Source organism: Littorina saxatilis, linkage group LG13 (genome assembly GCF_037325665.1).
Source record: "Littorina saxatilis isolate snail1 linkage group LG13, US_GU_Lsax_2.0, whole genome shotgun sequence".
NCBI lineage: Eukaryota > Metazoa > Mollusca > Gastropoda > Littorinimorpha > Littorinidae > Littorina > Littorina saxatilis.
The window spans coordinates 2,254,694-2,326,782 of NC_090257.1; the positions used below are offsets into that span (position 1 = coordinate 2,254,694).

At 42.0% G+C, this 72,089-nt stretch overlaps 3 protein-coding genes and 2 long non-coding RNA genes across 8 annotated transcripts in view; 3 read left to right on the forward strand and 2 right to left on the reverse strand.

Annotated features, from left to right (window-relative positions):
* The window catches only part of LOC138946250 (phospholipase A and acyltransferase 3-like), a 5,762-nt gene extending 4,110 nt beyond the window's left edge, over positions 1-1,652 (forward strand). Inside the window, exon 5 of the mRNA XM_070317790.1 lies at positions 747-1,652. Within this exon, the coding sequence (XP_070173891.1) occupies positions 747-1,005 (259 nt within the window). The 3' untranslated portion in view covers positions 1,006-1,652. The remainder of the gene's footprint in view (positions 1-746) is intronic.
* Positions 1,653-13,233: 11,581 nt separating this feature from the next.
* On the forward strand, positions 13,234-20,484 carry LOC138946254 (uncharacterized). Its single transcript, XM_070317793.1, has 4 exons — positions 13,234-14,088; positions 15,196-17,681; positions 18,046-18,329; positions 18,951-20,484. The coding sequence occupies exons 2-4, from the start codon at positions 16,286-16,288 to the stop codon at positions 19,122-19,124; spliced, it is 1,854 nt and encodes a 617-aa protein (XP_070173894.1). The 5' UTR covers positions 13,234-14,088; positions 15,196-16,285; the 3' UTR covers positions 19,125-20,484.
* Positions 20,482-28,599, reverse strand: LOC138946255 (uncharacterized). The gene is made up of 7 exons (XR_011449221.1): positions 27,893-28,599; positions 27,266-27,445; positions 26,746-26,919; positions 25,912-26,026; positions 24,504-24,612; positions 23,334-23,445; positions 20,482-21,532 (listed from the first exon to the last, which is right to left on the reverse strand). It is a non-coding gene; the product is annotated as an uncharacterized lncRNA (long non-coding RNA).
* A 4,064-nt stretch (positions 28,600-32,663) lies between these two features.
* On the forward strand, positions 32,664-58,053 carry LOC138946265 (uncharacterized). Of its 4 annotated transcripts, none has more exons than XM_070317800.1 (12): positions 32,664-33,146; positions 43,172-43,200; positions 45,809-45,878; positions 46,664-46,850; positions 47,686-47,873; positions 48,373-48,537; positions 49,208-49,282; positions 50,894-51,025; positions 52,080-52,154; positions 53,361-53,432; positions 56,642-56,706; positions 57,179-58,053. In XM_070317800.1, the coding sequence occupies exons 2-12, from the start codon at positions 43,192-43,194 to the stop codon at positions 57,206-57,208; spliced, it is 1,068 nt and encodes a 355-aa protein (XP_070173901.1). In that variant the 5' UTR covers positions 32,664-33,146; positions 43,172-43,191; the 3' UTR covers positions 57,209-58,053. The 4 variants fall into 4 exon arrangements, with proteins under 4 accessions (XP_070173901.1, XP_070173904.1, XP_070173902.1 ...); XM_070317803.1 differs by having other exon boundaries at positions 32,664-33,140; XM_070317801.1 differs by lacking the exon at positions 32,664-33,146 and adding an exon at positions 33,160-33,408.
* LOC138946023 (uncharacterized) lies at positions 44,161-45,144 on the reverse strand. The gene is made up of 2 exons (XR_011449172.1): positions 44,896-45,144; positions 44,161-44,771 (listed from the first exon to the last, which is right to left on the reverse strand). It is a non-coding gene; the product is annotated as an uncharacterized lncRNA (long non-coding RNA).
* Positions 58,054-72,089: the final 14,036 nt, after the last annotated feature.

Here is a 72,089-nt window from a genome sequence, read left to right on the forward strand (position 1 = left end):
CTCTATGCCGCAGTGTGAGGGGATCCACTGAAGCACTGTCCGTAGGCTCTTGATGTTGTTGAGGGCCTTCTTCAATGAGGGTTGACTGTCACTGTTATAGGCTTGCAGCACAGAGAGGGCGTCTGTTAGGAAGACGACATTTGTGTTGTGGTCTGCTCTTGTTGCAATGGTGTGTGCTGCCTGAATGAGAGCGTATACCTCTGCCTTGTAGTTGGTGCAGTAAAGCCCGGGGTCAGGCTATCTCCAATTAGGTGGCGGGGCGACCATCCCCAACCCGGCGGGTCCCCAGGTGGCGGATAGGGGGTGTCCCTTAGATATAAGGGATTGCAGCGATATAAGTCGGGCTTGCCCGGACGAATAAGCTGTCCTGGACCAACTGGCGGTGTTCCTATCAGAGCGGGGTGGTTAACAGGTGGCACTGTTGACTAGTAAATACCCTATGTGCTCATACAGGTTCATCACGCGGATAAGAGGCGCGTTAAAACCCCTGCTACCTGTGCTCCCAGGTAAGGTCCCTGACCAGGAGCTAAGGGTGGGGTAACCCCGACAGAAACCTCTAGTGCTGAAGTCGGCGGTACTGAGCGAGACAGCGCACTTTAACGGATCACAGTACCACGCACACCATCGCCATGAATACACGCAGAAGGATGATGATGATGAGGATGATGATGAGGATGATAAGTGCAGTCATCTTCAGCTTCGGAGAAACTCGATTGTTTTCATTTTGATTGTTGTTTTGTTTCAAGGCCTCTGCCACCGGACGAGATCGTAGAACGAGCACGGAAAAGGCTCGGACAGAAAGGCTACAACCTTCTCTCCAAGAACTGCGAGCATTTCGCCACCTGGTGTCGCTACGGGGATGGCATTGGCGTGACACAAGGGGAGGGCATCAGCGAGCAGGTCACCCACTACACCAACAATTTTGGCATGGGTATAGTCGACGACTGCCCCGAGTTCGTCATGGATCAGATGCCAGAGCGTGGGGCTGAAATCGCCATTCCTTAAAGGCCAACATCGGCTGGTATGCGGGCGCGACAGATGTAGCTCTGGTTTTTGTGCGTGTTTGTCTGGACTACATCCAAAGTCGCTGGCACCGCAAAAGTTAGCGCTGTGGCCTCCTACTATATCAAGGCTGTGTGCCTTGGAGACGGCTTTAAACTAGTATGACACCAACACAAATATAGCCTACCGGCGATCTTATAACTTATCATTCTTAACACGTGTTATATACTAATACGTGGTGTCCCGACACTTGATTTCTTACATTTCATTTTGGATGTTGATGTGACCCGATAAGCAGAAACCATCCTGATTGAGAGAGAACCCCGTAAACTTATTGTTACTTCTTCAGAATACACACCTAGAACAATAACTGTTTATACATCCAAAACAGATAGACTGCTAACGTTCCAACATTTTGTAATTAAGGCCAAAAAAATAAAAAGGTGTGGTTAAGGTAACATAGCCACAAAAAATAGGGTAGGAAGGTAGGCAATCACTTTTTTTTTTTAACTTTTTTTTCTAATGTGTACAAATTAAACCTACTTGACAGGGAAATAAGTGTGCGACTCGGGCGCTTTCGCTTTCATTGCGTTTTCTGCACTCGTTTTCTTGGTTTTTTTTTTGTTTTTTTTTGACAAATGTAATAAAAAGTTATAGGGTCGGCCCCTAAAAATAGGGTAGGTCAGGTTACCGTAACCACACCTATTTTTTTTTTTAGGCCTAACAAGTGTTCGTCTTTCTCTCTACTTAAAAGACCACTGGGTCGACGTACTGTAAATCTAACGTTTTATTTTGCCATTAATTAAACGTTCCAACTGCCTACCATTCTTGTTTGTTGAAGACACGAGTCATCACATAAGAATTCAAGTTATGATGAACCCATTGTCGATACGTTTAACTGCAAAAGCTGAACTTGTTTTGTATTAGTCGCTGCAACAGTTCTGACTCAGTCAATATATGTGACCCTCCACCACGGAATGAGTCACATGTCACCTTTGCATGATTTTCATATTTTTACATTTTCCTAAAGAGTTTTGTATGCTCTATCCAGTGGTGAAAACCGTTTCAGAAAAGAGCGGTTATAAGCCTGTGACTAAGGTGACCCTCACACTGCTACCAGACACTCCCCGGACTTATATTAAGCCTAGCGCAGAACCGCGCGAGGCGACATACGACTCATTTCGACTCATATTTCCTTCTTGTTAGGCTGATACCCTTCTAATTGTTCGCATACCAAAATCAACAATGTGCACCACCAGATCTGTCCAGGCTTTAACACGTAAAATTGGCAACCTCCCACTTGGAAACATACTAAACTTAACAGCCTGGCCAGTTCGTGTGTGTAGAGTAGTAGAGTGGGATATTTTTGTTGTATCAATGTTGTAGATTGACACATGACTGTGTCACTTTCGAAATTGATTGATCAAAGGATTCCAACTGTGCAGAAAGAGCAAACAGACTGTTTATTTTTTATTTTTTAATATACGCTCGAGAGGAAGGATTTTGTTATTCAATGCAAAAACCTGGAAACATAAAATTAAAAATTAAAAAAAAACACTTGGTAAACTGGTTTCGCTTCGGGTTGAGCAATAAGCAAACAAGTCATGGACAAATATTTGTCGTTTGCACGTTCCACGTTCTTCAGCTACGTTGATGATCTTGGACATGATGCAGATGGTGCACAATGTGTACGTTTGTGTGCCTGTGCCTGTATGTATCATATCAGTAAGTTTGCCATCGCCAAACTAGTTTTCCAAGTAGGCCATGGTAATTTTGGAAGGACGGATGGGAGACTGGAATAACAACTGGTATTGGAAATAAAACTGCATAGAATTGCTTTGAATTAAAGCGCTTGAAAGATTTCGTTAGAGTTGCTTTTTTAATGAACAATTTCATTTATGTGTACTTCAATGTACAAATAGCTTTGTATCTCAAACGAAGTATTCAAATTAAATTTGTAGTTTTGACCCTAAAGAGAGCACATTCTACACGAGAGCGTTTGTCAAAGGAAAGAATCTTGATCTATTTTAAAACATTTTGTGCCTTGAATATTTGCAATCTGTTTAATAATTATCAGCATTTTCAATCTCCGGCTTCTTCCGATATCATTTCCATAATATTTGTGTTTACTCTTTGAAAATGACCATCTGAGAATTGGTAACAGAATAAAGATTAATAAAATGTCTTGAAATAAACAGCATAAACAAACACTATTCTTCAGTGTTTTGGTACGGTCTCTGTTTGCAGGTGCACATGCGTGTGTGTGTGTGTGTGTGTGTGTGTGTGTGTGTGTGTGTGTGTGTGTGTGTGTGTGTGTGTGTGTGTCTGTGTCTGTGTGTGTGTTCCTGTCTCCAATTAAGTTTTTTTTAGTCTGCTTGGATGTCGGTATGCGTGCATTAAAATTCTACAAAGGCGTGATACATAATTACTAACCCCTCACCATCCTTCCCTGCACTCCTTTACCCCTCTTTCCTATGTGTAATCCTATATGCGAAAGCATAACAAATTCTGCAGCATGCGCCTGCCTCTGTTTGTACGCCGTGCATGTTCTCGTCAATCGGGATTACCCGATTTGTCGACCAAAATGGTTGCTCTGTTTTTTTCAAGGGGAATGCTGCCAAACACGCCAAGGTCTATTTTTACAGACAGCTAATTTGATTATAGATATTAGTCATGGTTATATAGATAGGTTGTTTACTATCCTCCACCTGAAACCAACCCGACTCCCTCCCTCACCACCTCCACCCCCACCCCAAAACCCCTTCAGCACCGTCCGTCTGACCGCAATAAGATGTTGTGTCACTCGTTCAGCTGCATTCTAATACCTGCGTTGAAACATACATCTGAAATACGATCGGCTCAATGTGACTACAATTAGTGTGTGTATATGTGTGTGTGTGTGTCAGTGTGTGTGTGTGGTGTGTGTGTGTGTGTGTGTGTTTGTGTGTATGTGTGTGGTTTTATGTGTGTGCTTGCGTGCGTGTCTTTCTGTCTTTCTGTTTGTTGTTGCTTTTGGGGTCCAGCGGACCATATAGGCCAAATCAGGACCCCTCTGTCTGTCTGTGTACGTACGTGTGTGTGCCTGTGCGTGTATGTTTGTACACGCTACGAGGTCCAATTGAGAAGTAGTGGGCCCGACAAGGAAGGAATTGACTTCGACATTCAAAACTTGGCATGAATGAAGGAAGGTTCTTATCAGAACTTCATGCAATATCATACTTATTTTCACCGGATAGTTTGTGTGCCTTGCTTTCTTAAAGTGATCTACCCCACCGTTTACCCACCACTGGAAAAAAAAACGTATGAAGAGCAGTGTTTTAATATTTGCAAATTATGACTAGACAGAAACGTTTGGCACGGATCCACCTTCATAGACCACAGCTAGTGGTCTGAATTCAGGCTTGGAAGGAAAACTGTCCAAGATGACAAACGGTATTGAAAGCCACTGATCGTCACAACTAAAGAAACCATTGAGGCTGTCTGCGCACTGGTGATGCAGAATTAATCAGCTTTTTTTTTGTTTCTAATATGTTGTTCTTGTTTGTTTGAATGAAGTGAATCAGTCAAGCGTTCCGAGACTTTTGCTCTCATTCTATGTGTATGTGTGTGTGTTTATATGTGTGTGTGTGTGTGACGTGTGTGTGTGTGTGTGTGTGTGTGTGTGTGTGTGTGTGTGTGTGTGTGTGTGTGTGTGTGGAGCGATTCCGAGGAAACTACTGGACCGATCTTCATAAAACTTTACAAACTGATCCCAAAACTAATGATAACCTCGAAATTTAATCTCCGGTTTTTGGATAAATACCTTTTATGACGTCATATCCGAGTTTTAGTGAATGTTGAGGCGGCACCGCATTTTTCAATCACATTTATTGAAATTTTGTTAAAGCAATCTTTGACTCCCGTCATTACAATGAGACTGAGTTTCAGCTCGAAAGCTTACACATTGTTTAATTTGTTGCTCATTTAAATTGTCATAAAATCCTATTTTCACAAACAGATTAAAAACATTGCATTGTATTCTTCATCTTCTGAGAAAACAAATAGAGAAAGAGAGAATACTACATGGCTTGTTGTGTCGTACCAGATTTACACTCGTTGGTTTTTGGCTCACGTAAGTGTAGCCTATGCGATGATAAACTTTGTCTGTCTGTGCGTGCGTGCGTGCGTGCGTGCGTGCGTATGTATGTATGTGTGTATGTCTGTGGTAGAAACTTTAACATTTCCGAGTCTATGGATTACGTCAGTCTCGGTCAAAAGTGTTCGACGTGTGTGATAGAAACTATTTGAAGACGTCACATTATGACGTAAGAGGGTTAGACGTCACGCAAAGGAATTACTGAAAGTCTCGGTCATTGTTATTGTGAGCGGGCCGAGACTTCTTGGCAGATCCAGGGTCTCGCTTTCTTGCATAGTTTCACCTATGCTTACTGTGTGTGTGTGTGTGTGTGTGTGTGTGTGTGTGTGTGTGTGTGTGTGTGTGTGTGTGTGTGTGTGTGTGTGTGTGTGTGTGTGTGTGTGTGTGTGTGTGTGTGTGTGTGTGTGTGTGTGTGTGTGTGTGTGTGTGTGTGTGTGTGTATGTGTGACGGAGTGATTGAGTTTGTGTTACTGTTTGTCGATTTCTTACGTGAGCCTTGAAGGCTTCGCCTCTTGTTTTAAATGTGAACTGCGACCGAAAGCGAGCTTTTCAATATTTGAAAAAGCAACGAGTGTAGATCTGGTACGACACAGCAAGCCATGTAGTATTCTGTTTATCCCCGAGTACGCTAGTACTTGGGCTCAACAGACTTTAATTGTGTGTCTGTGTGTCTGTCTCGACTTAACAGCTTATTGCTGGGAAACTACTGGGCGCAGTTCGTTCAAAAGTTGATACACTAACTTGATAATAGGTCCGATTGATCGTATTAAAACTTCATGTTACCTGGGACCTAAATGCGAAATAAACCACAAAAACGACTTGGCGGTGGGAGGAATTCACACGGAGCAACAGCCAGCCAGGCAGCCTGATAGAACAGCCAGCCAGCCAGCGGGTGGGGATTTGGTCTATTATTACACTACACAGCTAACCCCGAGAGTCACACTGGGCCGGCCTGAGCACACATACGCTGCGTGTGCCAGTTCGCGTGCTGCGCGACCTAATTTTATGAACGAGCGAAGTTAGCACTGTAGGCATTTGAGTTTAGATCAAAAGGGCTCGATGTTTCAAGCCATTACGATCTAAAGTCAAACGCCTGTGGCGCACAGGGGTGAAAGGGAAGCCAGCCGGCTTCTTACCTCTTGGAACGTAAAGAGAGGCTGTGACCTTGACATGCACGAGCACTTTGGAATCAAGCGCTTTGCATTCAATCTGTGTTAGTGCGCGTGTGTGTTTGTGTGTTTAGCTTTCGGCGTTGATATTTGCTGTTTGGTTCAAAATAAGTTTTTCTTTTTTCATTGAAAGATTCAGAAACGTCGGTTGATACTTTGTTGAATGCATTCAACCAGAAAAGACACGAAACGCATTGAATCTATTTTCTGCGCGCATGCGTGAGTAGGGTATGTGTAAAAGGGCAATTGTGTTTTTCAGTCCTGTTTTGTGCCTGTTATTTCGTCCCCAAAAACTCAATTCTGTCTTTCTCAAGTTTAATTTCAGAAACCAACATTCACACCACAGGCATTCCAAACATTTATATTGTTAAGTTATGAAGAGGGTCGGCAGTATATTTTTCACTGTGATCAAATAAAAGAGAAAGGCCAGTCACCACGCACATCCTCGGCTCGCATGCAATGTATTTATATAGCAAAGGGAATGCCTGTAATTCACACAGAGCAATCACTTGGTCTTAAACGTGCACAAGACAAAAACTTTCATACTGGGGGAGCGAGCCAGTCTGAAGAGTACTCGGGTCCAGCGCCAGCGTTTTTTATCCCACATTACCAGCTATTGTGTTTTCAGCGTAGCAATAGGGCCCGATATTTAGACGAGACAAGTATAATGCCGACGAGTCGAAGACGAGTCGCATTATACTTGGTCGAGTCTAAATATCGGACCCTATTGCTACGATGAAAACACAATAGCGTTTATATAGCTATTCTGACATTAAATTCTGTGTTAAAATCATGTTTTTGTCAGCAACAAGTACCAGAATGGTCCATGTCGCTAATTGCAGACGACGGTTCCCTTTCCGCATGAAGCCACGGAAATAACCGAACATTGAAAAACCCACGGACATGTATTACGGAGAAAACTCAAGATAACCGGATGTTTAGCATTACGTCAATATGCTAGGAATCATATGACGTCATGACGTATCATGCTTGCCTACGTATATTGTATGTTCGAAAGTCTGACTTCTGTTGGGAATTCGCGTGGTGAAGACTGCGGTAAATCTGTAGATGATAAGAGAACAAGGATTGTCTCAGAAAAAACGACTAAATGTTTCAGACCGGTAACTTCATTTCAACATTGCACTATACAATGGACGTTCTATGTGACAGGAGAGTTTGCTGATTTTGTGTTAAACATTGGAGAGATCGTCTGCTAGAATCAGAGATAGGTCGCTTCAGATTGCAGCTTCTGGAAATTTGCAAGGTTTGTTGCCTGTTAAAGAACTGGATTTTACACGTAATGTATGTCATGTACAGTAAGCAACAACAAAAACACACACAAAGCAAATGGCATCGTCTGTCGACTAGTCACAGAAACAAACTTGGCGAGGTATGCGTGTACTTTATACACGTGGAAGAAACCGGAACCATGCGTCTTTGTTATCGACAATATGCTTTTGGATATTGAGTAAAATGGCCGACTTCCGCCGCATTATGCTTTGATGATCGGAAGAGACCATCCAATCACAGCCCCCGAATTCCCCCACGTGTTCATCAGAATAGCTATAAATATACTGTACTTACATGCCTTTAGCTCCAAACATCCCTGAGTCGACGCCTACAAATTGAAGACGCTTCCAATGGAACCTCGATCTCTTGGAATGCCTCGTGCAATCTTTGACGTCAAAGCAAAGTAACGTCACTCTGGAAAGTATTGCCTGACGTGTTTGTTCTAAATATTATTTTTAGGGAAACATCAAAAGCAACAGTGTTTCCATAATGACGTTTGTCTTGGTGACTCGGGCATCATTTGCAGTGGGAAAAAACAGGTCCCTGGCAGACTAGTTTTATACATGAACTGTGGTGAACGATATTGTTATGTCATGAGTGGTATCTCACACGTATGTAGAATAAATATAAATAAAGTAGATGTGTACTGCCGGGCAGTACATACCCCAAGCGAAGTCGTCCATCTGTGTGTACATGATTCTCTCTCTCTCTCTCTCTCTCTCTCTCTCTCTCTCTCTCTCTCTCTCTCTCTCTCTCTCTCTCTCTTAAAATGTGTCATCGATGACGTGTTTTTATACTTGCTAATGCGGCAGGCTAATCATGACGTCAAATTGAAACTTCTTGAAGTCTCTCAGAAAGGGACATGAAAACCATGTGGGGGTTACTGGTTTGGGCTGAAAAAAACCCAACTCCACCTAAAATTCAAGCGCCTATGGGGCTGAATTATGCAGCATAAATTGTGAAACATCAGGATATCTCACACTTTCAATTCTGCCATCATGTCAAATCTGACAACAAACCTACCCACAAAATGTCATAAATATCGGTGTAGAATTGAGATTTAACGGTTTTTAACTGCCAAAAATAAGGTTTTTTGTCTGGAAAAGTATGTCTTAAAATTCAGTTTGGGACAACGGACCCACCCACTAAATTTCATAAAGATAGGTGAAGAATTGAAATTTAACGTTTTTTAACTGCCAAAATTATGTCTTTCTTCTGGAAAAGTATAGAGTGAAAATCAGTTGGGGACAACGAACCTACCCACAAAATTTCATAAATATCGGTGAAGAATTGAAATTTAACGGTTTTTAACTGCCAAAATTATGTTTTTCTTCTGGAAAAGTATGGAGTGAAAATAAGTTGGGGACAACAAACCTACCTTTAAAATTTCATAAGAATCAGTGAAGAAATAGGATTTAACGATTTTTTAACGGCCTTTAAATCATTGGTGATGTCATCATAACCCAGTCGTTGTAGTTGTCGTCGTAGTTGTTGGTGTTGTTGTTGTCATGTTCGTTGTCGTGATTGTTGTTGTTCTCGTGTTGTTGTTTTTGTTGTTGTTGTTGTCGTCGTCGATGTCATTTGTTGTTGTTGTTGTTATCGTCGTCGTCGTCGTCATCGTCGTCGTTGTCAGAGGTTATTTCTAAAGATTTCATTGATAGTCTTTGTTCTCGTCACCAAGACTTGCTAAGAACAAGCTTGGAACAGCAAGAGTTCCAAGAACAAGATTAGAACAACTCATTACATCATTACCAGTACGTCATTTGTATTTAGAACACACTTTAGAAAAAAACTCTTCAGCTACAAACCAGTCACCCTCACATGTCCGAGGTGTTTGTCTAAACCACTTACTGAAATGTTTTGAGGTTTAATGACCATACACATGTTGAACCGGTGAGTGTCTTCCGCTGCTTAATTCGCAAATAACTATTTTATTAAAGTCCGCTTGAAACGCTCAAAGATGAAATTCCATGTTAAAAAGTGACAAAAGTTTCACATTTTCCCGTTGTAACAGCTTCCGATGATATTATATGAAAATTCTGATCCTCTGAGAGGATTCCCCGAAACAAAATCAGTTTGTACGCCTAATTTTAATAGAATTGTCCAAACAGTGTCGCTAATATTGTGCTAAAAGATGAATTCTAGAACAATGTCCAGACAGACACCACTTGGCAAAAAAAATTTCAGTGCTGGGAGATGAAAAAAAAAACTACCTCGCTACGCGCGGGCTCCGCCCGCGCTCCGCTTGGATAATTATGTCATGTTTACCCAGCAAAGGTGCTCAGAATTAACCGAATATCGGTGAATGCATATTAGGTATACTGTACGTTCGCGTGCCACGCCGAGACTAGCGCAATCCATCTAGGCAAGTCGTACTTCATGTAGTCTCGGTCGTGACTGGTTTTGACTGTTGTTTTGGTTTCAGGCCGAATGAAAAATAAAAAAATCAGACGCACTACATTTTCCAGGAAGGTTTTCAAAGCAGAAAAGATGATATTCGCTTCTTCTTTTTTTTTTTGCAGCTGTCGATATTCTGCCGGCTAACAGCAATGTCACTGTCACATACTATACAGAAACCTATCTAATTACTTAAACACCCTCACGAGATTAGCACTCGCCCAAACACCGGAACCCAGGTTGTCCTTCTGCTCCAGAACTTAACAATCCACGTTTCACTTGAAGCTCAAACCAACTGACCACTTGATGATTTGTCACATATGAACATCTTTTGTGTTACCCAGCTTGTTGTATATGAAAAAACGTGAAAATTATGACATATAGTGATATACGTTTTTCTATTGTTGACCAACATATGACATTTTACACAGATCGAGTCAGCCTGTCAATGTATATCAATGACTGTCGAGATCTGTGTAAAATGTCGTATTCTTAGTCAAAAATACAAATAATGTTTATATACTGAATAGTAACTTTAAAACCACCCTCCGCCCTCCAGTAAACCATATGGGTTTTTTTATCACAGAGTTTCCCGAGCTTTTACATACAGTGAAAAGATCAATTTGAACGCTTGCCGCTTGGGATCATCCTTGCTGCTTTCTGTTGAGAGGGAGACATTTTTCAAAGAATTTATTTTGTGCCGATAGTACCATGTGAATCGGACGCCTCGTTATGGTGCTGGACCTAACTTTTAAAATCTAAATAATAAATTGACAGTTTGTGAGACAAACTTTGTTAAAACACAAAATCATTCTTTTATCATTAAGACAAAAGCAGTTCAGTTGGAAGTTTTAAAAGTTTGAAAGTAGGTAGCTCTGATGTATGTCAAGTGAGGTAAATGAGTGAATGGACTGGTGCGAGTAAATTGCAGCTCTTTTCAGTTGATGACGGGGAAGTAGGGTACTGAAAACGATACAACCTTCTCCTTTTAAGATGCTGGTCGACTGAGATTTCAAACATTTTATACTGTTTGTTGCTGTGCCTGTGTGGATTGAGTATTGCTCACAAACACATATACTTTCGCAACAGAGGGACTATCACATAAAAGTAACTGCATCTTACCTTTGCCTAAACAGACGAATTTTCCGCAAACCGCTAGTTTCTTTCAAGACGCCGCCTTTCTGTTTTTATCAATATCAGGCATATGTTGTATTTTAGATTCAGATGTGCACAAGTATATGCTTTTGCAGACATTGAATAGGATTGAAAACGCAAACCACTCAATTGATTATGCATGAAAAACTGGGACACACGGGCCCCGATTGCTCGGGGGTTAAATAAACCACGAGAACGGGTGTGTGGTTTACGCTCGCTAAATAGCAATTCAAGGGATCTGTAAGTGTCATTTAATGTTGTTGAATGCTATTGTGAGTGTGTCCCATACAGTTACTGAGTTAGTATTGCTGTTTTAGTGAAAGATGTCAAGCGACTCATCACCAAGACGGCCATCAAGACCTGCGAGCTAGACCCCCTGCCAGGCTTCCTCTTCACCAAGTGTCGGGACAAGTTCCTGCTGTCTATCACAGATATCATCAATATCTCCCTGGCCACAGGCGTCGTTCCCGACTGCTTCAAGTCTGCCGTTGTCCGCCCACTCATCAAGAAGCCCGGCCTTGACGTCAACGAGTTGAAGAACTACCGTCCTGTGTCCAACCTGCCCTTCCTCTCCAAGCTTCTGGAGCGTATCATCCTGGAGCAGTTGAGCGCCCACCTGTCTCGGAACTCGCTGATGCCAGTGTACCAGTCAGCGTACCGCCCTCCCCAAGTAAAAAAGTACTACACTATGTACTATAGTATACCATAGTACTTGTACTATAGTTTACTATAGTAAAAGTACTATGGTACATTGAATTGTACTATGGTATACTATAGTTTACTATAGTACAAGTACTATAGTACATTGAATTGTACTATGGTGTACCATAGTTTACTATAGTACTAGTACTATAGTAAACTATAGTACAAAAAGTACTATAGTATAATACATTAGTGTGTACTATAGTACATTGTGGTACATGTACTATAGTATACTATAGTAAACTATAGTACAGTTTAAATGTACTATAGTATTTTGGTCACTTTTTTGCAAAAATGTACTATAGTATACTATAGTATACTATAGTAAACTATAGTTTACTAGAGTACATGTACTATAGTTTACTAGAGTAAAGTGTAGTACAGCGTAGTACATTGGCCGCGGTACATTTGTACTATAGTACTTTTACTATAGTTTACTATAGTACAGTGTGGTACTTTTGTTGCTGTAGATTTTGTACTATAGTACTTTTACTGTAGTTTACTATAGTATACTGCAGTACTTTCTTAAAAAAAGTACCATAGCCTTAAAAATTACACTGGATGTAAATGTGGCCCCAATTTTTGCTGAATCAATTGTGTTGTGTGAATTGAATGTGTGTGTGCACGATCAGGCCACTCGCTGCAGTCAATCTGTCACATTTGGTAGGAAAGTAAAGGTTCATCATATGTTTTAAATTTTATTTTCATTTTTCGGCAGAGCATTAATAGTCAAACTTATGTAAGAACATTTTAAAATATCCACTAACATGTAAAAGACCCAATTAAATAATAATTTTAAATAAGGTGTCCATCTTGCACAGTGAGTAACCAAGCAGTTGATTTTTGGTAAATGTCCCAATGCAGAAACAGTTTTAATGCAATTTTTTATAACCCTGTTAACCAGAACAACTAACAATAAAATGCACAAAACAGATTTATTATAGCACTCTTCTTTGTGGGAATTAATCTTTAGCACAACACATATTTTCTCAAAATTATCTCCCCTACAACCAAGTTAAATTTCTATGATTAGCTTTGAAAGTGACCATGCCTACATCAGTACATGAAAACTCTGAACAATCAAAGGAGACAATGATTGTCCCTATTATTGACCGGAACTCTACCCCAATCTGAACTTGAATAATGCAAACTATCAAGCTGACTTGATGTCATCTAACCCTGTATGTGTGTGACCTTACAGATAAAGTTATTGAGTTACTTTCTTTCTTTATTTGTTGTTTAACGTCGTTTTCAACCATTCAAGGTTATATCGCGATGGGGAAAGGGGGGAGATGGGATAGAGCCACTTGTCAATTGTTCCTTGTTCACAAAAGCACTAATCAAAAATTTGCTTCAGGGGCTTGCAACGTAGTACAATATAATTGAGTTCTTCTCCAATACTGAGCTCACTTAGGGGTGATGAAACAAAAACGAAAATTATGAATAAACAAATTAACTGAATGCTGTTTTTATTGTTCAAAGAAACAGTGAAATAATAAAACTATAAACTGTTGTAGTTTGAGTTAAGTGATTTGTGAGGTTGTGTGATAAAATTGTGAAAAAGTTGTGATTTTGCTCCAAAATGGCGCCCAAAAAAGTGGAATTTGAGAGTGATGAAAATGTTGTACCATATTTGTCCCTTTTTTCGTCCTTGTGTTGTACAATTTATGTTGTAATCCATTCATAAGTGATTGATGAAATAATACAAACATATACTCATGCAATTGTAAAACGGAGCTCACAAAAAATAATCCTTCACAAACGTGTTTCGGCCGAAACAAGTAGCGTCCCGTTGGTTGCTACCCAAATAATGGTCTCGCAACTGCCTGCAAGATAAATAAATATCCCAATCAAATCATAAGTGAACGATATTTCATTCACTGGGTTGCTTTCAAACCTTTTACGATGGAAGAAGTAAAAGATTTTTTTTCTTTTAATTTTTGAAATCGTTGTGTCCCTGATGATACGGCCGAAGCGTGAAATCTGTTTTCGATTGTGCCGAACCACACGAGAGGCTCAACACACTGCCAAAAATCCTGCAAAATTCTCGAACAGTTTTGCACAGAAACTGATGACGTTTTCAGTAGAAATGTTAATTTCTTCGAAGAAAAGCACAGAAATGCGTGACGTGTCCGGACTTTGTGTTCCGGTTTCGGCCATAACGCACGTTGCGACAGTATCTGTCGAACTCGAATCCTGAGTAATCTCCACGACGTACAGGCATCATCTTGCTTCCAGGTACGTGAATTTAACTTTATTATACTTTTCTTGATATATTGTCATCGTAGTAGATGTATTTATTGCATGATCTCTCACGACTGAAGCGATTAATCGACGATGTCGGGTTTCGGACGATTCACTGGACAACGAGAAGCAGCCATTTTTGAGTGTCTTATGATTCGTACGAGGGAAAAATCTTGCATTTCTTTCATATACCTTGAAACTACATACAAAAGCTTGGAAAGGAGTAAGGATGATCAATCTCTGGTAAAGATAACATGTTGTCATCGTAGTGAATGAATGTATTGCATAATCTCTCACGACTGAAGCGATTAATCAGCGCTGTCGAGTTTCGGCCGATTCACTGGACAACGAGAAGCAGCCATTTTTGAGTGTCTCATGATTCGTACGAGGGAAAAATCTTGCATTTCTTTCATATACCTTGAAACTGCATACAAAAGCTTGGAAATGAGTAAGGGTTATGAATCTCTGGTAAAGATAATATGCTATCGTCGTAGTGAATGAATGTATTGCATAATCTCTCACGACTGAGACGATTAATCAGTGATGTCGAGTTTCGGCCGATTCACTGGACAACAAGAAGCAGCCATTTATGAGTGTCTCATGATGCGTACGAGGGAAGAGTTTGCCATTTCTTTCATATCCCTTAAAACAACACACAAAAACTTGGAAATGAGTAAGGATTATCAATCTCTGATAAAGATAACATTTTATGCAAAATCCATTGATGTTGTATTTACGTAAAATGTGACAGGGCACAGATCAAAATAATGTTTTGGCCGTTTCATGACACTCAAGAAGTTGTGCTTCTGAGAAGCTGATTATTGAAAAAATATTACAGTGTGTTGGTCAGTGTAGTAATTAAGAAAAAATACCTGCCAAACGATTTTAAAAGGGTGGGGGAGGGAGTGGCGAAGTGGTCTGAAAAAAAATTAGCACACTACTGGCTTACAACCATTTGTTTGCGATCATCAGTGGGAAAACAGTTAAGCTTCGATTAAAAAAAAGTGGGAAAACAGTTAAGCTTCGATTAAAAAAAATGCAATGTCATGCATTTATATATATATATATATATATATATATATATTTTTTTTTTTTTTGCAGGCAGTTATGGAATCTACAGCTGCCAGACGCTCTTCGCGTAGACAGAGCAACGCAACTAAGATCAACAACAGTAATGATGTAACAACTCCGCCACCACTTCCACCACCTCCTCAAAAGTCCACTCCTGAGGGAATATCAGCTGCAGGACAAAGGTCTAGAAATTTCCGTGCCAAGGTAAAGGCTGACCCTGAGCGATTCGAGGCTTATAAAAAGTCTGAGCGGCTAAGGTCCAAGCTAAGAAGACTTTCCATGACACCAGAAGAAAAGGAGGCCTACATCAAAGCAGGAGCTGAACGCACAAAGAAATGCAGAGCAAAGAAAAAAGACGCTGGTCTGCCACTGAATAAAAAACGTCCAGAACCAACAACAAGAGCTGCTGTGTTGAAGAAAAGAGAAGTTGAACGTGTGCGCAAAGCTAACTACAGAGCAAGGGTGGCAGAAAACCCTTACAAAAAAATCATGGGTAGACAGAAAAAGAAGAGAAAGCTATAGAAAGAAAAAAGCAGCTTTAAAGGAAAAAGAATCCAGTCAACAAAGTGAAGCAGCGGTCACCCAAGAAGTTACGTCTGGTGGATATAAAAATAAGTCATCAAAATTGAAAGCTTTAAAAAAAGTAAAGAATGTCATTTCACCTTCACCGGGAAAATATGCAGATGTAGTTGCCGCTTTGGCACAGACAAAATCCCCGAGAAAAAGAAAGATTCTGGACGAAAAAGGAGTGAAAGCTCCATCGCCAAGGAAAAAGTTGTTTTCTGATGATGTCCTGCACAGTGTAAAAGAAGACTTACAACGAACTTCTAAAAAGCGCACCAAAGTAGAAAATGCCAGACGACGAGTTCTCTGTGGTGTCTTCAACAGATACAGTAAACACCGTGGCTGTGCTTCTACTCTAAAGGCTTTTGGCACCACCAAGAAGTTTGTAAACCAGTGTGCAGAGAAAAATGGAGAGTGGACAAGAAAAAAGCGCAAGGATGCAGTACCAGCTCATGTAGTGGAAAAAATACAAACGATATATGAACGCGAAGACATTTCCAGAGATGACCCATGCCAAAAGTCGGTCAGTGCTCGAACAGGCAATTCAACACGTTATATGGAAAAAACTCTGCAAGAATCCTATGATCAGTATATCACCGAGTGTAATCCTGACACAGAAAAACAAGTGTCTTTTTCGAAGTTTGCTAAATTGAAACCAAAAGATGTCAAAACCACTCAGCACAACAAGCTTAAAACTTGCAAGTGTGAGCACTGTGAAAAAGTGCGACTGCTACTCATGGGTATAAACAATTTCCTCATAAAGAAGAACCAAAGGGGTCTGACACTTGCAAACAAACGAGCCGCACTTGACTTGACACTGTGCCCCAAACAAGGCGAGTTCCACAACATTGCATGTGTGGAGAGGACCTGTGAACACTGTGGTGTTCGGAAGCTGCGGGATCACCTCAGTACAACTTTGGAAGCTCATGCAGACGAACTGACGACTTGGGATGCCTGGACTCTGACGAAGGAGCAGTACAGGAAGAATGATGGCACGGTAAAGGACACCACGAAGTGGAAGCCCATTCCAAAATCCGGACCCTTCGACGAATTGGTGACTGAGATGGAGGAGCAGATGACAAAGTACAGTCTTCATTTGTTCAATGCTGATTGGCAGTACAAGCAGTTTTGTCATTTGAGAGACAATTTGCCTCAAAGGTGGTTGCTGACGGTTTCAGATTTTGGTCAGAATTTCACTTGCCATCATCAAGATGAAATTCAGGGTGCTCACTGGGCGAGATCAGAGTGCACCATTCATCCTGTGGTGACCTACTTTCACACAGACGAGGGCATCAGAAAAGAAAGCTTTGTCTTTTTGTCCACAGACCTGAGACATGATGCGCATGCGAGTCATCACTACCAGATCGACGCAGTCAAGCAACTCCTCGGACGAAATCTGGAGTTTGAAAGGATAGTTCATTTTAGCGATGGCTGCGCCAGTCAATATAAAGGGAAGACGAGTTTTGTTGACCTGTCGTTTTCAAAAGAAGACACAGGCATACTGACCGAGAGACACTACTTCGGCAGCAGACATGGCAAAGGGCCGTGTGATGCAGAAATTGGCACAGTGAAGAAAAATGCCAGCTTGGCTGTTAAAAGAAGAACGGCTGTCATTTCAGATCCCTCTCAACTGTATCAGTGGGGAAAGCAGAAACTTTCTGGAAAGTTGAAAACACGACCGGGACAACAAATTCCAGGTTACAGGACGTTTGTCTTCGTTGGTGCAACAACCATCAACAGGAACCGACCAGAGAGGTCGGGGGACAACATCAAGACACTCACCGGAACACAGTCACTTCACTCTATCCGAAGTGTTGAAGAACCATACATTGTGACGTGGAGAAAGAGAACCTGCTTCTGTGGAGCATGCAGAAACATCAATTCTGCTGACCAGTGCATCAATGAAGCTACATGCGGACCTTGGACAGTGTTCAACATGAAAAAAAGGACTCGTGAGTATTTTCTTTTTTCTTAATTTATTTTTATTTCCAAGTGATTTGTTGTGTCGCGTTCAACATGGAAAATAGCGCACGTGAGTTTTTTTTGTTGGTTTTTTTTAAAGTTCCTTGGATTCTGCAATTGAGACTAAGAATGTTTAAGTAACATGACATCATTTCAACTTCAAACTTTTCGCTTTCTTTAAAGACTTGAAGTGCCTTTTAAGTTATCAATACATGTACATGTATTAAAGTACCATGTCAAAGGATGAAGTTTTGTAAGCAGGTTTGATTTACAATTTAATTATTTGCCAAATCATCATAAGTATGTTGACATGAACAGTAAGTCACTTAAGATCTTTATAATGGACTTTTTCAGGCAGAACTGTCAACCGAGACCGTGGAGCTCCTGTCACCCCCCCTGAAGCTGAGCCTGTTATCCCCCCTGATGCCCAGCCGGTCGCCCTCCCTGATGCTGAACTTGAGGGTCCCCCTGACGCTGAGCCCGCTGTCGCCCCTGTTGCCGAGCCAGTTACCACCCATGAAGCCGAGCAGGTCACCCTCCCTGACGCTGAGCCCATTGCCGCCCCTGTTGTTAAAGGAGACTGGGTTCGAGTCGCATTCCCCTTACGCAACCAGCGCAAAGCGGAATACATTGGCAAGGTATTTTGTCAAGTTTCCATTTCAAAACATTAGATTACCTTTTTTCAGTGGTCCGGTGGCAAAGTGTCCGCCTCAAGTGTGGGAGGTATGGGGTTCGAATCCTGGCCGGATCATACCAATGACTTTAAAAAGTGTTAACGTAGCAGTTCTCTGTCAGACGCCTCACATTATGGGTATATAGAGTGCTAGGACTGAGTTGGCTAGTGTAAGTATGCTGCGACAGAGTGAGATGTAACCTGTGTTGTGACTCTTATCCTATTGTGGCAGCACATTAACTTGTCTAACTTGTGCTGTCTTGAGATGATCCTACGTGATTTGCTCGGCGTACAGCACCATAAAACCAAGATGACTTTTCACTGATGTGTACAGCAATCCTTATATTTTCCGGTCGCTTTTATTTCTTTCTTTCTTTATTTATTAAATTTCTTTCTTTTTGTTTTGTTGGTTTAATTATCGAAAGTGCATTTCTACAGTTAATCTGCAATTAACCAGTTCATCCAAAATTGAAAGAACAGTGGCAAATGATATCAATAACGGTTATATCAACTGAAGAAAAAGTATTATAACAGAAAGACATTTATTTCTAAAAGTCACATTTTTAATTCTTATGCGCTGTTGCAGGTGTTGGATACTGACGGTGCGGAGCTGGAGATTACTTTCACCAGGAGGAAGGGCCGCCACTGGGTTTTTCCGGCAAAAGAAGACAGAAGCTGGGTGGACAGTGGACAGATCATCGCGAAACTGGACCACCCCAGCATAACCGGCCGAGACCAATACATTTTTGAGACACAGTAGATCTACAAACTGAAAAATGTTGTTGCATGTTGCTTTTTTAAAGTTGCCAGCAAGCAGATTGGCTGACCTTCTCATATCAAAATTTGACATTGCCTGTCCGATTCCTTACACCTTAAATTATCTTCCACTTAATTTTCAGCCTTGTAGAGCAAGCGGTTCGGCTGTAATCAAAGAAAACATAATACAACACGTCGGCGTAGTACTAACGTCGTAACCGGTAGTTTTGACGCATTTTTGCCAAATATGCAACGACCAAACAAAAATATACTTGCGAAAAATACGCAACAAATTGGTTCAACACCTGTTTGTCACATTGTATTAAGAAAGACTGATCTACCACACTTCACTTCACTTAAAAGATAAAACAGCATTTTTAGAATTCAACTCCACACCTGCATTTTTTTAGAAACGTGAAATGAGTTAAATTCTACCATCCCTCATACGTCACTTCCGCCGCAGCCGAAAGTCTACGCTGGTCTGTCCCTTTAAATTTGGTAAGCTCTCACTGTGTAATTCAAAAAGAATCAAGAGCATCACTGTACACATAAGAAACTGACCTACAGTCATGCCAGTTTTCACAAACATGGTATCCCATGTAACACCAAAACTACCACATGGACTTCTCATTACTTCAGACTACCAATTAAAAGCTTCATTGCCTTAATTTTGGGGCAGCTGTCAGGTCAGATAATAAGACATTACCCAAATGAAAAGAACAGTTGGTTTGTTTGCTATTTCTCTGAGTGTGTGACAATGTATGTATTAGATTGTGGTGGTCTGAGTGTCCCATATCAAATGTGATGTCCCGTGTAACACCGAAATGCTAAATGAAAATTTTATCACTTCAAGACATTAGGTAAAGCTTGAATGAAGAACTTTTTGGACAATTATTAGACCAGACAATGAGAAATCTACCTCACAGGAAAAAGTTGGTTTGTTTGCTTTTTATTACAAGTGTGGCAAAATGTTGACATCTGATTTCGGTTGTCGCGGTGTCCCATTATCAGTTTTGTCGTCAAGTTCCTTTTTGAAAATAAAAATCTTGAAAAACTTTTTCACTTGCATTGTTTTATTGATATGATGATGTGTGAATGAGAAAGTGAATCATATTATCATTTGTGATCTTTTTATGATTTATTTGTGTCCCGCTGTATCACCCGAAACGCCATTGTTTACACCTGAACACTTTTCATTATTGTGCGTAAACCGTTTGTGTTATTTATTTTTTAGTTATATATTCTGAAAGTATGTATTATGAAGTACAAAAACTAATTAAAGATAATCAGTCAGGTTTGATTTTAGTTTTTGGGTAGTTTTCCACTATTTTGAGCTCAGTATTGGAGAAGAACTCATATATATGACCTTACTGGGAGAATGCAAGTTTCCAGTACAAAGGACTTAACATTTCTTACATACTGCTTGACTAAAATCTTTACAAAAATTGATTATATTCTATACAAGAAACACTTAACAAGGGTAAAAGGAGAAACAGAATCCGTTAGTCGCCTCTTACGACATGCTGGGGAGCATCGGGTAGATTCTTCCCCCTAACCCGCGGGGGGTTATTGAGTTACAACGATCTTGCTTCAAACACATTCAAAATAATACCATTTCTCTGTTATTATTATTATTTTCTGTGAACTTAAAAGTTTATGAGGGTCAATTTTACATGGGTCACATCTACAGGTCATCCAACTTCAATAGCCTGTAAAGTATCAAAAATCTAGCTTTCAAAACATTTCAGAAAAATAAAAACACATGCTTTCGCAACACATCCTTGATATTTGTCAAAAATGTGGTTTTGAAAAAATGCCAAATATGGTCATGTTTGAAATTGATTAAACCATAGCAGTATGTTAACTTTGTAAAGTCTATCCCGAAAACCATCCAAGAAAACAACAATGTTCAATTCTGTCTACCCATTGTAAGTCAGCCTAATTATGCTCCACATCAGTGACATTCTCCTGACCTGGTGAGTCAAAACTCACTGAATGTCCAATGGAGAGTTTTCAGCATGCAACCAGAAAGTATATAGTGTGGCGTTATGTCCCTTTTTTTAAAAACAGGGTTAATATATGTGGCAATAATCACATGAAATGTTCTCTGTCCTCCACATCTGTTTGATTTGTGATTGGTGTCCAGATTATTTGCTACAGGCATCTGATTAAGTTTATTGTAGCTGCTGTCCGGTTCCCTTTGCCAGTGATATCTGCTTTCCTGTTCTGTAACTTGTATTTATGTTCGCCGATGGCACCCGCTGAATAGTTTTGGTTGTTCTCCAATGGCATCTAGCTAGCTGCTTTGACGTCTGTAAGTGGCATCAAGGTCCTTCACCATGCAGTCATCTGCTGGAAGTGAACAGGAGGCTCTCTTGCTTATGACACCCACACCAGAGCATGGAATGAAACCTGCAATGACACAGCAGTATGACTATGAGAAAGCATGCAGACTGAAGCAAAGAGGGCCAAACTTTAAGAGAATGATAATGAAACCTACCTTAAAGTGCCGTGGCTTTTAGTGCATATATATCTAACTTTTAAAAGTTGTGTCCGTCTGTGTGTGTATTATGATGACTAAAGGCTCCGACTGAGACGGTGGTGGTGGTGGGGGTTTGAAACGTGCTGGTGCGTGTATGTTTGTGCAGGCATGAATGTCTTTGTCAGTATGTGTGTGTGTGTGTGTGTGTGTGTGTGTGTGTGTGTGTGTGTGTGTGTGTGTGTGTGTGTGTGTGTGTGTGTGTGTGTGTGTGTGTGTGTGAATTTATGAATACAATTGAAGGCACAGTAAGCCTCCCGTAAACCATCACAGATACGGTCAGGCTTTTACAGTACAAACACCCTTTCATTTAAACACTCACCGATTGAGAACATCCTAGGTGCCCTCCATAAAGAGCGAACAATTTTCAAATAATTTATTTGTGCGTGGTTTATCTTACCCCTGAGCAATCGTGAACCCGTGTGATCAAGTTTCCCTTTTTGGCTCACGAAGTGTAGCCTATGCGATCGTAACTTTGTGCGTGCGTGCGTGCGTATGTGCATGCGTGCGTGTGTATGTCTGTGGTAGAAACTTTAACATTTCGTCATTTGAAGACGTCACATTATGGCGTAAGAGGGTTAGACGTCACGCGAAGGAATGTCTCGGTCATTGTTATTTTGAGCGGGCCGAGACTAGTTGGCAGTCGTGTCTGTAAGTAGGCTACATGCAGACAGACAGATCTAGATCTAGTGTCTCGCTTTCTTGCACAGTGTTTGCACCTATGCTTACTGTGTGTGTGTGTGTGTGTGTGTGACGGAGTGATTGAGTTTGTGTTACTGTTTGTCGATTTCTTACGTGAGCCTTGAAGGCTTCGCCTCTTGTTTCACAATGTAGTCGTCAGTTAGTCATTTGAATGCGACTCCATGTGAGCTTATCTACAATAGCACGTTTTTATGCACGAAACAAACGGCTGTGGTTCACAAAAACTCTAGCGATGGTTTTTGACTGTTGAGAGGAACGGTGATATATGCATAAACCGCCGTCTGCTACGACCCTTGCGTGGCCCTGCTTCCGGGCTTTTCTTTTTTCAAACTTTCACAACTTCGAATTGTACTGATCTTGTCTTGATGAAAAAAGAATTCTTTTATGATTAAAGAATGTTTGTGTGACAAGCTGTCAATTTATTATTTAGATTTTAAAAGTTAGGTCTAGCGCAAAAACGCACCACGGTCCAAAAACATTCTGATAATCATCCATCCACGGCTATGGCAAGTTTACATCGATAGAATGAGACCCGAAGGGAAGTAACTCATTTTTGACCTGAGTTCAATCGGCAAAATTAATTCTTTAAAAATTGCTCGCTCTTTACGTAGGGCACCTAGGATATTCCCGTTTGGTGAGCGTTCAAATGGAAGGGTGTTTGTACTGTGTGTAAAAGCCTGACAGTATCTGTGATGGTTTACGGGAGGCTTACTGTCCGGGCGTGATTTCCGGTATTGAATATTCATAACAGCCGTCCAGCACCAAAACGAGGCGCCATTGTTGTAGAGGACCAAGTCCACGAAAATAAATTCTTTGAAAATTTTTCACGCTCGACAGAAAGCAGCCAGGATGTTCCCGTTCGGTGAGCGTTTAAATGGAAGTATGCTTGTACTGTATGTAGACGCTCGGGGAGCTCTGTGATGGTTTACGGGAGGCTTACTGTGCCTTTAATGTATATACATCTATACACACCCAAGAAGATAAGGCGCTCAGCAGGTCTGCACTCATGTTGATCCATTATGTTGGAAACAGGCAGAATTGGATCCTCCACCCGACAGTCACTGAGCTACAGTGCTGCTCTCAGCTATAAGCAAGAGAAAGCAGCTTGAGTGTTTCATCGCATATAATTCCAGTGTTTGCATACTCCATAGCGATTAGCTGAAACTATTTAGCTAAAACATTAAACTATTATCAGTGGAATACCAAAGGGGTGGCATATGTCATCCAAAATATACGGCAATTTAAAGTGTGATTGACGGGACAGAAGCGTTTCAATGATACAAATAGAGAACACTACATAGCCTACTGTGTGTTACTGGGTTTACACAAGTAAAAGTGAATATTTTTTCTTCTTCTGTTTCTTCGTTCATGGGTGGATTTTTACGTGTATGGCCGCCATTCAGGCAGCATACGCCAATTTCGGGGGAGGCATGCTGGGTATTTTTGTGTTTCTATAACCCACCGAACTCCCACATGGTTTACAGGATCTTTTCCGTGCGCACTTGGTCTTGTGCTTGCGTGTACACATGAAGGGGGTTAAGTCACTAGCAGGCCTGCACATAAGTTGACCTGGGAGATCGGAAAAATCTCCACTCTTAACCCACCAGGCGGCAGCGACCGGGATTCGAACTCACGACCTCCCGATTATGAGGCCCACGTCTTACCACCACGCCACTGCGCCCGTCGTGAATATTTCAATATTTGAAAAGCAATAAGTGTAAATCTGGTGCCACACAGCAAGCCATGAAGTATTCTGTTTTCAATTCCTACGTACCGGAGAGATAACCCATGTGGTAACTAAACCATACACCCACATGTGGGAATATCATTGAGGTCATGGCAAGCTAGTCTGGCAGGGACCTTATATATTCCACTGCTCATGATTACAAAGTCACAGATGCAAAGTCATTCTCGGAACACTTTTGGGCTTGCCATTTTCCCGCGAATGTTTTGAGAATGAAGTTTGTCTCGGAGATTTTGCATAAGCAGTGGAAAATGAAATCCCTGTCAGACATGTTGTTTGAACCAACCTCATTTACATGATAGACACGCCTGTGAAGAGATGGTTCATTTATCACATCATGACACATGGGTGGTATCTCTCAGGTAGGCAAAACAATATATCTAAATGCACCAATTTACCTCAAGCACTCAGCAGGTCTGCACATATGTTGATCCATTAGGTCAAAAAACCACCAGAACGTGATATGTTGTCCAAAAGTCACAGATACAGTGGAACCCCCCAAGGATCCTGAAAAAATAATTAAAAATGAAGAGCCAACACTTGTACAAATTATCTGTCTTTATACATACAAGCACATACACAAATAAATCTGCTTGCACTATGCTGGCTTTAGGCATGTGTAATAAAATGATTTTGGGGGAGCTTCTCTATTTAACCGGGAACTTTTGTTGTTGTCAAAAGCAATTTATGCCTCAAACATTCTCCCACTCAAGACTGAACTATGCATTCAGAATGTGTTGATATCTGACTTAAACTCATAAAAATAACAAAGGCTAGTTTGTAAAAAGACACTGATTTGAAAAGAAAATTTAAATTCAATTACATATTATCATGTATTATATAATCTGTTCTGGGGCTTTTTTCCAGGTCTTTTAAAAAAAGATGTTCACAAACAATAACGAACACATTTTTCAATTCAATGAATGTTTGCAGCACTGTCAGCCGGACAGAAATGACAGTATGTTGACAAAGCCGTAATAAAAACATAACCTGCAGTCCTACCTTAGCGCAAAGAAGTATGAATGGTCTGTGTGTACTCTACAATCTCTGACTGTGGCCCTATGTAAAGGTCGAAAAGAGCTGGCTGTGCTTGGCCATTAAGAAAAATTTCAGTTAATTCAGATTTGTACTCCCGCAGTGGGGCACTGCGGTTATGAAATTAAAAGCCCCTCCTGTTTTTGGAACCGCAGGAGCTTTCTAGTTTGCTGTTAGGTAGATTTTTGGTTCCTCTTTCCTGTCATGCTCTCTTTTTCTTCATGAATTCTTTTCTTTTTTCTGCCTTCTTGCTCATTCACCTGTATTTTTTCCAAAAATCTCTTCTCTTGCCGCTTGTCTCGCGATTCATGTATAGTTTAATCTGTTAGTGTTCTGATGTAAGTCCAGCAGTAGATAGGTTAAGCCTATTTTAACATACTGGAAACTGGTAATCTTCCAGTAGGTATTAATTTAGTTTTACTAAAGCCTGCTGGGACACAAGTAATGGGTTAGTGCATTTGTAAACAGGAATCGCTTGACAAGTGGCCCCCTTCATCCCCCCCTTCCTCGTCCTGATATGGCTCTGCGTAGTCGGCTGGACGTTAAGCAACAAATAAACAAACAAATCAGATTTGTACAAGAAGAGCATAAAAGCATATATTCACAGCATGTATGTCTTGTTATTGCTATAGGTCTATATATCTATGCCACAATAACACAGCAAATACGTACATTCATACAGACATATTCATTTACTCATATAATTTAAATTATATAGCACCACAGGAATATGTTAATATCAAAATCTAATATGAAATTTCCTACACACACCCATGAAGTTCAAGCCCTCAGCAGTTCTGCACACATGTTGATCCAGGAGGTCCAAACACACCCTGCACTTGTTGTCCAACAGTCACTGCTCCAGTGAAACCCTCCATTTAGGACCCTGAAAGATATATAACAAGTTCCATAAAGTGATACAAAACTCTTTGTTGTTGTCCTTATCTGCCGAAGGAGCACCTCCTGTCGCTTCATAGCATCTGTAACACAAGAGAGGACTGAGTATCCAGCCAGAAATGTCATGACTGTATTTTTATAATGATGATCAACAAAACTTGTTAGGGGCTTTTAAAATGATATGACAAATATAAAGTCAGATGCACTTCACCCATTGTTATACTTAAACATAGAACTAAGGCTTGCTCATACAGTGGAACTCCCCTTGTTAGACCTCAAAATATCTGAGAAAAATAGGCCCTGGGTGTCTTAAAAAGGCCGTTGATTGATGATTCACAAAGGTTATTCACAGAAAATATGAAAAAAGCAAGGTCCTAAAAGGGAGTGTGTCTTTAAGTGTGTGTGTGTGTGTGTGTGTGTGTGTGTCTGTGCATCACAATTAAGGGCTAAACAAAAACAAACACACACCCAAGAAAAGCAAAATTTGTTTGAAAATTTGATCCAAGACAGTGAATCAAACAAGAAATGTCCATCACTGATTCAGACATATTTGAATGTATGTGTGTGTGTTGCAAACATTACACAACAGTGGATCATAAATACCAAATTCAGCTATGCTAGTACCGTATTGCAAATTACATTAAATTTGAAATGTCAGAAAAAACAGGGTTTTTAAATTTTATAATTTGTTGTTAATAATTAACTTACTGGTTAAAGAGTACAACTTTTCACAATTTCAGCACAGAGAATGGAATCCTTGGTGTCTGCTTCCTTTTCTATCTGAATGACTCATTGGTACAGCCATCTGTCATCACCCTGCCGACTGTTTTTTGACATGGAGTCCAGAAGCTCCCCCACCAACTCAGGCAGTTTTGTTTTTCACTAAAAGTAAAAGAATACAGGTCAAATAGATTTGCACAAAGGAATAAAAAGAGGTTTTCTAGTAATCCAAATAAAGCATGCAGAAATAAAAACACAAAAAGTAACATCAAACAGTTTTGCCTCTTGTGCCCCCAAGACACTGGAATAATGACAGGCCACCAGATAGGCCGTCCATCACTGAAAGTGAACAGAAAAACTTGATGTTTGAATATGTGTGTGTGTCAGTGTGTGTGTGTGTGTGTGTGTGTGTGTGTGTGTGTGTGTGCGTGCGTGTGTGTGTGTGTGTGTGTGAGTGTTATACAAGTGGTACAGGTAATTTAAGACAAGAGTTTAAAATGTCACTTACTTGTTGTCCCTGTCAGTGTAAACTTTCAGCACAAAGAAGAATGGAAACATTGGTGTTTTTGTCGGTTCCGTTCCAATTGAATGACTTGGTACAGCCATGCCATCAAGTTGATCAACCAGCTCACTGTTCCTGTTACCAGTTCAACCTCTTTTCCACATTGCCGACACTGAGATTTTTAATCTGAAAAAGTCATGTAGGCAGGCCTAGATACATGTTTTCAAAATGGGAATTTATAAGTTGTAAACAGTTAACGAAATAGTCCGCTTCTGTCACGTACTCCCCACGAACACCACCATGTGGGGCAGCCAGATCCAGATAGAATCAACAAACAAGTAGATCTAAAACTCAAAGTAAAAACATCAAACTCAAACTCAAACTCAAAGAGAAAAACAACAACCAGACGGCCCAATGGTCACTGTAATTGTATCAGATTCAGATTCTCACAATGGTATAAACTTTGCAAATCTCAAAAATAGTCGGATACTAGTGACAGTGATAGTGAAAAAGAGTTGTGGCAGCTGTACTCCTCACTCGATAGTCGATGACTTGGCAGTCACAGTTGCAAATCACTCGATAACTCCTGAGCGAATCTGGATACGATAACATGGAAAACTCTTGAAGGCTTACTTCTCAGTCCAGATCCGTCTTCTGCTCTCTGAATTATGGTTAAACTCTCTTGGTGGGTTCCTTTCGTGATGTTGTAGACCGCTTTTGGCAATCTCCCGTGCTCTTTCTTGTGAGTTCGCTCGTTGAAAATCAGTTACTAGTGCTCTCCCTTGATTTACTTCGGAGTGGTCTCCTCTTCGATTTTTAAGGGACATAACTCTCGTGCGAACCCTTTATTCGTATCGAAAGTAGCCGGCTCAGTTTGTTTTTGTTTTTGTTTGGTCTTGTGTTTGATGACTTTGCTAGTCCAATATTTTATGTATATATACTCAACCTTCGTTTTGCGTTTTTGTTGCAGCTGAGTGCATTTACAGTTCAAAAATCCTCCTATGGTAGTAAAACAAACCCAAAACTACCCAACGACCACATCTGTGAAGCTCGACAGTTTCTTGTTCACGCGAGTGCATAAATTAACCTAGTTATTACGTGGTGTTTGGTCAGAGTTCGATTCAACTGAGTGATTCCGGCCTCCATTTTGTTTTACACAAACTCATGATGATGTCTGACATAGTTTGCTAGTGACGTGTCCTTTTGTGCATGATGTGGTGATCTACCTGATCTAAATTTAGATCCAAAAATAGGTCAAGACCAGCCGGGTCCGAGTACGAAATTAATTCGTAAAAAAATCGCAGTTCTTGACTCTTTGGGTGCAAGTCAATGAAACTTGGTAGTTCTTCTAACGCCGATATACAGCTGCCTGAGGTATGACTAAAATCCCCAGGGGCTCCGTGCACCTGGATTTGACAAGTTCAGTACTTTTAAATGTTTTTACTAGTTATTTACTTTTATGAGTTACTGTTCCTTTTACGGGTACTGCTCTGTTCATTTTAGCATGTGCATAGATATGCAACGCACACAAGTGTGTGTGTGTGTGTGTGTGTGTGTGTGTGTGTGTGTGTGTGTGTGTGTGTGTGTGTGTGTGTGTGTGTGTCACGGTGTGTGAGTTTACGCAGTATTTGTGTGTGTGTATGGGGGATATGTGTGTGTGGAGGGGATGTGGGGGTATATGGGTGGGTGTGTGTGTGTGTGTGTGTGTGTGTGTGTGTAAGCGAATGTCAGCGGTTTGTGTGTGTGCATGCGTGTGGGCGTGAGTGCGGCATGTGCGTGTGCGTGCGTGCGTGCGCGTGTGTGTGTGTGCAGTCTTTTGCTTACGTTTACAATTATTCTCTGTATATGTTCCAAGGCAGGGCCGGACTAGGCTAAGAGGAGAGGGGGGGGGGGTGCCAGTGGTGGTCTAGGGGGATGTTCCCCCTGGCGTGGTCAAGGGGCAGAGCCCCTTGTGGGGGTCAGGGGGCAAAGCCCCCTGAAGCTGATGGGTAGGTCATATTCTGAGATAGAAAAATGGTCGCTCCTTGCATGAAACGGCATAAAATAAACAATAATAAAAAATGTTTTAAATAAGTGAGGTACATGTTTAGGCTAGGAGGGGGTGGGGTTGCGCAACCCCCATAACCCCCCCCCCCCCCCCCCCGGTAGTCCAGGCCTGCAAGAACAGGTTGGAAGATTAGGCTAAGCCTAAAACCTTTATCCTGACGTAATAAATTTAATTATGAGCTCTCTCTCTCTCTCTCTCTCTCTCTCTCTCTGTTAAGCATTCGATGTGTACATATTCCATAACTTTTTTTTTTAAATCTCATATTGTGTGTGTGTGTGTGTGTGTGTGTGTGTGTGTGTGTATGTGTGTGTGTGTGTGTGTATGTGTGTGTGTATGTGTGTGTGTGTGTGTGTGTGTGTGTGAATGTCCGTGTATATGTGATTAGAATAGGGGTGCCTCTCTGCATGGGTGAAAAAAACACTTGTTTGTAATGCTTGTATGCCACAACCCTCTCTCTGTCTCTGTCTCTCTCTGTCTCTCTCTGTCTCTGTCTCTCTCTGTCTCTCTCTCTCTCTCTCTCTCTCTCTCTCTCTCAAATTATTTAAAACGAAACAATATTGTACACACAGCAAAATTCAGTCAACTTCAGGTCAAACCAAGAACTTTGCACTTGATCCTACATGAAGAATTATTTTGGCAAATGTTAAATTTAACATAAAAAAGGTATTGTTTCAAAATTTCACTGCAGACCATTTTACTAAGCGTTTCGGGCGGGCGGGAAATAGCTCAGTCGGTAGCGGCGCTGTCTTCAAAACCAGTTGTCGCAATCGGCGTGGGTTCGATCCCCACTTTCGGCGAGGGATTTATTTCCCAGAGTCAACATCGTGCAGACTCTCCTCGGTGGCCGCATGCACACGATAAAGAACCCAAGTTCACAGCGAAAGTCTCAGGGCTCGGAAACATGAATACACGCATGCAGGAAAACAAATGTGTGGGTAGCGCCGTATACTGTATGGCAGCTCGCTTTCCCCATGGAGAAAGCAGCCCGAATTTCCATGAGGGCAACCTCACAGGACTATATAAAATCTTATCCTTATCTTATCCTTATCCTTTAACTTTTAAAGCAATTGTTAAATTCTCTTTTGAAAACTTTTTTTGTGAGAAGCGTTCCAAGGTAACGTTAATGAAATATTAATTTCACATTTGATGCTAACTGTTTACAAAAAACTAACTATACTTATGTAAATCTGACGTTACAAAAGTCCTTTCTCCTAAGTGAATATGTGCGTACCCACGTGTTTGTGTGTGTGCACGTGCGAGCGTGTGTGTGACTGTGTGTGTGTGTGTGTGTGTGTGTGTGTGTGTGTGTGTGTGGTGTGTGTGTGTGTGTGAGCACAAAGTATTCCTACGTGTATTTTGCAAATGCACAGTTAACAAGTTTGAAAATATCTCATGTCATCTCCAACAAACGGCTTAATTCACACACACGCACGCACAAAACATAATAAATCTTATATGTACGACTACCTCAGTTGTAAAAACACACACAACACGTTTACATGCACAACTGGTGATATAAAACACAATTTTAAAAACAATGTTTTTTAATCAACTTAATTTCAACAACAAAATTGTTATGCTTAGCTGATAAGTTATATTAATAAAACAATAAAAATAAAAACACAAAATACATGTATACTATTACTACTATACTGTACCGCAGTACTATGTACTGTAGTACTATAGTACAAAGTACCATAGTACAAAGTACCACAGTGTACCATAGTACAAAGTACTTCATACTATAGTACTACTGTAGTACAGGGTACATTCACAAAAAAGTACCATAGTACAAAGTACTAGGTACTATAGTACTACTGTAGTACATGGTACATTCAATAAAAAGTACCATAGTACAAAGTACTAGGTACTATAGTACTACTGTAGTACATGGTACATTCACTAAAAAGTACCATAGTACAAAGTACAAAGTACTCTACTGTACCACAAAGTACTATAGTACAGGGTACATTTACTACACAGTATACTATAGTACAAAGTACCATGTACTACAATATGCACTAGAGTACATGGTACATTTACTATAGTTTACTATAGTACAGGGTACATTTACTATAGTTTACTATAGTATACTATAGTACATCGTGTGGTACTTTTTCAGCTGGGTCACCACAGCACCGAGACGGCGCTCCTGCGAATCACCACGGACCTCCTGAACGCAACAGATAGCGGTCTCGTCTCTGCCCTTGTGCTGCTGGACCTTTCCGCTGCCTTCGACACGATCGACCACCAGCTACTCGTCGATCGCCTCAGTTCCACGTTCGGCATTCACGACACCGCCCTCTCTTGGTTCAGGAACTACCTCCAGAACCGCTCTCAGACTGTCACCACTGATTCGTTCTCTTCTCAGCCTGTCCCTGTCCGCTTCGGCGTCCCACAAGGATCTGTCCTCTGCCCTGTCCTTTTCACCCTGTACACCCAACCCCTCTCCCTGGTCATCGAACGCCACGGCCTGAACTACAACTCCTTTGCCGATGACACGCAGCTCCAGAACAGCGCCAAGCCGGAGGACGTTGACGATCTCCTTGGATCCATCTCCAGTTGTTTCACTGACATCAAGAACTGGATGACTGAGAACAAGTTGAAGCTGAACAGTGAGAAGACGGAGGCCCTTCTCGTTGGAACACGACAGAAGATTGCTTCCCTCACTGTGACCGACCTCCAGCTGGATGACGCGACTGTTCTATTCTCCCCTGCTGTCAAGAGCCTTGGCGTCTTTCTCGACTCCACTCTCTCCATGCACACACACATCTCCTTCATCATCAAGACCTGCTTTTTCCACCTACGACGCATCGCCTCCATCCGTCGCTACCTCACCCACGACGCCTGTGTCAAGCTGGTTGTCTCCCTCATCTTCAGTCGTCTGGACTACTGCAACTCCCTTCTGGCTGGCCTCCCCGCCTCATCCATTCATGGCCTACAACGAGTCCAGAACGCCGCTGCCAGGCTGACGTTGAGGAAGACGAAGCGAGACCACATCACCCCCCTACTTCGCTCCTTGCACTGGCTCCCTGTCAACACCCGAATCTCCTACAAACTGTCCACTCTGGTCTACAAGTGTCTCAACGACTCTGCTCCCGAGTACCTTCAATCCTGCCTGGACATGTACACCCAGCCCTCCGACCGTCCCCTTCGTTCTGCTGCTGACCCTCTCCGCCTCCACATCCCTCGCTCGAAACTCGCATCTGCTGGTCAGCGTGCATTTCCCTCCGCGGGCCCCTCCGTCTGGAACTCCCTGCCGCTTGAGCTTCGCCAGAGCCCCTCTCTTGACGCGTTCAAGAGTAGGTTGAAGACTCAGTTCTTCCCGTAGCTGGCTGCGACTTTCATGCTCGACGTGATGGGTTGTGCCCCAAAAGACATTCTTGTGCTGTGCTCTGTGAGAGGTGTTTTCTTTGTGCTTAATATTATTTTGTTTGGACCTAGCTATTGATGTGTACATTGTTGTTAAACAGTTGTTTGTTGTATGTTTACCAGGGTTTGCTAGTGTGTGATAGGGTTCGTGTCCGTCTGAAGATGTTAGTTTCTTTGTTAGTCCTGTGTTGACAACTCTTCGACAAGCGCTTAGAACTGTACCCACGGAATACGCGCTATATAAGCTTCATATTGATTGATTGATTGATTGATCTTTCTGCAAACCTCATGTGAGGCGGAGTGGAGCTTTAATGAGAATGATCGATCCCCGACGCCGCGTGCAGTCGGCTGATCTGACAAATTGGTGAATTTTCCGATGTCACGTAATAAAAGCCCTCACTTGGCTTCATTTCAACTCGTTAGTCATCGTGCGCTGAAGTCTACGAATCAAGTTCCTAATCGGTAAAGGTAGAGTTGTTGCTGTTGTCTTTGCTGCGTAAACGTGTCTGTGTATGTGTCCGTGTGTTCTCGAAGAGAGGCGTGTTTGTGTAACAGTCTACATGTGTCAGTTTGCATGATACTTGAATGGAACCTATGTTTTTGCATCCATGTTCGCTTGTTACAACAGTTTGAAAAAGACATTACTGTTTGCAGACATTTAAGCTGAGAAGTTTCTCGAGGTGGATTCAACCAAAGAACCTGTTTGCTGTAGGTAGTACGGCACTGCAAGGTATAGTGTTTCTAGAGACAAATAAACAAGTCGCGTAAGGCGAAATTACTACATTTAGTCAAGCTGTGGAACTCACAGAATGAAACTGAACGCACTGCATTTTTTCACAATGACCGTAGTCCGCCGCTAGTGCAAAAGGCAGTGAAAGTGACGAGCCTGTTTAGCGCAGTAGCGGTTGCGCTGTGCTGCATAGCACGCTTTACTGTACCTCTCTTCGTTTTAACTTTCTGAGCGTGTTTTTGATCCAAACATATCATATCTATATGTTTTTGGAATCAGGAACCGACAAGGAATATGATGAAATTGTTTTTAAAACGATTTCGGAAATTTGATTTTAATCATAATTTTTATATTTTTTTTCTTTTCAGAGCTTGTTTTTAATCCGAATATAACATATTTATATGTTTTTGGAATCAGAACATGATGAAGAATAAAATAAATGTAATTTTGGATCGTTTTAAAAAACAATAATATTAATTACAATTTTCAGAATGTTAATGACCAAAGTCATAAAGTATTTTTTAAGCCTCCATGCTGAAATGCAATACCGAAGTCCGGCCTTCGTCGAAGATTGCTTGGCCAAAATTTCAATCAATTTGATTGAAAAATGAAGGTGTGACAGTGCCGCCTCAACTTTTACAAAAAGCCGGATATCTATCTGACTCTCTCTGTCCCACTCTCTGTCTGCCTATATCTACGGAAAGAGCTGTATTATTTCTCTTTGAGCGTCTCTCTCTTTGTATGTCTCTCTATGTGTCTGTGTATCTTCTATTTGTCTCTCTCTGTCCCACTCTCTGTCTGCAGTGCGTATAATGTAGCTGTTTTCGTAGGTATAGGCAGACAGAGAGTGAGACAGAGACATGCAGATAAAAGAGACACACAGAGAGACACTCACATAGACATATTACAGCTCTTTCCGTAGATATAGGCAGACAGAGAGTGGTACAGAGATAGGCAGATAGAAGAGACACTCACAGAGACACTCACAGAGACATAATACAGTTCTTCCTTAGATATAGGCAGAGACTGAGTGACACAGAGAGAATCAGATAGAAGAGACACAGAGACAGAGGGTGAGAGAGACTCACAGAGACACAATACAGCTCTTTCCGTAGGTATAGGCAGACAGAGAGTGACACAGAGAGAGGCAGATAAGAGACACAGAGCGGACAGAGGGTGAGAGAGACTCACAGAGACACAATACAGCTCTTTCCGTAGGTATAGGCAGACAGAGAGTGACACAGAGAGAGGCAGATGAAAGAGACACAGAGACAGAGGGTGAGAGAGACTCACAGAGACATAATACAGCTCTTTCCGTAGGTGTAGGCAGACAGAGAGTGACACAGAGAGAGGCAGATAGAAGAGACACAGACAGAGAGAGAGACTCACAGAGACATAATACAGCTCTTTCCGTAGGTATAGGCAGACAGAGAGTGGGACAGAGAGAGGCAGATGGAAGAGACACAGAGACAGAGAGAGAGACTCACAGAGACATAATACAGCTCTTTCCGTAGCTATAGGCAGACAGAGAGTGGGACACTCACAGAGACATAATACAGCTCTTTCCGTAGGTATAGGCAGACAGAGAGTGACACAGAGAGAGGCAGACAGAGAGTGACACAGAGACAGAGGGTGAGAGAGACTCACAGAGACATTATACAGCTCTTTCCGTAGGTATAGGCAGACAGAGAGTGACACAGAGACAGAGGGTGAGAGAGACTCACAGAGACACAATATGTACAGCTCTTTCCGTAGGTATAGGCAGACAGAGAGTGACACAGAGAGAGGCAGACAGAGAGTGACACAGAGACAGAGGGTGAGAGAGACTCACAGAGACATTATACAGCTCTTTCCGTAGGTATAGGCAGACAGAGAGTGACACAGAGACAGAGGGTGAGAGAGACTCACAGAGACATTATACAGCTCTTTCCGTAGGTATAGGCAGACAGAGAGTGACACAGAGACAGAGGGTGAGAGAGACTCACAGAGACATTATACAGCTCTTTCCGTAGGTATAGGCAGACAGAGAGTGACACAGAGAGAGGCAGATGAAAGAGACACAGACAGAGAGAGAGACACTCACAGAGACGCAATACAGCTCTTTCCGTAGGTATAGGCAGACAGAGAGTGACACAGAGAGAGGCAGATAAAAGAGACACAGAGACAGAGGGTGAGAGAGACTCACAGAGACATAATACAGCTCTTTCCGTAGGTATAGGCAGACAGAGAGTGACACAGAGAGAGGCAGATAGAAGTGACACAGAGACAGACAGAGAGAGAGACTCACAGAGACATAATACAGCTCTTTCCGTAGGTGTAGGCAGACAGAGAGTGACACAGAGAGAGGCAGATAGAAGAGACACAGACAGAGAGAGAGACTCACTGAGACATAATACAGCTCTTTCCGTAGGTATAGGCAGACAGAGAGTGACACAGAGAGAGGCAGATAGAAGAGACACAGAGACAGAGGGTGAGAGAGACTCACAGAGACATAATACAGCTCTTTCCGTAGATCTAGGCAGACAGAGAGTGACACAGAGAGAGGCAGATAGAAGAGACACAGAGACAGAGAGAGAGACTCACAGAGACATAATACAGCTCTTTCCGTAGGTATAGGCAGACAGAGAGAGAGACACTCACAGAGACATAATACAGCTCTTTCCGTAGGTATAGGCAGACAGAGAGTGACACAGAGAGAGGCAGACAGAGAGTGACACAGAGACAGAGGGTGAGAGAGACTCACAGAGACATTATACAGCTCTTTCCGTAGGTATAGGCAGACAGAGAGTGACACAGAGACAGAGGGTGAGAGAGACTCACAGAGACATTATACAGCTCTTTCCGTAGGTATAGGCAGACAGAGAGTGACACAGAGACAGAGGGTGAGAGAGACTCACAGAGACATTATACAGCTCTTTCCGTAGGTATAGGCAGACAGAGAGTGACACAGAGACAGAGGGTGAGAGAGACTCACAGAGACACAATATGTACAGCTCTTTCCGTAGGTATAGGCAGACAGAGAGTGACACAGAGAGAGGCAGACAGAGAGTGACACAGAGACAGAGGGTGAGAGAGACTCACAGAGACATTATACAGCTCTTTCCGTAGGTATAGGCAGACAGAGAGTGACAGAGAGACAGAGGGTGAGAGAGACTCACAGAGACATTATACAGCTCTTTCCGTAGGTATAGGCAGACAGAGAGTGACACAGAGACAGAGGGTGAGAGAGACTCACAGAGACATTATACAGCTCTTTCCGTAGGTATAGGCAGACAGAGAGTGACACAGAGAGAGGCAGATGAAAGAGACACAGACAGAGAGAGAGACACTCACAGAGACATAATACAGCTCTTTCCGTAGGTATAGGCAGACAGAGAGTGACACAGAGAGAGGCAGATAGAAGAGACACAGAGACAGAGGGTGGGAGAGACTCACAGAGACACAATACAGCTCTTTCCGTAGGTATAGGCAGACAGAGAGTGACACACAGAGAGGCAGATAGAAGAGACACAAAGACACAGAGAGAGACACTCACAGAGACATAATACATGCAGCTCTTTCCGTAGGTATAGGCAGTGACACAGAGAGAGGCAGATAGAAGAGACACAGAGACAGAGGGTGGGAGAGACTCACAGAGACACAGTACAGCTCTTTCCGTAGGTATAGGCAGACAGAGAGTGACACAGAGAGAGGCAGATAGAAGAGACACAGAGACAGAGGGCGAGAGACACTCACAGAGACATAATACAGCTCTTTCCGTAGGTATAGGCAGACAGAGAGTGACACAGAGAGAGGCAGATAGAAGAGACACAGAGACAGAGGGCGAGAGAGACTCACAGAGACATAATACAGCTCTTTCCGTAGGTATAGGCAGACAGAGAGTGACACAGAGAGAGGCAGATAGAAGAGACACAGACAGAGAGAGAGACTCACAGAGACACAATACAGCTCTTTCCGTAGGTATAGGCAGACAGAGAGTGACACAGAGAGAGGCAGATAGAAGAGACACAGACAGAGAGAGAGACTCACAGAGACACAATACAGCTCTTTCCGTAGATATAGGCAGACAGAGAGTTGGGGACAGAGAGAGGCAGATAGAAGACACAGAAAGAGACACACACAAGAGACATACTACAGATCTTTCCGTAGATATAGGCAGACAGAGAGTGGGACAGACAGAGGCACATAGAAGAGACGCAGACTACAGAAAGAGACACTCAGAGAGGAGACACTCAGAGAGAGAGAGGGGGGGATATTTAAATAGGTCCCCCAATTTTTAGTATCTACCCCCCATACATCAACTCCCCTCACTTTCTCTATTTCCCCAAAAAAGAACCCTTTTGAGTGGAATGTTCAAGTTTGTCAGTCATGCTGTGTATATATATGTACTCCCGATATACCCCCAACTCAGTACTTTCGGTACATAGCGTAAAGAGAGAGTTGGGAGTATATCGGGAGTACATAATAACAGAGACATAGATGTATGTATGTCTCTGATAATAATTATAGACAGTTCTTCAGGGGAGAGTAGCTCTGCATTCACCTATTCAACTTGAACTGATTCTCTCCCCTGCATATCAAACCAGAATCAGTTTCGATCCGTTTGAGAACAATTTCCGGTGGGGGTATATAGGGATATTGCCGATAAACCAACGAGTGCTTGGTATTGTAACTTTCTTGTGTTTGTTTGTCTTCGCCTGTTTTGTGTTTGTTTGTTATTTTTCCCTTTTGTTTCTTGCGTTTGTTATGCTTTTTTGATACCTTTGTCATGTCTAATAATTTGTTTTCTTTTCTCTTTTTCTTTAGTTTTTTACTGCAATTTCGCATTACTATAAATTATACTGTTATCACATGTACAAATACTGTAACCGCAATCCTATATATACTATTACGATGCAGAGATAATAAATCAGTATTCGGTGCGTTATCGCTTGTGACCCTGTGTCTGTCATTTGTATGAACAATTAACGTGTACCAGCCTCTCACACGAAGGCGCGTACAGAAAACAATTTCGAAACCGAAAAACGTTACACAGTGTACACATCAAAGGGATGGCTCACTATTTCCGTCCCTTAGCCGACATGGTAATTTCCGCGTCAGTTTTTGTATTGTCCGTTTTGTGCGTGTACAACTAATTACACAGTTCTCTCGAATGTCGAGTCGCGAAGCATATCCGAAGACAACAAATGTGCGAACCGAGTGATAACTACTGTCAAGTGAGATAGAAACTCGTAACATCTCTCAGAACCGAGTGATAATTACTGTCAACTGAGATAGAAACTCGTAACATCTCTCAGAACCGAGTGATAATTACTGTCAACTGAGATAGAAACTCGTAACATCTCTCAGAACCGAGTGATAATTACTGTCAACTGAGATAGAAACTCGTAACATCTCTCAGAACCGAGTGATAATTACTGTCAACTGAGATAGAAACTCGTAACATCTCTCAGAACCGAGTGATAATTACTGTCAACTGAGATAGAAACTCGTAACATCTCTCAGAACCGAGTGATAATTACTGTCAACTGAGATAGAAACTCGTAACATCTCTCAGAACCGAGTGATAACTACTGTCAACTGAGATAGAAACTCGTAACATCTCTCAGAACCGAGTGATAATTACTGTCAACTGAGATAGAAACTCGTAACATCTCTCAGAACCGAGTGATAATTACTGTCAACTGAGATAGAAACTCGTAACATCTCTCAGAACCGAGTGATAATTACTGTCAACTGAGATAGAAACTCGTAACATCTCTCAGAACCGAGTGATAATTACTGTCAACTGAGATAGAAACTCGTAACATCTCTCAGAACCGAGTGATAATTACTGTCAACTGAGATAGAAACTCGTAACATCTCTCAGAACCGAGTGATAATTACTGTCAACTGAGATAGAAACTCGTAACATCTCTCAGAACCGAGTGATAATTACTGTCAACTGAGATAGAAACTCGTAACATCTCTCAGAACCGAGTGATAATTACTGTCAACTGAGATAGAAACTCGTAACATCTCTCAGAACCGAGACTTCGTGAAGCACTGATCGTAGTTGATCTTCGAACTTTCCTCTGTCGACTGGTGACCCATGGTGAAGTTTGCCGACGAACTGCTTCTCTTCTCGTAGCATGTGACGAGCTGCCTGTTTGATCATCCAGTAAGTTTCAGGACTCTTGTCGCTGCTGCAGTCTTTGACCAACACGAAATCGTCAGTTTCATAGAGTAGTGACTGCCTGTCGCCTGTGTTGTCATGGACAACCCTTCGTAAAGAGTTGTTTCTGTGCATATTTTTCACTGAACGCACAGCCGCTCGATCTTTCAGTCCCAACACATACTCCTTGATGGACGACAGACTATAACTCATGTCTACTGCCTGTTTCTCTGACGCATCCAGCGTTTGTTTACATCCGTCCTGGGACCGTTGTCACAAGGGAAGAATTCACAACAGAAGCATCACGTGGCTCAGCGGTCCGTGGAGACGATAACACAGAGCCACAGGCTCTCCCTGCCCATTGTTGTCACGCTCACTGCTCTTCTCAACTGTGCGTGCAAAACGTGCAAAGATGTCACTGTCAGTGTTCTGGGTCACTTTCACATTCCAGTGCTTGTTGTTGTTGATTTGCAACTTGTTTTGGCACAAATGTAGGATTTGACACTGGAGAACACACACGACTTGCCTTTGATGTTTGGCAACGAATTTCTTCTTCTTTCCTTCTCTGTAGTTCCTCGGCTCTCTGTTTGTCGTGCTGAAGCTGGCTGGGCGGTTTTCGACGGAAACGTTGTGTCATGGCTGACCGGTCCGTGTTCGAGACTGACACAAGTCGCAGGACGACTGTAGTTCTTGATCCCTCAGCGCATATTTTCCAGTAGCAGATAGCGTTTTCCTTGAGCAGGGCTTCCAGGGTAGGGGAGACCGGGGCTAGTCCGTCCCCGGGGCACATCCGTCTTTGTCTGTTTATTCTTACGTTTGCCACCTTTTAGTCATTCACACCATGTGAGAGTGGTGTCCCTTCTTCCCGCCATATCCTGCAGAAGTTCAAAGGTTGCGCGCCCATATATCGTGAGTACAGATCACAAAAAGTGTTTTTCTTCATTTTTGTAACATGAATGCATTGGAGTTGACTTAGGTTTTGATGCATTACCTCTGAGAACAAATACTTAGTCTTGGTGTCGATTGAAAGTGCGTTAGTTAAGGTCGAGTTCTGACGAAAGTTTTGCTTCTTCCTTCCCATGTTCAGACCATTCAGACCATTCAGACCTGTATCTTAGATGTTAAGTCATGGATGGTAGAAAATAAGTTAAAACTAAATGATGATAAGACAGAGGCACTTCTGTGCATGAAAAAGTCCACTAAGTTCCCAAATTCTCAACCTTCGTCTGTCCAAGTAGGCAATACCGACATCTCTTTCTCTTCTTCAGCTAGAAACCTCGGCTTCACCATCTCCTCATACATGACACTCAACAAGCACATCTCCAACATCTGTAGGTCCGCATACTTTGAACTCCGCAAGATCGCAACCATCCGCCATACTCTGTCCGTTCAAACTACAAACACTCTAGTCTGCTCTCTTGTTCTTTCTAAACTTGACTACTGTAACTCTCTTCTCTCTGGCTGTCCACTCTACCTCCTGCACAAACTACAGAAAGTTCAAAATTCTGCAGCACGCCTGATCCTCAAAGCACGAAAATATGATCATGTCACACCACTTCGCCGCACACTCCACTTGTTACCCATCCAAGCCCGCATTGAATACAAACTGTCCACTCTCTGCTTTCACTTCTTCTCTGCCTCGTCTCCTGCTTATTTCTCTGAACTTCTCACTGTATACACTCCTGCTAGACAACTCCGCTCCTCTTCTGATAGCCGCACCCTAGTCATCCCACACACAAAATCAAAAGCATATGGACAACGCACTTTTGCATTTTGCGCATCTACTCAATGGAACTCTCTCCCCTCTCACATTCGCCACTCTCAGTCAGTGCCGTCATTCAAGCGAGCACTCAAAACTCACCTCTTCCAGAAACACAACTCCTAAAGTCGCAACATTTTGCCATCCTGTTCTGTAACGGTTCCATCTCTATTCAGCTTGTTATTTTTGTCTTTTGTTTTAAATTATTATAAATATATTTTTCACTGCAGTAGTCCTTTAACCCTTAGCTGTAAGCTAGATATGCACAAGTCATGTCGGTGCCACATAATGCTGACACACATGTTCCTGTGCATAGTTCATGGATAACGTGTAGTTGGGAAGTTAAGAGTAGAAATAATTAGTATTTAGTGTAGGAGGAGGGTTGGGGGTGGGTAGGGAGGGGGTGGGTATGGTTTACTTTGAGCAGGTCAGTTTCAGTTTTAATAAACAATTCTAGAGAATTGTGTATCTTATATTTGAGTCTTTCGTGTTTTAGACATTGATGCATTTAATAGTTTTAACGAGTTGCCTTTTGTTTTATCATTCTGGTGTTTATCTAGATGTGCTGTGTATCTTATAAGAAGTTCTTAAAAGTTCGAAGTTATTTTAGCATATAGGTTTTTTATGGTCTTAACAGTTAAACATGTATTACGTTATCATTAAGATTCATGCTTTGTTAGCACTAAGCAGTTGTTTTAATCAGTCTGGTTTTCTCTTGTTTTCATCTTATGAACATTCTAAATGTTAGACTAACTTATTGTCTTGTACAGAATAACAACTGTGTGAATGGTGCTATACTGAATGAAAGAGTGTGACATGAAGTTCTTGTACATCATTGTAAAGAGTGTGAATGACGTTTTAGTTTAGATGTCAAGCGCTTAGAGCAAGCCTTTTTAACGAAAGTTTTTGATTTAGCGCTATATAAATGTTCTTCTTATTATTATTATTATTATTATTATTATGTTGTGCTCGCTATCTGGCACTAGAGTTGCCTGCCCGTGCGGGGGCAAGTCCGCCTATTTGTCATGGGGCATGTCCGCCGTGAGCAGTATGTACAACACATGTTCATGCGAACATAAAAACTGTCTGCACATTGATATCAGCTACACGTTTGTCTTGATGTAAAATAAAAAAAAATCAGTCTTCTAGTTCATCAAACTCGCCAGTTATGCTACCAAAAGCATAAAAGTAGGCGGACTAGCCCCGGTCTCCTCGCCAGTTATGCTACCAAAAGCATAAAAGTAGGCGGACTAGCCCCGGTCTCCCCATACGTAATTTTGTGTTACATTCTTTCGTATTTTGTCATTGGCATTTTTGAACCTGAATATTGAAGGGAATTAAAAAAGCTTTCCCACTAAAGCTTGCCCACTACTAGTCTTGTACCTACTATGGGATGAGAACGGCGGACTTGCCCCACCCTGTAGGCGAACTTACCCCGACTTGGGGCAAGTTCGCCTACGTTAGGGTAGGTCTACTTAAAGCAGTATGTACAACAAATGTTCATGCGCACATAAAAACTGTCTGCACATTGATATCAGCTACACATTTGTCTTGATGTAAAATAAAAAATCAGTCTTCTAGTTCATCAAACTCGCCAGTTATGCTACCAAAAGCATAAAAGTAGGCGGACTAGCACCGGTTCCCCTACCTTCCAGCGCTGTTGGGAGTCCGATAGCTGGCATTTTGAGGAAATATTGAGCGTTAATCCAAGTTGAATCAAGAGCTCTAAGCATTTCCGCCCTGTTGCTTGAAGATCTCGCGAGATCGAGAGAGAGATTTTGACTTGTTTAATTTTCCTACATGTTCATGTTATTTCAGTAGCTAAATGTTTCTTTTGTCTTTTTTTTCAGATACACCTACTAGGAACACAATGACTGAGGTAAGTTTTAACACCAATGCTGAACCTGACCTGGGATATAACTTCTATATTGAATGGATGAAAGTCTGTGACAAAAGTTCTTGGTCCAACACTGTTTGCTTTAGACAACTATTTGTTATTGCATGCAAAATGTTTATATGAATTGCATCTAGTATAATGTTTGTTTTATTAAGGGGGCACTGTTACCTAGTGGCACGCGTCATTTTCACTTCAATTATTTTCCAAGTAAGTATCAATGTATCCACGTCACATTTGGACAACATCATCAAAAACTATCAAGTTTTCAGAAATTGAATTTGTTAGCCTTCACCATGGACTGAATTTATAGAAAAATATATTTATATAATAATAATAATAATAATAATAATAAATAACTTTTCTATAGCGCGAGTCCCATCAATTGGCTCCAGGCGCTTTACAAATTCATTATAGAATAAACTAGCACAAATCAACAAGCATACAAAGCATACATTTAACTGAGACATAACACCAAGAACCCAAGCACTAAGCAAAAACTTAGCGTACAATGTGAAAAGTACACACACACACACACACACACACACACGCACGCGTTCTCACAAAGCGATAGATTAGTTGATTTTTAACATCCCGTGATATGTATATGCCAAACGACTAAACAAATTCCTCTTTAAGATGATGTAAGTTGCAAGTGAGTGGTAAACAAATGACTTAATTTGTTACATTAGTTTAAAGCTACTAACCAGGATGTCAGCTATTTTGAGAAAATCAGTCTTGAACGTGTCACACTGAAAACAGTTATATGTATCCCTAGAAAAATTGGTAGTACATGCTTCATAGCTCATGAAATGGTGAGAAATAGTATAAAAGAGCATAGAATGAGACCAGAAATAATTTATGTTTGCCGTTACAACCGTTATGATTGTGAATGAATGCAAATGCGCTAGTACGCTGTCATACGGAAACAAACAAAACTCCAACTGTAAGTTCCCTCCACTGTATTAATCAGTTATGACAGCATACACACAAATACACACAATCATGAACATAAAGGTTATATACTCAAAAATCCGGTACTCACAGTTTTGTAGCAATAAAACACCTAGAGATGACAATCTCGTACAATTGTGCTAGCAAAACTCTTTACTCTTCAATCAGGTAAAGAAATACAAACGGTCCGTGACCACATAGGCGCACGGTATCTAGTTTAAGTGTAACGACTCACGGCTCTTGTATAGTCAAAAATCACCGTCTGCTCTGGCTACTAAATATTCCTTATCTTAAGTTATCAAGTTCTTGTGGACATATTTTAATTCTGGTCCTACGCAGAATCACACAGCTTCTATAGCCGTACACTAGGAAATGTATTTCTACTAAATCCTCTTACTGGCGACCTCGGTCTACGCAGTAATATCGCCCAGTGACCTCTAGGGTCCAACTATACGGACACAATATAACCGTGCTCTAGCGTCTAGAAATCCCGTCGAATCTCCGCTTGGCAAGTCAATAGGTAAGATATATACGGCGACTTCTCAGATCCATGGTGATGTCATCTGGTCACTACCTTCTCGTCTGACCGGTTATACGACGCACTGCACAACACAAATAGCGGACATCTTGTCTTAGATATCTGTCTGCTATGTTTAAAGTTACAGTGTTAGTCGATTCAACTTATGCGATAAACATTAACATTACTCAAATGTTTATTCCATTTACCTTAAAAGTGCTTTACGCGGGCCTCCTTTCTCCCGGTCGATTCCTGTGACAGACCCCTCTCTGTCGCTGGACAGTGGTCAAGTGTACTGATATCTGCGTTTCGATTCACAACGTCAACTCTCTGTCAGTGAGTGAGCTGAATTCACAGCACGTGCTAGTCACTTTTCTGTGTCACACTAGTATCCCTGGTTTGCGCTTCTAAAAAGCGTGGAGGATATCACTGTCAACATTGCTGGTTAGTATATTCCGTGATTTCCTTCACAATGATTGGGTTTCTGTGAAAGTCTTGGTGCACCAGATTAAAATTTAGTCCTTGACATTTCCAACGATGCAGCGGGGGTTCTGCAAATAATCAGTTTGACAATGTGGCCTTTTGTGGTCTTTGTTTACAAAAAGGGACGCTTCGGATCGATAGTAAGTATCCATAAAATCAAGTTAAACACATTTTAGGGTGATTTTGACTAAATGCAGGCAGTATAAGGTACATGAAGCATAGTTCTCTCCAAAACTGCAAAAAAGTTAATTTCAACCATATTGACCATCACCACCTTATTCTGTTCGCTGAGCAGCTAGCCGCCAGCGACTTATCTATCATTTTGTGAGAACGGATCACATATATATACAATATTTAGAAAAATTATGTCCAAAACAAACTCACATTTTTTGAAAAGTCCATGCTAAACCAATGCAGGCTTCAATTCATATTTGGTCATAATGCTTTTAAAGGTTACTCCTGTAGTGGCTTCTACCGAATACGTCCAACTTCACATCGTTGCTGATCCGAATAGAAAGTTTGAATGAAATGACAGGGAGATGAATGTTTTAGTTGGGATGCGAAAATGGGTGCAATGTTGTGTCGTTCAGTGTAAATTCAGTCACCTATGTTTATTCAATTTTCTTTTTATTTCCACAGATTGACGCAAAGGAAGGAGACATCCTTAGAATCCCTCGCATTGCCTACAGCCATTATGTCATCTACATAGGTGCGAATATTTGTGTTATATTTCCATTTTTTCCCACATAATTAGTCCACCTATTTGTCCACAAATGAAACAATTTAGTTGACACAAAAATGATGTCACTGAAGAATCCTCGACGCCGCAATATTCGCATGTGCCCTATGCATGATGTATACTGCATTTTGGTACCAGAATAAGTAACTAGGTTTTAAAACAGCATACTTTTTTAAAGCTCAGAATTCTATACATTTGCCCAGTGTCATCCCCAACCCTCCTTGTAGTATTTCTGATGATCTAATGGCTAAGGTAACTGTTACAAGGCTGCTTATCGAGCAGTGTGTCAGAAATACATGAGAACATAGTTCTCAGTCCAAAGTTTGTTTGCTTTCGTAGTGAAAAGTTGTTATTTCAGTGTTACGCATGTTCCGGTGTCATGTTTTTAAAGCTGTCTATACAACTACCAGTTGGTCGGACCTTCGTGAAATTCTGCTTGATTACTCCTAATGATTGTTGTTCAATGTGTCTGGGAAATAATCAGTTCTTGGTGCTAAGTATTGCACAAAATAGAATTTTGTGTCACCGAATCATGCCTGATGCGCCCTGTCCTGAACAGGTTTAACGCCATCCCGCTTTGTTACTTGTGTGTTAAAAAAGGATACATGTGGAACATGAACTGGATAAGGTTAAAGCTGTTTTATTTTTTACCTCTGATCCCCCAATCCCCCTTCTGGGACCAGCAGAAAAGAAGAACCAAATGAAATGCACATCACACCAACATCGATTGTGCCTGGTGTTTCATATTTCTACAGGAAATGGTGAGGTAATCCACAGGACAGGCCCTCCACCTTCGGATTTTGATTGCCAAGAAGAATCCCCTGCGATACATTTATGTCTTGTCAAAAATGCCATGGCTTCCATAAGACTTGCCAAGCTAAGCGACGTTGCCGGCAAAAATGTCATGGTACAAGTCGCGAACAACTTGGACTCTCAGAAAAGGTAGATTTTCGGTTTCTCGAATTTTATCAATCTTCTTTTGTTTTGTTTTATAAATTACTCTCGAAAATCCACACACAGCCTATTGGTCATAACTTCTGACATTTTCTAAGCAATTAATTGAGAACAGGTATGGATCTCTCAGTGGAGGACACCCTCAAAAATGGCCGCAAAACGTGCCTTTTGTAGCCTCTGAAACTGTTGACACCTACCGCATTTGACAACAGGCTACACAAATACTAAAGACGTAAGGTGCATGAAACACATAGCTCTGAACAGGAAATCGAATGGCCTTTCCAATGGTAGTCCGAAGTGTTTGGTAAGTAAACATTCTGATTTTGTGCAGATTTTAAGATACGGGGCATTGGTCTTTGTTCAGGTCGATTATAGGGGTGACCTTGTTTGACAGGCTGCCACGGGATGCCTATACAAAGTACCACCGATTGAACACATGATATGAAAAGAAGACATAATTACTTTTTTCCAGCATATGAAGTTCAATTAAAATGGAATCGTGGTTTAACGCTTTTTTGAACGTGCGAAAATTGTTGCAATAATTTTTTGGCCAAGTTTATATGCGAGGACGTTTCACTGAGGAAATAACTTTTGCAAAGTGAGTGGATGTAGCTGGGTTACTGTGTACATGGGTCCTGTGCTGATCAGTCTCACAAAGCAAGCCATGTGTAAAAGTCCACGTGTTTTTTCCCACGTGTTTTCTAACCGGAAGTTCTAGTTCCCCTACTAAGTCCCCAGGGCTACAAACCGTATGGCCTTTACCTTGGGTCTGTCAATTTTGCTAATTAAGTTTATTCAGACTCTAATGGATTATATTTTTCAGGCCCTTCGGGCCGGACGTAGTGGTGAAGCGAGCGAAGTCGAAGCTCGGAGAGACGGGCTACAACCTGTTCTTCAAAAACTGCGAGCACTTTGTCATGTGGTGTCGCTACGGGGTTGAAAGGAGCGAGCAGGCAGAGGTGCTTTCTGTCTGTCTATCTGCTGGGTTGAACGCCGTGGTCAGCGTTTTGGGTAAATGACATTGTTATTCAAATAATTCCTGGGATTTCACCAGATGGGAACAAAAATGTCCCAAGAGAGAAGTTGCACTAAAGATCTACACAGGAATAGGACAAGGGATGGTTCCTTTATATCTAGGTGTCGATCGATGTGCTGATGTGTCAAGGTAAACGCGTAGATTCCCTTGTCTGTGTATTTAGATGTGTGTTGCTCAGAGCTTAGCTAGCTCAGCGTTTTCATTCTCACTTCTCTTCCGATAACTCTCCGCGCGCGGTGGTGATGGTAGTGTGTATGTGTGTTTGTGTGTTTCTCTGTGTGTCTGTGTGACTGGCTGAAGTAGAGAGAGAGAGAGAGGGAGAGAGAGAGAACGTGTGTATGTGTTCAGGTGTGTAGTGTGCTCGTTAGACCGCTCTTTATTTGTTTGTTTGTTTGCTAACAAAACCCTCAAATGTTTAATAACTGGAGTTAAGTGTGTGATTTTAAGCGAAAATCCGTGTCCCCTTCGTTTCAGCTATCCAGCGTTTGAGGCCGATTGGAAAAGAAAACAAGCAGACGACTGAAAAAGGCAAAAACAAGCAGAAGGATACTAACAGCTTCGCACAAAACAGCAGCACCTTGCCCAACCAAACCGACATCAACCTACTGACTTTGAAAAATCGAGCTGAAAACAATGACGGTATGTTGAAAATGCCATCGTTGAAACTTGCACAAACTGCGGGGTAAAATTAACCTTGAATACACTACGGACGCAATTTCAGACACTCTTTTCTGTCAAACAAAATAACTAAGAAACGGCATAATCAAAGCTATTAATAAGTATAGCAAACCGCGTACCAACCATAACTTTCAACAGAACAAAAACCGCCGGGGGTTGGTGGGGCACACACAAACAAGCACGCACGAACACAAGTACGCACGCACGCACGCGTGCAGGGTTCACCTTGGGAGAAAATAACTATGGGTCATTTGACCACCTCGACCAAACTGTCCTAGAGGGAATTCTTATTTTTCATTTTCAGACTTTACATGCACCTGGTGCGTTAGTAAACCCGACCCTGTTCACGGACACACGCACGCACACACACACACGCACACACACGCACACACACACACACACACACACACACACACACACACACACACACACACACACACACACACACACACACACACACCACACACACACACACACACACACACACACACACACATTTGGTCGATAAAGATGAAAAAGACACTATGCTCCTCGGACCGACAAAAAAGCAGGGCTGACAACAAGCCACCAAACATTTTAAAATGTGGTATGTGTGTATGAAAGTGTACATGTCCGCCTTTTTTGTGTGCAGATGAACACTGCAAGCGTTTGGGGAGGTCAGAGGCGCCGATGGGTCTCACGGAAATGTTAAAACGATTTATTCCAGGTAAGAAAAGCGCGGTTTGCATTAAGCTAATATATATTCAATTCTGATGAACACAGGAAATCTGCGCATTGAACACCTGCATGTGAGGCGCATTGATACACGCTCTACAGGTCTGTGTTGGCCTTGGGAGTAATTTACAAGGTCTTCATGATGTCCTGTTAAGTTTACTAACATGTGTTCCCATGTACCGGGTCTCTGAACCAGTTTTGTGAATATGCCCGTCAAACTCGTGCCTTTTTTGTGTTAGGCCAAAAAAAATAGGTGTGGTTACGGTAACATAGCCAAAAAAATAGGGTAGGAAGGTAGGCAATCACTTTTTTTTTTTTAAACTTTTTTTCTAATGTGTACAAATTAAACCTACTTGACAGGGAAATAAGTGTGCGACTCGAGCGCTTTCGCTTTCATTGCGTTTTCTGTACTCGCTGGGTTTTTTGTGTGTTTTTGTTTTTGACAAATGTAATAAAAAGTTCTAGGGTCGGCCCCTAAAAATAGGGTAGGTCGGGTTACCGTAACCACACCTATTTTTTTTTTGTTAGGCCTTATGTATAAATTTGTTATCCATGCATCGATACGTCCTTTGAAATGTACGGCCCTTCCCGTGTTAACGATTGTGTTCACTTAATCAGATCTAACCAGGCTTTTACATGGGCTAAGGCCATCCCTCCGCTTTGACAAATACCAGGAATCAACATTCTAGGTGCTTTCTGTGCCGCAGAGCAAGATCTTTTATGCATTCAGAAAAGCCACAAAATTCTCTCCTTTGCAAGAAAAGAAGCTAGTTATCAGCTTAAAACTAAAAGTGGTCCATATTAGGGGCCCTTAACCTAAATTCCAAACACTGCTTTTGAGAAAAAAGACAAAGTCTACTTTTCATCACTCACGAAAAAAAGAAAACAATTTTATGTGAAAGAATTAAGCGTGAGCCGAGTGATAGGATGGTAATACGGAAACCCTTTTCTTGAGACTTGACCCTTGCAGGTAAGTGAACTGAAAGAGTATGAGAACAAAACGGAATCATTTCGGCCTTGTTGCAATCGCATGAAAACAGAAGCAAGCTCGGTGACAGATGAAATATCATAACATTGACAGGCTTCCAATAGAAACTTCGCGGTTATCATGGTCGACTAATGCCCACCCGAAAGCCTCATCAAAGCCCAACGGAGCGAAGCGACGAAGGGCTTCCATGAGGCTTTGCACGGGCGTCAATCGACCATGATAACATCGAAGCTTCAAATGAAAGCCCGTCAATTTGTAAGTGAGCCATGTATTTTACCACACATAATAACTCAATTGTTGATAATCGTATTCAACGTCTGTGGAAGAAGAGGGGCTGTCTTAACATACAGAGAATTCATCACTAGTTAATATCCTGTAATATATTTATCTTGTTCATCCATCGATCGTGTATTCATAAGTGGACGTTAGAACACTTCGTTATCGTAGCTTTTAGCTCAGACATGACTGACCTAAGAAACGCATTATAAAATTGGTGTTCTCAAAACCTACCGTTTTATGCTGGAAGAAGCAAACACACGTTTAAAGATGCATATCATACGTATGTTTTAAAATAGATAAACGTACAGCGGTACACTTTACAGTTTTATGTTTCAGACTTTGACGCGTGTGACAAGGACATTGAAGAGGTAAAGAGAAGACGTCAGAATACTTCTGCAAAAAGTGCGAAAGCCAGCGTCTTGGTGGCCTCTTTGGCCGGCAATCTGTCAGCTGTCTTCAATTCGTCAGGTTTGTATGATACGTAATCAATCGTGTGACCGATACTTGTAGAGAGTGCACTTCATAATTGCTGATTAAAGAAATGTCTCAGGTCCACAGGTGAGTTCCGTAAAAGTAGAGATCGTTTGAGTATTTTGTCAAAATTCGTAATAATACATGGAATAATGGTATGTGTTTTATTTGCAAAAGCTTTTGTTTTGTGTCGTATGTCGAGATATGCTATTCACATTTAATTTCATGCAGCAAACCCCACAACATTAACACAAAGTCTGCCTCCAGCTGAGGTGCGTGCAGCGTATGAAAAGGAAAAAAAGACTGGGTCAGACCCCAGTTAAGGAACTTACTTTGCCGTTGGCAAGAACTACACGTGCTTTTGTGGAGTTTGATCTGGTTGAGAAAGATGCATTTTTACGCGTTCAGTAGTTGACAATTACACCTAGGCTGCAATCACGACTCATTTCACTCCTACTTCATATTATGCAATTAATTAACAAATAAAGCAGTTAACATTAAAACAAAACAGAAATACATGTGTTGGTTGTACAGATGGTCACTGGTGACGTGTGAGCTCGTTTGCCCATTTGGGTTCCCCACACTATACTCTGAGAGCATAGACAGCTGCACTCCGCTTTCGTTGAGTAGGCGTGCTGGATATTTTCGTGTTTCCATAACCCACCGAACTCCGACATGGATTACAGGATCTTTTCCGTGCGCACTTGGTCTTGTGCTTGCGTGTACACACGAACGGGGTTAAGTCATTAGCAGGTCTGCACAGAAGTTGACCTGGGAGATCGGAAAAATCTCCACTCTTAATCCACCAGGCGGCAGCGACCGGGATTCGAACTTACGACCTCCCGATTAGGAGGCCGACGTCTTACCACCACGCCACTGCGGCCGTCGCGGATGGTACAATATTCAGTACCAATCGGTTTTTCCGGTTAGATTCCTCTGCTGTTTTGTAATTTACAGCAGTTTTAAAACAGTCAATCGCAACAGCGTGCGCGAGGGTGGCGCAGCTCTTTTGTTCCGGATAGTGTACACGTCCGCTTTTTTATGTACACAGATGGTGACTACAATCGTTCGGAGATACCATGGGTGCTGATGTCTCGGGAGGAATTGCTGACAAAATATAGACCAGGTAAACGTTAAGCAGAGATCTTTCCAGCATTTACCGATAAAAAAAAGGTGTAAATTACAAGAAATAAAAATTAGCAACTTTTCATAGTTTGTTGGTTGGTTAGTTGATTGGTGGGTTGGTTTGTTGGTTGGTTTGTTTGCTTGCTTTTCTGTTTGTCATTTATTATAATTTTGTATTATCTAGATGTAAGGATAGGTTGTCAGAAAAGGCGTAGCCTTAAAACTCTATCCTTGAAAAATAAGGTTCCATCAAAGTTCCATCATCTTCCTCTCCCCTCCCCATCCCCCTTGTTTGATGAGGAAGGTTACAGAGAACCAACCGTATATCAGTGCACTCGATTGACCGATTAATTAATCACGCCTCAGCCTTTTTTTTCTTTTTTTTCATCAAGTGTGGGGGGGGGGGGGGATATGTCTTGCTCCAAGTGTTGTTGCCTAAGGCAAAAGACAGATGAACCTAACCGGCAAACAAGTTGCGGGTATGTGGTCAGTAAATAATTATGAGCTTGTATTGCTGTTTTTGTGTAGAAGAGGTGTAACGTATATTAACGTATATAACGTATATTAAATGGTAACTAGAATGTACTCTCTTTACTTTTTTCAGTAATGCTCCAGTTAGTTAATGATTCAGACAGGCATTAAAAAAAACATAGAATATATTTTTGTTTTCTTTTTACATTTAGCCAAGTTTTGACTAACTGTTTAAACATAGGCTGGGAATGGAGACGAGGGTGGTGGTGTATGTGTGTCTGTGTAGAAAGATTTGGAGAAAACGACTGGACTGATCTTCATGAAACTTTACATGAGAGTTCCTGCAAATGATATCCCCAGAAGTTTTTTTCATTTGTTATGACGTCATATCCGGCTTTTGTGAAAACTAAGGCGACACTGTCACACCCTCATTTTCGATCAAATTGATTGACATTTTGGTCAAGCAATCTTCGACCAAGCCGGACTATGGGATTGCATTTTAGCTTGGAAGCTGAAATAATTTAATAATGAGTTTGGTCATAACAAATCGGAACATTCTAATAAAAATGTAGGTAATCAATCCACAAATGATTTCATATTATTCTTTATCATTTCCTGAATCAAAATTAATGATTCGGAGGTCTCGATTTTGATATCACTGTCTCAACAGACCAAAGCAAAAGATATCACCACACAGTCCGTCGATATTGGGTAATGTCTGCCTTTTTTGTTACAGACGATGACCGCACATATTTGGGGATGTCACGGGGGTCGACGTATTCGGAGATGGTGGAAGGATGGACGCCAGGTAAAGAAAAAGCAGTTAATAGGAACTTCCAGATATTTTAACGATTAAAAAAAAAGTGAACACCAAAATGGAAATCGGCAACGGGCAATGTGTTCGCTTTTTGTTTTTGTTTGTTTCTTTGTTTGTTTCTTTGTTTGTTTACCACGACCATGCCGATAACGCCGATCTGAAAAAGTTATCAAATCGGGGCATATCGCCGTCAAAATCCAGCACATGGCAAATAAAAACAAGTCGCGTGAAGCGATATTTAAACATTTAGTCAAGCTGTCGGCATCAAAGTAACAGATTAACATTAAAAAACACAGTCATCGCCGAGACTATATTAAGAGAGAGAAAAAAACAGAAAAAAACCCCGAGACCGGTCACGCTCGTCTCTGCGTAGCGCGCGAACGCAGTACTTACCTAAACCTATTTTCTGTAATTCTGAGCACATTTTTATGATAAACATGACATTTATTTGTTAGAGATCTCAACTACCAGGCAAGCAAGCCTTGGTTAAATCCCTGTTTACTTACGAATAAGTTTAGCATAACTAAAACACAATACTCCGTTACCTGGTAATCGATCAAACGTGTACAAGATCAGAAAGAAAAATATGGTCTCGAAAAGCTGCGAAGGTAAAGAGTTGACACTTATGGCTCACTGAAAACTTTGATGTGACGGGAGAAATAACGACGTGACCCAAACTGCATCACACACAAACAAAACTACCAATTCTCCAAACTAGGAAAATTCTTTCTTTTGTGTAAAATTCGACGTTCCTTAAACAGGTCTTTCTTGGTTTTAATACTACATTTTGCAAAATGAGTCTGTCTGTATTTTTACTGACAGTCATGTGTTCAACACAGAATTTCAGGTCAGAATAGAAATTATCATAAATCGCTATTGTGATTTCGGCGTAGCAAGGGCCGAATATTTTGACACAAACAAGTATTACTCGTCTTCGACTCGTCGGCATTATCCTTTTCTCGTCATATAACACAGACACGATTGACCTTGGAAACTTATATTCACATGTTCTCGTTCATCCAGTTGCCCTGTGGTTCCCAACAACAGTTAGAAAACCGTGTTACCGTAGCTTTTAATGCAGACATGATTGACCTTGGAAACGTCATGGGTTTTCCCCTTACGCTGGAAGAAGTCAACAGAATTGGTGACGACACATGGTATAGCGCTGTTATTACAATTGTTGAACTTATAGCAGTATGTGAAGATATCTAAACAGTCTGCTAACCCCAACAGTCTTCCGGCCTTCTTAAATTCGTTGGATATGTAGACTACACGTTAACGATTTTGTTTTCAATATTCATTACTTAATGTCCCATTGCTGTGAACTTTGGGTCACTTCCTCCCAGTGGGAAGTTAGCAGCAACAAGAACTGCATTACCTATGTGTGACTGTGTGCGTGTTTACACACAAAACAACAATATATACAAACAAACGATATCAGCCACCTAGCTGCAGCGGTAACACGGGGTTGGAACACGGATACTTTCTCTGAGAAAAGGTTGCAAGTACCGGCCTAGATTGATGGAAGCCAGGTAGCTCAGTTGTTAGAGTTGTTAGAATCCAGGCTCGGGTGGACACGTGTCAACTTAATGTGCAGACTCAGAGACGGTATTCATGTACCATCCCCGTGTTACCACAGTTGCATATATGTAAAAAAAAAAAAAAAAAAACCCTCGGTCAGTCTGCCGTAAGTGCAGGTGGCTGACTTCACCTAAACACTCACACACTTGGGTGTCGCGACCCCTGCTGCTGCTAGCTTTCCACGGGGGAGGGAGGGGAGCAATCCTAATTTCCCAGCAATTGATAATAAAGTAAATGAAATGAAAATTGAAATCTTTGACCCGAAGATCGTATGTCCAGTGCTCTACCATTTGAGCTACCGGAGAACCCAACACTGTTGCTTGGAGAGTGTGGGTTTCGCCGGTACTGGTAAAGGTATTTTGCGCAGGAACACAGGTGAGTTTTATACGTAAATGATTGGAACAGTCCATAAAAGTCAAGAATTACTTTCATGGTTTTTTTAGTGTTTTTTTTATAGATATCTAATTTAACTTTCTATTTCCATGTTAAATTACGTGAATATTTGACTAGCTAGACATGTGCAGTTGGGTCGCTTTGAGGAGGAAGCTACTTTGACGGTGATCAATTAATAAAAGATGAAAGTTGCAAAAGAAACAACTAAAAGTCACCATGTAAGTTGCATCGCCCTTAAAGTGATCCAAATGCAACGGTCTATCAAAAGGCAAATTCTCTACCAAAGCAATGTGATTAACCACAGCGAAAGTTTCACCACTTTCACTGTTTCAATTGTTTCTTATTTGCTGTCTTTGTTCGTGCATCTTTTACTAGATCTACAGCGTGGTACAGTCCAAATCGGCCTTTTATATTTCCCAAGCTTTTAACCTAATTCTTCTTTAAAATGTGTCTAAATTTCAACATTCGTTCCTATCTAACTTCCTTTCTACACTTTCATTTTGAATTGAAGTGAACTCAACAACAACAGCAAAGTAAATGTGACATTTTTTGTACCCTAACTTAGATAACTTGGCAATCTAGGGTACTGTTTGGATCAGATATCTCTTTCACAGGGGTCACGTGATCACTTCTCAACTGAGTTTTTCCCCAACATTGACCCGACAAAAAGATAAGATACCAACAAAAAAGAAAACAAGATAAACAAGAAATTCCTCCGATAGGAAAAACACCCCCGTCAAAGGGAAATAACCAATAACTCCCTAACCGTGTGTTTGACTGGTCCCAATTTTTGTAAGGACCGTCTCAGGAATGTATAGAACCTGTTCACCAAGTTTGGTGACGATCGGTCCGTTCATTCTTGAGATCTATATGCGAACACAAACACACAAACAAACACACAAACAAACAAACAAACACATCGAGTGAAACCTATACACACCCCTATACCGGGGGTGTAATAAAGATAGGATCAAAATAAGCTTAACTCGTCAATTACTGTATGCGGGAAAAAAGTCGAATCCATTACATGTCGATGTTTGATTCAACTTTATCACAACACCACGACACTCAACTCTATTAAATGTTTATAAAAGTGCATTGTGTTGTATTGTTTTGTCTGTTATTGCCTGGTACGGTATGGTACTACGTATGGTATGGTATTGTATTTTGTCATAATTATTGTTAGGTAAAAGTTTTGAAAGCAGATCATAATTTATATTTTGTAGGTGATGGACCCGTCCATGGGCCCCCGAGAAATATCCCCGGTGGAGGATGCCCAGGCTGTGGATCGGTATGTATCTTGCGACTGATACTTGCAACGTATTACCTCGACGCTTACAGAAAAAATATTGCACTACAATAAGTATCTTTGAACAGTGCAGAGCACAGGAAGTGCGAGGAAATGAAGCACAGGGATCTGGCGTGGCGCTGAAGGACACACTTGAATGTTTTCTCTCTTTATAGCTCTCTGCCTCTCTTACACACACACACACACACACACATATGTATATATAAACACACAAACAACCACCAATACTGCCCCCCCCCCCCTCCACACACACACACACAACTGTCTCAGTAAAATGGAACTGAGTATGATCGTGTCAGGTTAAATTATCATAAAAGGCAAACAAAAGTTAGCCGAGACCCGAATTTTAACTGTATTCTTAATTAGAGATTTAAGCGCACTTGGCGCGCATGGGCATATATATATTTATATATATATACAGTCCGCTCATTGACATCTGATTGTCGATCACCAGGGCCCCTGCCCCTTTGGCTTTGCCTTCTAAGGCAACATGCTGCCGCACAACTTGGCTGCCCTACCACAGGTCATCTCCAAGCCGACTCTCTACAGCGATGCAGTGTAAGCAAGTCACAGGCCTTTGCTTGATACCGCCCTGCATGTCACTCCGAGAAGGAAGGATTTGCCGGTAGCAGCTGCCGGCACCAAAAGGCTGTCTTGTCTTTGCTTCTCATAACATCTCTGAACATTCAGTCGCCATAACCAGCGATGTGACGTGTGTTTAATGTTTTGGGAGGTTTTTCTATGGTAGTGTATGCATTGCAACAACGCAATTATAATCTGGAATGTTGTTGGTGTTGTGTCCCCCCCCCCCCCCCCTGTTATCATCAGGATTACTAGCACCTTGGTACTTATCGTACACATAGCCCAATCAGTTAGCTACCTTATTCTTTCAATATCACAAAAGCGCGCTGCCCACACGACTTACCGCCACGTTTTTCCCCAAGCAAGTGTTAAAAATGAGGCTGTATGAACGGAAACATCCGGTGTTTCAACGGAATCATTTGACACACCGTGATCCATAATCTCTCGCTCAACAGCCTGAACCGTTGGGAGTCCAGGTAAAACCGTGCTGCCAAAAAAGGATCTGTCACATTACCGAACTAGACTTCTGCGAAAAAGTAACCACTATATTAACCAGAATTGGTGCTGTTACAAGGGGTCGTTCCTTTAAGGTGAGGCAAATATTTGGTTTTTTTCAAACCTGTGGGCGTGAGTAATCTGTCGGTTTGAAACGAGTCATTATTTTCTTGTTTATATTCCCCAGTAAATATGCCATTCTTGTTGTGAGGATGCAAAAGGAAAAGAGAGATATAAAATGAGTCCCTGTGAGCTGTGTTTGTAACTTGTTATTTTCGAGGTTGAGGAGTGTGCGTGTCTGCAGTGTACAATACTCTACTGGTATGGGTTGAAAGTCGATTACGTGGCAGGAGATCAAAGAATTCATCAAACCCAACGCATGTCATACGTTCTCCGGAATGTGTATGGGTGTTTTCGTGTTTCTATAACCCACCGTTCTGACATGGATTACAGGATCTTTTCCGTGCGCACTTGGTCTTGTGCTTGCGTGTACACACAAAGGACAAGTCACTAGCAGGTCAGCACCTAAGTAATTGATCTGGGAGTTCAGAAAAATCTCCACCCTTAACCCACATACCAGAATAAGACATGGGACACACATCGACACAATCGTTGTTCTGGGCGACCGCGAAAAACGAGTAACAACTGCAGCTGTAGATCGATACATTCAATTCTATCCGCAGGGATTGGCTTGGGTTTTGTCCACTAGACGTCCATTGACTGTCGCAATTGTGCATTACGATAGTGAGGAGAAACTTCTGAAAGTTGTTTACAGTGTACAAATGAGAGGAACGTTCAATTCAATTCTTCATTTTCTTGTTTATTTTGCAATGGTCTTACCTAGTACCTGCAACAGTAATTTTATCTATCACTTTTTGTTTGTCTGGTCTCCACCATATTTATTTCAATCGTTGACAACGGTTGTCTGCAATCTGAGAAATGTGGCTTCAAAGTTTGTATCAAACTTATTGACCAAATAGAAGATTTTTTGTTCTACTTCTCTGTGAAATTTAATTTAATTGGGTAATGCAAAAATGCACAAAAAGCGATTGAAAAAGCATCGTCGATCGGATCGAATTTGCACCAACCTGGCGGAAGGTATCGTTCACTGACTGATTGGTTTGCAAATTGACTGATTGATTCCTGGCTGTGAAGACACTCTACGTCAAATACACAATATTGCATGTGTTATACAGCAGGGTGAAATATGAGTAGCATTTGAATTAGGCACAGCTATGTTCATTTGAGTATTGAAGTATGAACACAAGAGTTGGACGATGTGGTGTAAGTTTAGTTGATGTAGCCTGTACGATCATGAAACATGAGAAAGTAAAACGAAGTGAGACAAGGGGCAGATAGTTGTTGTTGTGTTTATATGTAACCTTGTTTAAGCTTGATTGTTTACATTATAAAATGTTATAAATTGTTTGTTTTGGTTTTGACTAATTTTGCTTTTTTGCTTTTGTTTTATTTTGGGCTAAACCTGAGTAATATAGTAACGTGTTGAGTAGTCACGCAGACTGGTATTTCCTGTGCACATGTGGGGCTTAAGTGTTTTGAGGTTTATAAATTTAATTATTATTATAATCTAGCATACCTACTACTTCCGCTTGTGTTTGTTTGTTTGTTTGCTTAACGCCCAGCCGACCACGAAGGGCCATATCAGGGCGGTGCTGCTTTGACATATAACGTGCGCCACACACAAGACAGAAGTCGCAGCACAGGCTTCATGTCTCACCCAGTCACATTATTCTGACACCGGACCAACCAGTCCTAGCACTAACCCCATAATGCCAGACGCCAGGCGGAGCAGCCACTAGATTGCCAATTTTAAAGTCTTAGGTATGACCCGGCCGGGGTTCGAACCCACGACCTCCCGATCACGGGGCGGACGCCTTACCACTAGGCCAACCGTGCCGGTTTCCGCTTGTGTGGAAATTTTATATTGTATTCATATTATGATTATGTGATGTTGTAATTTTTGTTCCTCAAGTGTGTAAATCTTGAATAGTTTTTTTGAATTAGAGAATTAAATTATTTTGGTCATAAAACTTAATTTTTTAAATTGTATTTTGATCATAATTTTTTTTTTAAATTTCTTTGGTTCATAATTTATTTTTTTTCTATCGGCTGAAGGAAACGTCTTTGCGTTCCCTGATACATCCTTTTTCAATAGCACTTCGCCCATATTATCACCTAACAGTAAATTAAAATGTTACTGTTATTAAAGAACTATGAATCCTTTCCTTAATTTTCTTTTTCCTTTTCCCAACTTTCTTGCCTTAGTAGTAAGAGGTAAAGCTCTTCCCTATTGCTTTTTAGATCATTGTTTGATCCTTGCTACCATCGTACCACTCTATTGGAGTTAAAATGTAACTTGGACATTTTACATGTTTGAATAAACTTGATGTTTTTACTTAGTAGTGTGCCTTGATTTAGTCTACACTATTTGGTCACATTTTTAATTACATTTAACCCCATCCCAATCAGTAGCTCAGTGCCCATTATAGATTGTGTTAGTAGGAATAATAGAACATTTTTGAAATTTAATTTTTTTAATTTGATTTTCTTATTTTTTCAAATAGTCTTGTTTTCAAGGTTTGTTTGTCATTAATTTTTGTCAAATGTTTTGTGAATACTTGTAAACAGTTATTACACTAGAATAACTTGATATATTGATTGAATTGTTCAAGGAACAACAATCGATATAATGTCACTGTGATACAGTGAGTTGGTGTGATAGAATCACCAAGTTGAACAAATAAATTTTGTGGAAAGTGTAACTGAAAGACCGCAGTTAAATAGCGGATAGTTATTGAAGGCGTGTTCAGATCACGTCGGTTGTGAGTTCAATTTTTGTTTGAGTATTTGTACAGTATTTTTGAAGATGGCGAGCGATTACAAGAATACCAACTTTGATGAATATCTGGCCCAGTCTAAACAACTAGGTATGACTGGAGAAGCGCAACAGAAATATATTCTGCAGTGCATGGAGAGAGATGAAAGAGTCGTGAGTAGGGAAATGGAAAAGATTAAAGCTGAAGCTGTAGCTAAAGCAGAGGAAGCTAAAGCTAAGGCAGCTGAAGCTGAAGCTGAGAGGAGAGAGAGAGAGAAGATATTGGAAACTTTGAACTGAAGAAGTTAGACATAGAAGCGAGGGCACATATTGAGCAAAACAGGAGTCAAGAGCGACCTGAACATCAGGACAGAGAGCATAAGACGCACCCGAGGAACTATCCTAAGTTACCCATGTTCAAGGAAGCGATAGACCCCATGGACTCGTTCCTTTGTAGATTTGAAGCACATGCAGAAGCGTTGAGCTGGCCAAAGAAAGATTGCCAGGGAATCCTTCTTAGCGCAGTTCTAGACGGTCAAGCTTTGAATTTGTTTCATACTCTGAATGCAAAGGGAGGACTACAGTACGAGACCTTGAAGGAATGTTTATTAACAAAGTTTCACTGTAACGCAGAAGGTTTTAGACAGAAGTTCAGGTCTGCGAAACCTGAAGTTGAAGAATCATTTTTGTCATTTGGTACTCGACTGAGACACCTGTTTGATCGTTGGGTACAGCTGAGCGCAACGGAAAACACCTTTGAGAGCCCAGCAGAACTAGTGATCCAGGAACAGATGCTGTCTAGTGTAGCGAAATAGCTAGCCGTATTCCTACGCGAGAGGAACCCAAAGAAGCTGACGGAACTTATTGAGTTAGCAGAGAACTATCGCGTGGCACATCCGTCCAAGATACTACTGAGCAGGCAAAGGTGACAACGTAGCTGCATTCAGCGCATCTCAGAACAGAGGAGGTCATACGAACAGAGGCAGTCAGAGGGGTGGCAAAGGCGGTTCTCATTCCAGACAGACTCAAATCGAGAGGACTATCAAGCTTTTTCACAACAAGCGGAGAAAGACGCTCACATCACATGTTACAAGTGTGGAATAGTAGGCCACGTCGCAAGAGGATGTAGGTCAGGCTTACAGAGGGGCAAACCAACACTGCTTTGCGCAGGATGGAACAGGAGTACACCTGCAGCCAAAACCGTAGACTTCCAGGACGGTGACCTAGAATATTCCAAAGGAATTGTCAACGGCATCCCAGTCACGGTGGTGATCGATTCAGGTGCAGTGACAGCAGGAGTGAGAAGATCGCTGGTTCGCCCAGAGCAGTACACCGGACAGAGCAAGACGACAATCTCCTTCGGGGGAAACAGGGAAACCTTCCCACTAGCAGTCGTCCCGGTGGAAACAAGTACTTACACCGAAAACATTTGCTGTTGTGTGATTGACTCACCAGTGATAGTCTTACTACTAGGAAACCTCGAGAGGATTCATCCTGCACCAGGATTATTTGGAAAAGTGGTGGCCGACAAAACAGAAACACCAGGAGTAGAACAGCTTTCCACAGCGGCTGCAACTACTCGAGCGCAGTCGACACTGGACAAGAAAGAAACGAAACCACTCAGAGCTCCAGCAACAAAACTTTCAGTGGACGGAGATGAGTTGAAGAGACTTCAAGGGGCAGATCCAAAACTAGATGCCTAGTTCAAGTTTGCTTCCAGCGGGGAATTAAAGAGACAAGGGAAAATAGTTTCCACTTCGTGATAGAGAACAGCGTTCTCTAAATAGACTTTGTTACCCCGACCGAGACATATCACCAGATTGTAGTCCCGGAACCACTCGTCGAATCAGTGCTATTTTCCGCCCATGACACTTTAATCTCGGGACACTGTAGCAAGCACAAGACAACGGATAGAATCCGAGCGCGATTTTTCTGGTCAGGGATGTCTACAGCTGTCGTAGAGTATTGTAGATCCTGTGATATTTGCCAGAGGACTCAAGCCAAGGGAAAGACCAGAGATATTCCCTTAGACAACATGCCAAGGATAGAGACACCATTCAAGCGAGTAGCTATCGACCTCGTTGGCCCCTTGTCTCCTCCCACGGAGGAGAAGCACACGCACATCCTGACAGTCATCGATGTGGCGACTAGATTTCCGGAAGCAATACCACTGAAGAAGATATACTCTGGTACAGTGGCCGAAGCACTGTTTTCTGTTTTCACCAGGATGGGGATTCCCGATGAAATCCAGTCAGAAAATGGATCCCAGTTCACCTCAGACATGATGCGAGAATTCCGGAAGTTACTCTCTATAAAAGGTGTATTTTCGTCGCCTTACCTTGCGCAGTCCAATGGTATCGTCGCCTTACCATGCGCAGTCCAATGGTATCGTCGCCTTACCTTGCGCAGTCCAATGGTATCGTCGCCTTACCATGCGCAGTCCAATGGTATCGTCGCCTTACCATGCGCCGTCCAATGGTATCGTCGCCTTACCATGCGCAGTCCAATGGTATCGTCGCCTTACCATGCGCAGTCCAATGGTATCGTCGCCTTACCATGCGCAGTCCAATGGTATCGTCGCCTTACCATGCGCAGTCCAATGGTATCGTCGCCTTACCATGCGCAGTCCAATGGTATCGTCGCCTTACCATGCGCAGTCCAATGGTATCGTCGCCTTACCATGCGCAGTCCAATGGTATCGTCGCCTTACCATGCGCAGTCCAATGGTATCGTCGCCTTACCATGCGCAGTCCAATGGTATCGTCGCCTTACCATGCGCAGTCCAATGGTATCGTCGCCTTACCATGCGCAGTCCAATGGTATCGTCGCCTTACCATGCGCAGTCCAATGGTATCGTCGCCTTACCATGCGCAGTCCAATGGTATCGTCGCCTTACCATGCGCAGTCCAATGGTATCGTCGCCTTACCAAGCGCAGTCCAATGGTATCGTCGCCTTACCATGCGCAGTCCAATGGTATCGTCGCCTTACCATGCGCAGTCCAATGGTATCGTCGCCTTACCATGCGCAGTCCAATGGTATCGTCACCTTACCATGCGCAGTCCAATGGTATCGTCGCCTTACCATGCGCAGTCCAATGGTATCGTCGCCTTACCATGCGCCGTCCAATGGTATCGTCGCCTTACCATGCGCAGTCCAATGGTATCGTCGCCTTACCATGCGCCGTCCAATGGTATCGTCGCCTTACCATGCGCCGTCCAATGGTATCGTCGCCTTACCATGCGCAGTCCAATGGTATCGTGGCCTTACCATGCGCAGTCCAATGGTATCGTCGCCTTACCATGCGCAGTCCAATGGTATCGTCGCCTTACCATGCGCAGTCCAATGGTATCGTCGCCTTACCATGCGCAGTCCAATGGTATCGTCGCCTTACCATGCGCAGTCCAATGGTATCGTCGAGCGTCTGCACGGCACCCTGAAGCCCATGCTGAAGAAGGTCATCTCGACTCAACCAAGGCTGTGGCACAGGTATCTGCCGGCATTACTCTTCGCCATCAGAGAACTGCCCAACGCTAGTACAGGATTTTCCCCATTCCAACTGCTCTTCGGAAGGCAACCGAAAGGACCCATCGACTTACTCGCCAACGCCTGGACTGGCAGAGAGAGTGCCCAGGAGGCCAAGACGACCTACCAATACGTCATTGACTTGAAGACCATGATCTACGACTCCTGTAAGGTGGCACACGACGCAGTGGACAATGCCAGAGCGATTCAGAAGCATCATCACGACAAGAGATCCTTAAGGAGGAAGTTCGCAGTCGGAGACCAAGTTCTGCTACTTCTACCGACTACAGCAAACAAGCTCCATATGCAGTGGAAAGGCCCTTACAGAGTTGTGGAAGTTTTCAACAATGACTACAGAATTGACATGTTGACCACGCAGAAGGTATACCATGCCAACATGCTCAATCTCTACGTAGAGAGAGGCAACAGCACCGCAAGAATGACAACAGAGAAGAAGAAAAAGTGCCAGACAACGATGTCAAACCAGATGCTAGTACCGAAGACGATACCCCACGACCAGATCGTAGGAAACAACGTGTGTCCCCAGGGCACCAAGCCAACAGCGGTAGCAGTATTGCTAGAAGAAGAGGACGGAACACCATTCAACCTTGAGACTGTGGAACTGCCACAGGATGAGGCAACTTCCAGCTGGAAGGAGGCCCACATCGATGAAGAGTTGGACCCTGATCAAGTCCAGGAGGTTGAAGCAGCGTTCCGTGAGTTCAAGCAATGTTTAAGAGCATCACCAGGAGCATCAAGAGGCACAGTAGTCCATTCCATCCGGGTGACGACAGACAGTACGCGGACGAAACAGTACCCACTGCCATTCGCAGCATGGAAAGACATCATATAGGAGGTGAAGGAACTACGAGAGTTAGGGATCATCGAACCCTCCACATCCCCATACTGCTCCCAAGAAGAATTCGACGCGGAAACGTATGTGTTTGAACCTGAGGGCCCTTAACAAGATAACAGTTTTCGACGCAAAACCCATTCCTAATCCTGAAGAGATTTGTGCATCATTGGCAGGTGCAAAGTATTTCACCAAACTCGACTTGGCCAAAGGCTACTACCAGATCTTGATTGAGAAGAAAGACAGACCAAAGACGGCATTTCAGACACCACAAGGACTCATGCAGTTTTACCGGGTACCCTTTGGACTAGTATCAGCCCCAGGGACATTTGCGAGAGCCATGAGAGAGCTGCTCGGCACGAGCACCATCAATTTCTTTGATGACATTCTCATCGCCAGCGTTACCTGGCGCCAACACGTGACAGCTATACGTGAGACTCTCCAGACCCTATGCGCAGGCGGGTTTACAGCCAAGCCGAGTAAAGTGTACGCTGGATTCAGGGAACTGGAGTTTTTGGGACACACGATCGGAAAGGGAAAACTGAGACCCATCAAAGAAAACGTCGAGTCAATCTTGAAGATCACGGCACCAGCGACAAAGAAACAAGTGAGATCGTTGCTGGGAATGATCGGATATTACAAGAAGTTCGTTCCATCCTACTCAACATTGACAGCACCGATGACCAACCTCTTGGCAGGCCGCCAGAAAGGGCCCGTCACATGGACAGACGAATGTGCACTGGCTTTCGAGCAGATCAGGAAATTTCTTTCCAGAGGACCTGTCCTGAAGCTGCCGGATCTCAGCAAACCGTTTGCAGTGAGGACGGATGCCAGTGGCACAGGCATCGGAGGAGTCTTGTTGCAGGTACATGACGGAATGCAGCTTCCAACAGCGTTTGCCAGCAGGAAACTACTCCCACGAGAGACACGCTACAGTACAATCGAGAGAGAGTGCTCAGCCATCGTCTGGACACTGACCAAGTTCCAGAGATACCTTTGGGTGCAGGCATTTCACCTGGAGACAGATCACAGACCACTTCAGTACATCACGTCGTCGTCGTACAAGAACGCGAGGATCATGCGCTGGTCACTGTCACTCCAGGAATTCCGCTTCACCATCAAAAGTCTGCCAGGGGACGACAACATCTTCGCTGACATTCTGTCACGATCAGGATCGGATCAACAGATTCCGTACGCACCTTAGCAGGTCGGAGGATGCCTGAGAAAAGAATGGAACATTCTTTTTTTTTCAGGGGGGGACGTGCGAAGGAAATCACGAATAACACTAACAGGCAAAGTTTGACAGTGATATCCTCCACGCTTTTAGAGCGCTAACCAGAGATATAGCGGGACATGGCGAAAGTGTGTTGCACGTACTGGGAATTCAGCTCACTGAGAGGAGAGTTGACGTTGTAAATCGCAAATAGGATATTTTTACACTTTACCACTGTCCTCGGACATTTAGGGGTTGTCCAAGTAATCGGTCGGGAGGAAGGAAGCCCGGATAGATGCGACAGTAAAGCACTTAACCTTTGCCGGATGCCGCTTTTGACTACACACTCCCGACGATGCGGGTTTGTCTGAACCCATACATTTGAAAGAGGGTTTTTACCGTTTATTCCTCTAACGACGATGCGGGTTTGTCTGAACCCATACATTTGAAAGAGGGTTTTTATCGTTTATTTCTCTAACGACGGGGTGGGTTCAGGGAAACCCACAGCGCTACTTCAGTGGTTGCGTCGAGTTTCTCCCTTCACCGACCTCTTGCAGGGGAGGGAGAGGGGGAGGGAGAGGGGGAGGGAGAGACTGAGAGACTAAGAAAGAGAGAGAGAGAGAGAGAGAGAGAGAGAGACTAAGAAAGAGAGAGAGAGACTAAGAAAGAGAGAGAGAGACTAAGAAAGAGAGAGAGAGAGACTAAGAAAGAGAGAGAGAGAGTCTAAGAAAGAGAGTGAGAGACTAAGAAAGAGAGAGAGAGACTAAGAAAGAGAGAGGGAGACTAAGAAAGAGAGAGAGACTAAGAAAGAGAGAGAGACTAAGAAAGAGAGAGAGAGAGACTAAGAAAGAGAGAGAGACTAAGAAAGAGAGAGAGACTAAGAAAGAGAGAGAGAGACTAAGAAAGAGAGAGAGACTAAGAAAGAGAGAGAGAGAGAGACTAAGAAAGAGAGAGAGAGATACTAAGAAAGAGAGAGAGAGACTAAGAAAGATAGAGAGAGAGAGAGACAAATAAAGAGAGAGAGACTAAGAAAGAGAGAGAGAGAGACTAAGAAAGAGAGAGAGAGAGACTAAGAAAGAGAGAGAGAGAGACTAAGAGAGAGAGAGAGACTAAGAAAGAGAGAGAGAGACTAAGAAAGAGAGAGAGAGGGAGACTAAGAAAGAGAGAGAGACTAAGAAAGAGAGAGAGAGAGAGACAAAGAAAGAGAGAGAGAGAGAGACTAAGAAAAAGAGAGAGAGAGACTAAGAAAGAGAGAAAGAGAGAGACTAAGAAAGAGAGAGAGAGAGAGAGACTAAGAAAGAGAGAGAGAGAGAGAGACTAAAAAAGAGAGAGAGAGACTAAGAAAGAGAGAGAGAGAGACTAAGAGAGACTAAGAAAGAGAGAGAGAGAGAGACTAAGAAAGAGAGAGAGAGACTAAGAAAGAGAGAGAGAGAGAATAAGAAAGAGAGAGAGAGAGAGACTAAGAAAGAGAGAGACTAAAAAAAAGAGAGAGAGAGACTAAGAAAGAGAGAGAGAGAGACTAAGAGAGAGAAAGAGAGACTAAGAAAGAGAGAGAGACTAAGAGAGAGAAAGAGAGACTAAGAAAGAGAGAGAGAGACTAAGAGAGAGACTAAAAAAGAGAGAGAGATACTAAGAAAGAGAGAGAGAGAGACTAAGAAAGAGAGAGAGAGACTAAGAAAGAGAGAGAGAGAGACTAAGAAAGAGAGAGAGAGAGACTAAGAAAGAGAGAGAGAGACTGAGAGAGAGAGAGAGAGAGAGAGAGAGACTAACAAGTCGCGTAAGGCGAAAATACAATATTTAGTCAAGTAGCTGTCGAACTCACAGAATGAAACTGAACGCAACGCAACGCAGCAAGACCGTATACTCGTAGCATCGTCACTCCACCGCCCGTGGCAAAGACAGTGCACGTGGAATTGACAAGAAGAGCGGGGTAGTAGTTGCGCTAAGAAGGATAGCACGCTTTTCTGTACCTGTGTTTGTTTTAACTTTCTGAGCGTGTTTTTAATCCAAACATATCATATCTATATATTTTTGGAATCAGGAACCGACAAGGAATAAGATGAAAGTGTTTTTAAATTGATTTCGAAAAAAAAATTTTGATAATAATTTTTATATATTTAATTTTCAGAGCTTGGTTTTAATCCGAATATAACATATTTATATATTTTTGGAATCAGCAAATAATGGAGAATAAGATAAACGTAAATTTGGATCATTTTATAAATTTTAATTTTTTTTTACAATTTTCCGATTTTTAATGACCAAAGTCATTAATTAATTTTTAAGCCACCAAGCTGAAATGCAATACCGAACCCCGGGCTTCGTCGAAGAGTACTTGACAAAAATTTCAACCAATTTGGTTGAAAAATGAGGGCGTGACAGTGCCGCCTCAACTTTCACGAAAAGCCGGATATGACGTCATAAAAGATATTTATCAAAAAACTGAAAAAAACGTTCGGGGATTTCATACCCAGGAACTCTCATGTCAAATTTCATAAAGATCGGTCCAGTAGTTTAGTCTGAATCGCTCTACACACACACACACACACGCACGCACACACATACACCACGACCCTCGTTTCGATTCCCCCTCGATGTTAAAATATTTAGTCAAAACTTGACTAAATATAAAAAAGAGAGAGAGAGACTAAGAAAGAGAGAGAGAGAAAGACTAAGAAAGAGAGAGAGAAAGAGAGACTAAGAAAGAGAGAGAGACTAAGAGAGAGAGAGAGGCTAAGAAAGAGAGAGAGAGAGACTAAGAGAGAGAGAGAGAGAGAGAGAGAGAGAGAGAGACTAAGAAAGAGAGAGAGAGACTAAGAAAGAGAGAGAGAGACTAAGAAAGAGAGACTAAGAAAGAGAGAGAGACTAAGAAAGAGAGAGAGAGAGAGACTAAGAAAGAGAGAGAGACTAAGAAAGAGAGAGAGAGACAAAGAAAGAGAGAGAGACTAAGAAAGAGAGAGAGAGAGAGAGAGAGATACTAAGAAAGAGAGAGAGAGACTAAGAAAGATAGAGAGAGAGACAAATAAAGAGAGAGAGAGAGACTAAGAAAGAGAGAGAGAGAGACTAAGAAAGAGAGAGAGAGACTAAGAAAGAGAGAGATAGAGACTAAGAAAGAGAGAGAGAGAGACTAAGAAAGAGAGAGAGACTAAGAAAGAGAGAGAGGGAGACTAAGAAAGAGAGAGAGACTAAGAAAGAGAGAGAGAGAGAGACAAAGAAAGAGAGAGAGAGAGACTAAGAAAGAGAGAGAGAGACTAAGAAAGAGAGAGAGAGAGGGACTAAGAAAGAGAGAGAGAGAGACTAAGAAAGAGAGAGAGAGACTAAAAGAGAGAGAGAGAGACTAAGAAAGAGAGAGAGAGAGACTAAGAGAGAGAAAGAGAGACTAAGAAAGAGAGACTAAGAGAGAGAGAGAGACTAAGAAAGAGAGAGAGAGACTAAGAGAGAGAGATAGAGAGAGACTAAGAAAGAGAGAGAGAGAGAGACTAAGAAAGAGAGAGAGAGAGACTAAAAAAGAGAGAGAGAGACTAAGAAAGAGAGAGAGAGAGACTAAGAGAGAGAAAGAGAGACTAAGAAAGAGAGAGAGACTAAAAGAGAGAGAGAGAGACTAAGAAAGAGAGAGAGAGACTAAGAGAGAGAGACTAAGAAAGAGAGAGAGAGACTAAGAAAGAGAGAGAGAGAGAGACTAAGAAAGAGAGAGAGAGACTAAGAAAGAGAGAGAGAGAGACTAAGAAAGAGAGAGAGAGACTAAGAAAGAGAGAGAGAGAGAGAGACTAAAAAAGAGAGAGAGAGACTAAGAAAGAGAGAGAGAGAAAGACTAAGAAAGAGAGAGAGAGACTAAGAAAGAGAGAGAGACTAAGAGAGAGAGAGGCTAAGAAAGAGAGAGAGAGAGACTAAGAGAGAGAAAGAGAGAGACTAAGAAAGAGAGAGAGAGAGACTAAGAAAGAGAGAGAGAGAGACTATGAAAGAGAGAGAGAGAGGCTAAGAAAAAGAGAGAGCGAGAGACTAAGAAAGAGAGAGAGAGAGACTATTAAGAGAGAGAGAGAGACTAAGAAAGAGAGAGAGAGAGAGACTAAGAAAGAAAGAGAGAGAGAGAGACTAAGAAAGAGAGAGAGACTAAGAGAGAGAGACAGAGAGAGAGACTAAGAGAGAGAGACAGAGAGAGAGAGACAGAGAGAGAGAGACAGAGAGAGAGAGAGACAGAGACAGACAGTCAGATAGACAGACAGTCAGATAGACGGATAGACAGACAGACAGACAGAGCAACTGACAACAGACATACAGACAGAGAGATACGGACAGACAGACAGAGAGACAGACAGTCTCTTGGAGACAAACAGGCAGACAGACACTGTTCCGCCGCTTTGGTAATTATGGGTGTAGCAGAACCCGCGCCGTCGGCAGAGGGATAGTTTGTTTGTTTGTTTATTTGTTGCTTAATGTCCAGCCGACTACGCAGAGCCATATCAGGACGAGGAAGGGGGGGATGAAGGGGGCCACTTGTCAAGCGATTCCTGTTTACAAATGCACTAACCCATTACTTGTGTCCCAGCAGGCTTTAGTAAAACTAAATTAATACCTACTGGAAGATTACCAGTTTCCAGTATGTTAAAATAGGCTTAACCTATCTACTGCTGGACTTACATCAGAACACTAACAGATTAAACTATACATGAATCGCGAGACAAGCGGCAAGAGAAGAGATTTTTGGAAAAAATACAGGTGAATGAGCAAGAAGGCAGAAAAAAGAAAAGAATTCATGAAGAAAAAGAGAGCATGACAGGAAAGAGGAACCAAAAATCTACCTAACAGCAAACTAGAAAGCTCCTGCGGTTCCAAAAACAGGAGGGGCCTTTAATTTCATAACCGCAGTGCCCCACTGCGGGAAGAGGGATAGTTACAATCACTACTACTCTTTAAAAGTATGGGTATGTGTGAACCCGCGCCATCGGTAGTGTTTATGTAAATTATCATAATCAATTAATTCTGATGTTTTGTCATGTACACACTAAAAATTTGCAGACAGAGAGCAAATTAGGTGTGTGAGAGATACTTAAAATTTAAAAACGATACCTTTAATGGTTCCAGAGTTACAATGATTTTAGTGTGTCTCTGGGTACAGGTGAACCCAGGAAGCACAGCAAAGGTTAACAGGTAAATGGAATAAGCATTCGAATCATCGCTAGTGTTTATCGCATAACGACTAACACTGTAAGCTGTAAACATAGCAGACAGATATCTAAGACAAGATGTCCGCTATTTATGTTGTGCAGTGCGTCGTATAACCGGTCTGAGAGGGAGATAGCGGCCAGATGACAAGTGTGAAGGATCTGAGAAGCCGCCGAAGTATCATAACTCTAGACCAGCATAGCTGAAATTCGACGGGATTTCGCGAAGTTATTGCAAGGTTATGGTTGTCCGTATAGTTGGACCATAGAGGTCACAGGACGAAAGGAACTGAGTAGACAGAGGTCGCCAGTGGAAGGAATTAGTATTCTGATACATTTCCTAGTGAACGGCTATAAACGCTGTGTAATTCTGTGTATTAACAGAGATAAAATATGTCTATAAGATCTTAATTACATAAGATATAATGAGTGTTTAATAGGCAGAGCAGACGGTGATTTGAGTCTGCCGGAATATGAACTGTAACTGTTTTTTTCTGACTACACACAAGCTGTGATTCGATACCAGTAAAGTAGATATCGTGTGCCTGTGAGTTCACGGACTGTTTGTGTATTTTTCTAGATAAGTGAAGGGTGTAGGGTTTTGTTAGTGAAATTGTGCACGAGATTGTAATCTCGAGTTGTTTTGCATCCAAACCTGTGAGTACCCAATTTTTGAATACCTAACATTTATGTTCATGATT

Coding starts and splice junctions, on each gene's coding strand:
- LOC138946254 (XM_070317793.1), top strand. CDS start 16,286: ATGGAAAAAACTCTGCAAGAATCCTATGATCAGTATATCACCGAGTGT. Junction 17,682..18,045: donor CAACATGAAAAAAAGGACTC/GTGAGTATTTTC, acceptor GGACTTTTTCAG/GCAGAACTGTCAACCGAGAC. Junction 18,330..18,950: donor AAGCGGAATACATTGGCAAG/GTATTTTGTCAA, acceptor GCGCTGTTGCAG/GTGTTGGATACTGACGGTGC.
- LOC138946265 (XM_070317800.1), top strand. Junction 48,538..49,207: donor TCGAGCTGAAAACAATGACG/GTATGTTGAAAA, acceptor TTTTGTGTGCAG/ATGAACACTGCAAGCGTTTG. Junction 51,026..52,079: donor AGCTGTCTTCAATTCGTCAG/GTTTGTATGATA, acceptor TTATGTACACAG/ATGGTGACTACAATCGTTCG.